The sequence below is a fragment of the Oncorhynchus nerka genome, linkage group LG7, assembly GCF_034236695.1.
Source record: "Oncorhynchus nerka isolate Pitt River linkage group LG7, Oner_Uvic_2.0, whole genome shotgun sequence".
Classification (NCBI taxonomy): Eukaryota; Metazoa; Chordata; class Actinopteri; order Salmoniformes; family Salmonidae; genus Oncorhynchus; species Oncorhynchus nerka.
The window spans coordinates 6,705,885-6,777,973 of record NC_088402.1 but is presented as its reverse complement, the minus strand read 5'-3'; the positions used below and the strand labels follow the sequence as shown (position 1 = coordinate 6,777,973).

The 72,089-nt window shown below is 44.8% G+C and overlaps 3 protein-coding genes across 5 annotated transcripts in view; all 3 read right to left on the bottom strand.

Annotated features, from left to right (window-relative positions):
* Positions 1-579, bottom strand: part of LOC115121449 (sodium-dependent neutral amino acid transporter B(0)AT1-like) — a 41,383-nt gene extending 40,804 nt beyond the window's left edge. Inside the window, exon 1 of the mRNA XM_065020133.1 lies at positions 1-579. This exon is cut by the window's left edge and continues 77 nt beyond it. Coding sequence (XP_064876205.1) covers positions 1-74 — 74 coding nt within the window. The 5' untranslated portion in view covers positions 75-579.
* A 1,801-nt stretch (positions 580-2,380) lies between these two features.
* Positions 2,381-13,498, bottom strand: slc6a18 (solute carrier family 6 member 18). The gene is made up of 13 exons (XM_029650542.2): positions 12,940-13,498; positions 11,224-11,364; positions 10,884-11,021; positions 8,978-9,159; positions 8,576-8,686; positions 8,265-8,377; positions 7,946-8,074; positions 7,620-7,776; positions 7,388-7,456; positions 6,348-6,483; positions 5,985-6,144; positions 4,187-4,349; positions 2,381-3,780 (listed from the first exon to the last, which is right to left on the bottom strand). The coding sequence occupies exons 1-13, from the start codon at positions 13,088-13,090 to the stop codon at positions 3,577-3,579; spliced, it is 1,854 nt and encodes a 617-aa protein (XP_029506402.1). The 5' UTR covers positions 13,091-13,498; the 3' UTR covers positions 2,381-3,576.
* Positions 13,499-29,702: 16,204 nt separating this feature from the next.
* LOC115121447 (sodium-dependent neutral amino acid transporter B(0)AT1-like) lies at positions 29,703-61,507 on the bottom strand. Of its 3 annotated transcripts, none has more exons than XM_065020130.1 (13): positions 61,408-61,507; positions 56,257-56,475; positions 40,269-40,409; positions 39,711-39,848; positions 39,139-39,320; positions 38,404-38,514; positions 38,172-38,284; positions 33,721-33,849; positions 32,918-33,074; positions 32,175-32,379; positions 31,792-31,951; positions 30,943-31,105; positions 29,703-30,488 (listed from the first exon to the last, which is right to left on the bottom strand). In XM_065020130.1, the coding sequence occupies exons 2-13, from the start codon at positions 56,456-56,458 to the stop codon at positions 30,282-30,284; spliced, it is 1,908 nt and encodes a 635-aa protein (XP_064876202.1). In that variant the 5' UTR covers positions 56,459-56,475; positions 61,408-61,507; the 3' UTR covers positions 29,703-30,281. The 3 variants fall into 3 exon arrangements, with proteins under 3 accessions (XP_064876202.1, XP_064876203.1, XP_064876201.1); XM_065020131.1 differs by lacking the exon at positions 61,408-61,507 and adding an exon at positions 57,002-57,083; XM_065020129.1 differs by lacking the exon at positions 61,408-61,507 and having other exon boundaries at positions 56,257-56,934.
* Between the last annotated feature and the right edge of the window lie 10,582 nt (positions 61,508-72,089).

The window sequence follows — 72,089 nt, the reverse complement described above, 5'->3', positions numbered from 1 at the left end:
AGGTACTCTGCCTTGTTGTTCCACTTGGGTCTCTCCTCTCCCCCCTTGCTGTTCTCCATACCTTCCTCTGGCATCTCAACAGTAGTTTTTAGCTCAGTAGTAGATCAACCTTCTGATTTCCAGTTTAGTCCAGTGTGTTTTAGCCCGAGGTTCTAGCACTCTGAACCAACGCTTATTCTGTAGAGGGAACACAGATATTCTGTTGTCCACTTGAATTCACTGGTTGGGTGTTGGTATCTTTACTCCAGTGTCTGATCTGAAGCACATGGTTAATGTGTGAGGGCGCTCTACGAGTCTCCTGTGTTTTTTCCCCGTGTCCACTATATAGTTTTCCAGTAGAGTCAGTCGGTGCAGCCGATGTGAAATGGGCCACCTAGTTAGCAGTGGGAAGGTTACATCCTCACCCGTTCTAAAACCCAGAAGCAGTTGTTTCCCTTTGCTTTTGTGGAGTAAAGACGTTTTGTGGTCGTTGTCGATGTGTTCAGAGGGTACCTGGTTGAGCCCAGCTCGGGGCAAGGAAAGAGACAGCAAACAACACAGTTGCATAAGAGTCACGGGGTCCAAGTCAAAAGTGCCAATATCAGATCTGACGAGAGTGTAAAGTCGCAGTAGCTCATTTGGGTTAATGGTCAATGTGTGAAAAGGTCTCCAGTGTTTTCCCATGTGCTTGTAGTTTTCCAGTAGCCTCCTTGTCAGACCCTTGGTGGTGTTCCTTTAAACTACCACTTCGTTAGAGCTACTACAGGAAGTGACTTTTTGTTTCGTAGCAGGTTAGGAGAACTTATGCAGCAGGTTAGGTTAAATAACATAGCCGGTCAAGAGAATTTGGTTAAGGTTAGGAAAAGGGTTAGCGTTTAGTGAAAATGCTCTCCTAACCTGCTACAAAAAGGTAACTTCCGGTCATAGCTGTATCGAAGTGGTGTCGTGTAGTATTGTCTTTACAGGTGAGAGGCCCGCTTAGTAGACAATAAATAGCCATGTGACAAATGACCACAGTGGCAATATCAGCACTGATGTGAGAGCAAAGTTAGTGCTAATTATTCATTTAGCACACAAATTGGGGTTAATGATTGAACTTGACTTTGTTATTAGAAAGCAAAAACCATAGTTCATCTTAGCTCTCATAAGCAGCGTGGTTTCAGACTAGCTGGGTGGTTTCAGACTAGCACGAGTCAGACAGGCTACCCAAAACACCTGAGGACTTCAAGGCCATCCGGGCCTAGTCGAGAATCTCAGCCCCCTCCTCCACGGCCAATAAACACTGCAGTGTACCAGGGTTTCTGCAGGAGTCTTGTTGCATCTGTTTATATATGGGCATTTAGTATTTGTTTTAATATTCTGTTTTGGCTCTACCTTATTTTTTTATACCAATGTACTTTAAAGCAAGTGGAAATAGTACCAGGTGTAAGTTATAGTCGGAGAGTGGTCGTGGTTGGTTTATTTGACCATCCCAGGTTATGGTCTAACTAGGGATGCAGTGATGAGGTTTGGCAGATCCTTGACTTGGCACAAACAACCTGATCTCTTTCACAAGATCATTTGAGAGAGAGAGAGAGAGAGAGAGAGAGAGAGAGAGAGAGAGAGAGAGAGAGACAGACAGAGAGAGAGAGAGAGAGAGAGAGAGAGAGAGAGCAAAACATCATTAAATTGATATAAAACAGTAGAGAGATAAGGATCATAAAAGTCTCTCTTTAACATGGCATGTAAAAAATCTATAAAGATTGAATGTGAAATCAACAAGACAAAACCTCCTCCCATCTCTATCTTTGGACTTTGTCCTGTTGATTCATCGCATCAAAGAGTGTCATATTTCGTTTTTTCTAGCATTTGCCATGACAACAGACAGGACAGAGGAGTTAGCTAGCTAAAGTGCCATGACAACAGACAGAGGAGTTAGCTAGCTAAAGTGCCATGGCAACGGACAGGACAGAGGAGTTAGCTAGCTAACGTGCCATGACAACAGACAGGACAGAGGAGTTAGCTAGCTAAAGTGCCATGACAACAGACAGGACAGAGGAGTTAGGTAGCTAAAGTGCCATGACAACAGACAGGACAGAGGAGTTAGGTAGCTAAAGTGCCATGACAACAGACATGACAGAGGAGTTAGGTAGCTAAAGTGCCATGACAACAGACAGGATAGAGGAGTTAGGTAGCTAAAGTGCCATGACAACGGACAGGACAGCGGAGTTAGCTAGCTAAAGTTCCATGACAACGGACAGGACAGAGGAAATAGCTAGCTAAAGTGCCATGACAACAGACAGGACAGAGGAGTTAGCTAGCTAAAGTGCCATAACAACGGACAGGACAGAGGAGTTAGCTAATGTTAGGGTTGCGTCAATCGAATCTGGCATCAGGACAGAAGGTGACACGGAGACACCGAGAATCTTCTATGTCTTTATTATTAGTCAAGCAATAAATGGTAAATGCAATTTTCATATATACGGGTTCACTGTAACACCACACAGGACAGTACAGAGAACTAACTAGTTCCTGACAAAGTTCTTCTAATGTACTCTGATATAAGTAGTTCCCGCTTCTGAGCTGGCCTATCAAAGTAGAGGCTGAGCGTGGTTTAGACTCACTCAGCCTATCGTTGGCGCACAGGCTGGTCCCAGCCCCAGGCGCTCCCGTTAGCAGGTGTAGTTGTTGCTGGGCAGAATATCTTATGAGCCCACACCTCTTTTTCAGACAGAGGAGTTAGCTAGCTAACGTGCCATGACAACAGACAGGACAGAGGAGTTAGGTAGCTAAAGTGCCATGACAACAGACAGGACAGAGGAGGTAGCTAGCTAAAGTGCCATGACAACAGACAGAGGAGTTAGCTAGCTAAAGTGCCATGACAAAAGACAGGACAGAGGAGGTAGCTAGCTAAAGTGCAAACAGATCGGTCTACTAGGCTATGTGTCAGTGCTATGTGACTGAAATAAAGTAATATTGCACACTACCAATATGTAATACAAGTTATTTATGTTTTGTGCTTTAGTAAAACCAAAAGTATCTTTTCATGTTGTCATACTGTGGTTTCAACGCCTAGGTTAAATCTCCATCTAATTGCTGTATTATATCTAATGTTTATGATTTAGGAGTGGTAGGACCTATGAAAGAAATAAGGAAGTACATTTGATATCAGAGATGTAATTTCATTTCCAGTAGAAAACATAATGTCACAGACACTATCTTTACACAGAAAGCTCTATGCTGTTTAAATGAGCTCTTATCTTTATGTTCTGTGTGAGAAAAAATACAAAAAAAATACTTTGACCAACAATTCAATTTTTAATTGGTCAAAATTGGTACACCCAACATTCACTGCTTCTCAGCTCTCCAATCCTCTTTGTGTCACCCAAAAGACAAAAAAACTACTTCTGGAAACATTTAAAAAAAAATCACTGTTCAAATTGAGTGCAACCGATCGTCCGTCCTTCATTATTACGAAATAAAAACAAATAAACACCCTTTTGATTCATGAGTGTAAGGAATGTCAAGATCAGTTGATGTGAGGCAATTACTTCACCTCAGCGTTGTTTTACAGTGTTGCTCAGATGAGGATAGATAGAAATAGAGTGTCTTTAGGGTCTAGCTCTCTACAACGTAGCCTTCGTTGGCGTAAGGATTCGGATCGTTGTGGAGACGGTCTTCAGAGTGTCTTCCTGACATGCAGCAGATGAGTCTGTAGATGGCCACCAGAGGGATGGAGATAACTGGTACTGAAGACAGCAGGACACAGATGGCAAACACCCAGTCTGGATACGGCAGAACCTCTGTGTTGGGGAAGTTCACCTGCAAAGACAGAATTAGAATCAGAAAATATAATTGCTTTGCAACAAATGACATCTCACAGGGAAATCGCAAATGACACCTAATGTAGTGTACTGCTTATTAGGTGAGTACTATGTAGTCATCTAACTGTGGCTGTCTCTCAAATGAAACCCTATTCCCGCACTACTATTGAGCCTCTTAAATTACACCTACAGCCTAGCTGATCTGACGAGAATACTTAAAATGCTCCACACTAATACCTCGTACATGTTCCTGATAGATATTCACAAAATTCCCATGTTTACCAGAAATCCCTGTTTGAAGATTCCCTGAATCAGGACGGAATAAGCAGGTAATCCGGAATCCTTCAACCAGGATTTCTTGAAAACTTGGGAAAGTTACCGAATTTTTGCACTCTTGGTCTTACATAGTCAGGATTCCATGCTGGGTAGGTGGGATGTGTCTGGGCCTGGACGGCAACGTATGCCACCAACACCACGATCAGCATCAGAGGGCTGATGACCAACCAGCAAACCTTCCAGAAGATGTTGGGTCTATGTCCTGTCATGAACTCCAAGTCATCACTGAACCTACGGAGACAGAAACGTGTCAGAAGAGGCTTTAAAAATAACACGTCATTACAGGCGCAGACAGAAGAGAGGAGAAGAGATGGCAGAGGATCCGATGAAAGAGTAGACAGGCATCTGTCTCCCCATATGTCTGTTGTTGGTCTATTAAACCATTAAATATATCAGTTCACCTTATCTTTGGGTTCAGATTTTTCCACAACTTTAGCACATTTACGATTCCCGACATAATCCACTCGTGACCGATTGTTTTGAAAAATATATTTTTTGGACCTTTACTCAGTTAAGAACAAATTCTTATTTTTAATGACGGCCTAGGAACAGTGGGTTACAGGGGCAGAACAACAGATTTGTACCTTGTCAGCTCGGGGATTTGAACTTGCAAACTTTCGGTTACTAGCCCAACACTCTAACCACAAGGCTATTTTAATCCTGGGTCATCTGCAAGTCCTTGATCCCGGGATATCTGCAGGTCCTTGATCCCAGGACATCTGGGACATCTGCAAGTGGCAGTGCAGGTGGCCCTGTATCATGGACTTGCAGATGTCCCAGGATCAAGGACTTGCAGATGACCCTTGATCAAGGCCTTGCAGAAGTCCTGGGATCAAGGACTCGCAGGTGACCCTGGATCAAGGACTCGCAGATGTCCTGGGATCAAGGACTTGCAGATGTCCCAGGATCAAGGACTTGCAGATGTCCCAGGATCAAGGACTTGCAGATGACCCTTGATCAAGGCCTTGCAGAAGTCCTGGGATCAAGGACTCGCAGGTGACCCTGGATCAAGGACTCGCAGATGTCCTGGGATCAAGGACTTGCAGATGTCCCAGGATCAAAGACTTGCAGGTGACCCAGGATCAAGGACTTGCAGATGATCCAGGGTTAATACCCAATCGGTCACAAGTGGATTGTGTCGGGAATCATACATTTGCTCAAGTGGAAAATGCTGAACCCAAAGATAAGGTGAACTGCTATATTTAAAGGTTTTAACAACAGACATATGGGGAGACAGACATGTTCCTCTGAGAGGATCCTAGCAATCTGCCCCATTCTAAAGAAAATACACTGAGGCACAGATGTCAATTCAACATCTATTTTTTATTTTTTATTTTCCCTTTATTTAACCAGGCAAGTCAGTTAAGAACAAATTCTTATTTTCAATGACGGCCTAGGAACAGTGGGTTAACTGCCTGTTCAGGGGCAGAACTCCCTCACGACGCCAGGACAGCGGAGTCAATCACCACCTTCTGGAGACACCTGAAACCCCACCTCTTTAAGGAATACCTAGGATAAGATAAAGTAATCCCTCTCACCCCCCCTTAAAAGATTTAGATGCACTACTGTTCCACTGGATGTCATAAGGTGAATGCACCAATTTGTAAGCCGCTCTGGATAAGAGCGTCTGCTAAATGACTTAAATGTAAATGTAGAACGACAGATTTGTACCTTGTCAGCTCGGGGATTTGAACTTGCAACCTTCCGGTTACTAGCCCAACGCTCTAACCACTAGGCTACCCTGCCGCCCCACTAGGCCACCCTATACCACATTGGTTCAAAGTCATTCAACCAGTGTGTGTGCCCAGTGGGAAGACGCTCAGTACAGTTCACACCAGGACAACTATAGTATTATGAGGCTCTTACCGTCCTATTCCATAGATGTATGCCACAGCGATGATCTCAAAGAAGGCGATGATGAGGAGAGGTACAGAGCCCACGTAACTGTTAAAGATCTCCAACCAGTAGTTCCCCGAACCCATAGTGAATATCAGAGCCACCAGGAACGATACCAGGCAGATCAACGCTGCAGAGAGAAAAAGCAAACGAGGGGGGGAAAGAAAGAGAAAGTGGGAAGAGACGGAGAAAACCACTATGGTGTTAAGATCATACCCAAACAAACAGTTATTTGTCACACATTGGCAAGGGGTAAACCAGGGCTGCAGTCTGTCCTACATTATTCAATATCGAAACATTCTAAAATCTGATCATTTCCTTTTTGGCTTTTACCTGTGAAGAGCTCATTGGGCATCCACTTGGGCACCAGTTTGAGGTCATGAAGGGGTGTGAGGACGCCCTCCAGATTACCAAACATGGAGGACAGACCCAGGCTGAACAGCATGATGAAAAAGAGCACAGCCCACACCTGGTCAATCAGACAGGAATCACATCAACAACAGCCCACACCCCTGGTCAATCAGACAGGAATCACATCAACAACAGCCCACACCCCTGGTCAATCAGACAGGAATCACATCAACAACAGCCCACACCCCTGGTCAATCAGACAGGAATCACATCAACAACACAGCACACACAACCAGCCCACACCCCTGGTCAATCAGACAGGATTCACAACAACAACAGCCCACACCCCTGGTCAATCAGACAGGAATCACATCAACAACAGCCCACACCCCTGGTCAATCAGACAGGAATCACATCAACAACAGCCCACACCCCTGGTCAATCAGACAGGATTCACAACAACAACAGCCCACACCCCTGGTCAATCAGACAGGAATCACATCAACAACACAGCACACACCCCTGGTCAATCAGACAGGATTCACAACAACAACAGCCCACACCCCTGGTCAATCAGACAGGAATCACATCAACAACAGCCCACACCCCTGGTCAATCAGACAGGAATCACATCAACAACAGCCCACACCCCTGGTCAATCAGACAGGATTCACAACAACAACAGCCCACACCCCTGGTCAATCAGACAGGATTCACAACAACAACAGCCCACACCCCTGGTCAATCAGACAGGAATCACATCAACAACACAGCACACACCCCTGGTCAATCAGACAGGAATCACATCAACAACAGCCCACACCCCTGGTCAATCAGACAGGATTCACAACAACAACAGCCCACACCCCTGGTCAATCAGACAGGATTCACAACAACACAGCACACACCCCTGGTCAATCAGACATCTAATGAGATCCAGATGTATTTAACTGGGTTTAACACTGTATTTTAACTATAGTTTAAAAAAAAGAACTAATAAAATAAAAAGAGTCAGGCCATACCTGAGAGCCAGGCATCGATATCACCGCTTCTGTGAATACGATGAATGCTAACCCAGTACCAGACGCACTCTGTAGGGAGGATGGAGAGAGATGGAAACAAGACAACCAATTAGCTTCTTTTATGCAGCGATGGTAGGTTGAATAACAAGAAAACTTGACTCAACCCACGTTTGTCCTGAGGTCGTTTTTTGTTGTAGTTGCCCTGAGGTAGTTAAACTCCTGAGTATAGTACCTGATCCAAGAAGGTTTGCAGGTCACATGTCTTCAGGGTGAGATCGGATACTCTAGATGGATGTGTTCCATTTAAAGAGTCAAACCACTGCTCGTAGTTTTCAACCGTTATGTTCATGTCGCTAATATCAAACTCATTGGTCAGTGCTAAGATGTTACTGTAAGTTACAAGAGAAACATATTGGTTATTTGTTTTAGTTGAGTTTGCATCTGTTTTTCCAGAGGATATCAAACACACAAGGTAGAATATAAAGGTTTAACAACTTGACTGCAAACTATTTTCATGATTTAGCAAATGTTGCCAAATAAGCATTTTATCACACCTACCCATTCAGACAGGTGACATAGTTGGTGTGGGCCTTGAATCCCAGGATGGCAAAGATGGGGATGGAGGCATAGATAGATGTAGCACTGTTTATAACCCCCACTAAAACAGCATCCCTTTCACAGTTATTCCTGACCAAACACACACACAACAACAAAAAACAGAGTGAAGTGAATGCAAATTATTGGTCAATGGTGAAACAGCGAGGGAGGCTTGTCAAGGGAGGTGAACGATGTGGCAAATTAAAAGCCTTGGGGGACGACTGACATGCTGGACCCATAAAGGTTGATGTTACTAATAATGATTGACCACCGAGCTCACTTCTGGCTGTTGTAACTGGAGAATGAGATGAGTCCACCAAAGGCCACTGACAGAGAGAAGAAGATCTGAGTGGCAGCATCCAGCCATACCTGGGGGTTCTTCAGGATCTCCCACTGATGAGACACACAGGCAGACAATATTACAAATGAGGTGGATTGTCAAGACAAGTCACTTTCCCTCTGTCTCTCCCTCTCTCTCTCAGGCAGGCAGGCAGGCAGGCAGGCAGGCAGGCAGGCAGGCAGGCAGACAGACAGACAGGCAGGCAGGCAGGCAGGCAGGCAGGCAGGCAGACAGAGAGACAGAGGACTTACGTCAGGTGTGAACAGGTAGATCAGACCTTCAGATGATCCAGGAAGGGTCAGGGCTCTCACCAGAAAGATGGTTAGAACCAGGTAGGGGAACGTTGCTGTGACGTACACAGCCTGTAGTACGACAAGAAATTAAAGAGCATGTTGTTTAGAGCTGCTTGCACACTGCAACAAAAAACTTCAACAAATATCATAATTCCAAAGTTGGCTAATGTAATTATAATGTTTTAGAAGCCAAGTCTGCCATAGCGGAAAACAAAGACCAACACATTCTTATTGCCTTTATGAATTGTCATTCATAACCATTTAATAATATTTACATTTTTTGTCCTCTAAAATACTGGCACAGATCCAAGTAGCACCGGTCCTTTACCCCCCCCCAGAGGTAAAATGTCTGCATCTCACCTTGCCGATGGTCTCGATCCCCCTGATAAAGCAGATGTAAACAATAGACCAGGCGGTAGCTAAGCTGACCACCATCCACCACTGTAGAGAGCCACTGGTCTCCATGTTAGGAGTGATGTTCAGGGTCTGACGGTACCAGAAGTAGTTGACCGGCGTGCTTTCTACACACTCCTCCACGTACCCTGGTTCAAATTATCATTGAAAGGAATGGAGTAAGAATATATAAATACAGTTGAAGTCGGAAGTTTACATAAACCTTATCCAAATACATTTAAACTCACTGTTCAACAATTCCTGACATTTAATCCTAGTACAAATTCCCTGTTTTAGGACAGTTAGGATCAAAACTTGATTTTACGGATGTGAAATGTCAGAATAATGTTAGAGAATGATTTATTTCAGCTTTTATTTATTTCATCGCATTCCCAGTGGGTCAGAAGTTTACATACACTCAATTAGTATTTAGTAGCATTGCCTTTAAATTGTTTTTCTTGGGTCAAACGTTTCGGGTAGCCTTCCACAAGCTTGCCACAAAAAGTTGGGTGAATTTTTGGCCCATTCCTCTTGACAGAGCTGGTGTAACTGAGTCAGGTTTGTAGGCCTCTTTGCTCGCACACACTTTTTGAGTTCTGCCCACAAGTTTTCTCTAGGATTGAGGTCAGGGCTTTGTGATGGCCACTCCAATACCTTGACTTTGTTGTCCTTCAGCCATTTTGCCACAACTTTGGAAGTATGCTTAGGGTCATTGTCCATTTGGAAGACCCATTTGCGACCAAAATTGAACTTGTCTTGAGATGTTGCTTCAATATATCCATATACTTTTCCTACCTCATGATGCCATCTATTTTTTTAAACGCACCAGTCCCTTCTGCAGCAAAGCACCCCCACAACATGATGCTGCCACCCCCACAACATGATGCTGCCACCCCCACAACATGATGCTGCCACCCCCATGCTTCACGGTTGGGATGGTGTTCTTCGGCTTGCAAGCCTCCCCCTTTTTCCTCCAAACATAACAATGGTCATTATGGCCAAACAGTTGTACTTTTGTTTAATCAGACCAGAGGACATTTCTCCAAAAAGTACGATATTTGTGTCCCCATGTGCAGTTGCAAACTGTAGTCTGGCTTTTTTAGGGCGGTTTTGGAGCGGTATCTTCTTCCTTGCTGAGCGGCCTTTCAGGTTGTGTCGATATAGGACTCGTTTTACTGTGGATATAGATACTTTTGTACCTGTTTCCTCAAGCATCTTCACAAGGTCCTTTGCTGTTGTTCTGGGATTGATTTGCACTTTTCGCACCAAAGTACGCTCATCTCTAAGAGACAGAACACGTCTTCTTCCTGAGCGGTATGACGGCTGCTTGGTCCCATGGTGTTTATACTTGCGTACTATTGTTTGTACAGATGAACGTGGTACCTTCGGGTGTTTGGAAATTGCTCCCAAGTATGAACCAGACTTGTGGAGGTCTACAATTGTTTTTCTGGGGTCTTGGCTGATTTCTTTAGATTTTCCCATGATGTCAAACAAAGAGGCACTGAGTTTGAAGGTAGGCCTTGAAATACATCCACAGCTACACCTCCAAAGGACTCAATCAGCCTATCAGAAGCTTCTAAAGCCATGACATAATTTTCTGGAATTTTCCAAGCTGTTTAAAGGCACAGTCCACTTAATGTATGTAAACTTCTGATCCACTGGAATTGTGATCTGTAAACGAGTGTTACAAAATTGCTTGTGTAATGCACAAAGTAGATGTCCTAACCGACTTGCCAAAACTAAAGTTTGTTAACAAGAAATATGTGGAGTGGTTGAAAAACGAGTTTTCATGACTCCAACCTAAGTTTGTGTAAACTTCCGACTTCAACTGTAGCGCTTTTCTACCAATTGATGTTCTCAAAGCGCCTCATACCTGTGTTGTTGTGGTTGAGGGGACATTGGCTCCAGGGCAGGGGTTCCTGGAAGGAGTTGAAGAGGTACCAGAGGACCCAGGCCACTATAGTGTTGTAGAACAGACTCACACAGAAGGACACCACCATTGAGGCAACACCTGATGGACATGGGATAGTAGATCAGAAACACCAAACAGCAGCTAGTCGAGGATGTTTCCTGTCTGGGTGTTAGTTTTGGCCACCCACCTACTCCTGAGAAGAAAAAAAACCTGCACTTTTAATTGATTGACTCCAATTAAATAATTGATTAAACCAACGTTTCAACAGCTAAACTGTCTTCATCAGGGTTTCATCACCTACCTACTCCTCCCAGATAGGGGGATATGGAGTTCCAGACTCCGATGCTGCCCATGCGGAGCCTCTGTCCTATAGCCAGCTCCAAGTAGAGCAGAGGCAGACCCTGAAACACCAGGGCGATCAGGTAGGGGATCAGAAACGCACCTTGAGAGAGGAGAAATGGGACACGGGACAAACTAAGGTTAATGTGGAATCAGTTCAGAGTCGAACGATGTTGTCCCTAGGCTTTTTAAGTGTCCATATCGTAATCTACAGTACTTTTCACCATTTCCCATAGGGAATAGGGTGCCGTTTGGAAAGGAGCCTTTGATCTGTGATCATGGTAACACTTTCCTAAATATATGCTTGGTTTGTAAATGTTCACCTAACTGTCATCAACATTTCAACTAACTAGCCATGCCTAATCCTTAACCCTAATCCTAACCCTAAACTTAACCCCATTTTTGGAATTCATGGGAATTCAGGGAGAGTTTCCAAGTGCCTGCTACGACAACTCCGGCCCGTAACAAGGTCACCGGCCGCCCCAAGTTTAAATAGAGCTTTAGTAGCATTCCTGGGATTGGACTTTGACTATTTGAGACCTAATTAAGAGCACCAGTGTCACCAGGGAAATATTTGATTCTGGAGCCCTGATTTACAGACCGGACCCAGATCCAATACAATTTAAGATATGCAGTTCAATTGGTCACAGGTAGAATAACTGTTGGGCAGGCAGGCAGGCAGGCAGGCAGGCAGGCAGGCAGTGGTTCCCATCCTTTTTTGGGGATAAAAAAAAATGATGGTGGACACCTATTATTTATTTAGTGGTAATGACCTACATCTCATCTGATCTGCTGCAAATAAAGTTTTTTTTTTGTGACAAACATTCTGTATAGATTAAATAGGGTTTATTTGCGCTATTTTCATAATCGTTTACTCATGATGATAATTTGTGTGTACCACTTTAAGAGTGTCCCGCGAATCCATTCTAGAAATAATTGTATTTTGCTCCACTAAAATATGTCTTTATTTTTATTTTCTTCACGGTTTTGGGCTAGAGACAAGCGTTTTTTCTGCATAGTAAACGTGCAACCACGGACACACCAAACCATGTTCCGTTTGTTTCTATGGCAGAAGCTGTGGTACAGTTCAGTCTAACCAGACTCAGTGGTGCTAATGGTTGTGGTTCTCACAGGCGAGATTAAACATACAAATGTAACAGCCAAGAGCGCACCGACGTGGATTCTGATGTCATCGCTGCAGTCGGACACACTGCTGTACAAAGTGTCTGCAAAGTGTCATAGTTGCTACTGCAGCGTATACTTCACAGAACCAGATATACTTTGAAATAGAAACAGAACAATAAAAAATAAAATACAAAATGGACATACCCTAAAAGTGTATGGAGTTAAAATGTTATATAAATGACGTTAAAATCAAGGAAACACAAACAGAAAATGGTATTATATTATAATATTAATATTAAATAAAGGTAACATGTTTAATGGAGTTACATTTTTTTTAAATAGTTAATTTGGAGTTAGAATGTACATGTTAAAAGTTTCAATTTGAATAATGGTGTTTAAACAACGGAATTTAGTTAATTAAATTGAGTTAAAACGTTAAAATTATAGAATGTCACCGAAACATAACAACCACTCAGGTCTCCAGAGGACTTCTTTAACATGAACAAAGTTGTAGGGGAAAAAGAAAAGAAAAGCTGTGTAAAAGCATCTATACCCCCTCCGTAAATCTGGCAGAGGTAGGGGAAGCGCCACACGTTGCCCAGCCCCACTGCGAAGCCAATGCAGGTCAGCAGGTACTCTGCCTTGTTGTTCCACTTGGGTCTCTCCTCTCCCCCCTTGCTGTTCTCCATACCTTCCTCTGGCATCTCAACAGTAGTTTTTAGCTCAGTAGTAGATCAACCTTCTGATTTCCAGTTTAGTCCAGTGTGTTTTAGCCCGAGGTTCTAGCACTCTGAACCAAAGCTTATTCTGTAGAGGGAACACCGATATTATGTTGTCCACTTGAATTCACTGGTTGCGTGTTTGTATCTTTACTCCAGTGTTTGATCTGTAATCCACTCTCAGGTTTGTTGCTGCTTCAGTGTGGCTCTTTAATGTGGTCATCTGAATCGCTTCTCTGTCTCATTGCAGGTTGCTGTGAAGGTCCTTCAATGATATCCTATCCTGCACTATCCAGTGCTATGATCTTCTCCTTGATTAAACCTCGGAGGATTGACTTATCTGTCTGTCTGATGCTTCCCTCAGATGTAAGAGCCAGTATCAGGGATGTCACACTTGTATATATTTGGGGGAGGGAGCAAAGCCAGCTAGTCACCAGGAAGAGAGTGTGAGAGTGATTTGGCATCATCATTTAATGTTCTTTATTGTTTGCTTAGAATCAGATTGTAGAAAGCTCCTGTCTAATGGATAACCTGATGATGGTTCCACCCCCACTGGTCGATCCCTCGGGGTAACTAACCACCGTCCCAACCTCTTTAACCTCTCTACCAGTCAATAAAAAAACTTAACCGTCAGAGATGGGGTCATGAGTACACAGGCTGTAAACAATTTAGAAACCATATTATGTTTGTTTTTTTATTTTATGGAATCTTGCATCAGTTTCAGATGGGAACAGAGACAGAACCAGGCAAAGTTCAGAGGTCGTGGAAAAACACAGAAGATTGTGAAGAGAGATACGAGGCCGAGATTGTATCACTTCTTAGGGTTCGTCGCCCCCTTAGACGCCAATATTTATGGAAGCAATAGCTGAACATCATTCAGTTTGCAAAATGATAGTTCAAATTTAGACTTTTCTCAGATTATATTGATAATACATTGATAGTGGAGCTTTTCATTTGACAGACAATAACATCAAAATGCTTTGGATAGTTCTTTAGAAGAAATACAGAATGTATCCCAGTATTTTATACAAAATTATTTATGTATGTTTTGCGAGTTAGTAAAAGTGATTTTCCTGTTGATGAGGTTTTACCCTACATATATACCTCTTTGAGAATGTTAATGATTTAGGAGTGAGAGTGGTAGTTTCTTAGTAAAGTAATGTTAATAATTTAGAAGTAGTTGTTCCTGAAAGAAACAAGGAAGTAATAGCTGACAATATTCTCTCATGTCTTTTCTCTGTGATAAAAGACACAAAATAACACACTATACGAAGATATAGTAATGACTCAGACCATTGTTATTGTACGGAGAGGTTGGTCAACCCAACATTCACTGGTCCTCAGCTCTTATTTAAACAGGTTGGTCAACCCAACATTCACTGCTCCTCAGCTCTAATTTAAGGGCTTGAGGATAAATTCATTAGAGTTACCTGCACCTCAGATTGCAGCCCAAATAAATGCTTCACAGAGTTCAACTAACAGACACATCTCAACATCAACTGTTCAGAGGAGACTGCGTAAATCAGGCCTTCATGGTCGAATTGCTGCAAAGGAACCACTACTAAAGGACACCAATAATAATAAACACTAGCAATGGACATTAGACTGGTGGAAATATGTACTGATGAGTCCAACTTTGCGATTTTTGGTTCCACCATGTCTTTGTGAGAAGCAGAGTAGGTGAACGGATGATCTCTGCATGTGTGGTTCCCACCGTGAACCATGGAGGAGGAGGTGTGATGGTGTGGGTGTGCTTTTCTGGTGACAGTTTCTGTGATTTATTTAGAATTCAAGGCACGCTTAACAAGCATGGCTACCACAGCATTCTGCAGCAATACGCCATCCCATCTGGTTTGGTCTTAGTGGGACTATCATGTGTTTTTCATCAGGACAATGACCCAACACACCTCCAGGCTGTGTATGGGCTAAATGACCAAGGAGAGTGAATGAGTGCTGAATCAGATGACCTGGCCTCCACAATCACCCGACCTCAAACCAATTGAGATGGTTTGGGATGAGTTGGACTCCAGCCAACAAGTGCTCAGCATATGTGGGAACTCCTTCACAAACAACAGCATCAGACAGCTGATGACCATTCAGCAGATCCTCCGGAACAGGTGTACCTACTTTCATGAACTCCCAGTTGTCACAGAAACAGTTCAGAGGAGGCTTGAAAAAACAACATGTGAATGTTGTCATCCACATTCAGTCCTGAGAACCAAGGCCCAAAATAGCTGTTTTCAAGAACATGACCCGAGAACTATATCTTTAGTTGGACACTCTATGGATTGAATCCCAGCCCAGCTATCACAGGCTGTAAGTCCTGTCTAAGTACTGCAGGATTTTACCATCCTATTCGTTAACACATGTAGCTTTAAGAAATTAAGTTCATGAAATCAATCATTTGCTAGTGACAGATGAAATTCATATTCTGACAATCTCTGAAACTCACTTAGATAATACATTTAATGGTACAGTGGTAGAAATACATGAAATGCCAAAGGTGGAGGTGTGGCTGTTTATTTTCAGAACCACATTCCTGTAAAGCTTAGAGATGATCAAATGTTAAATACTGTTGAAGTTAATATGACTACAGGTTCATCTGCCTCACCTAAAGCCCATTCTGGTGGGAAGCTGCTATAGACAGTCAGTATCTGGATAATGTTAAATACTGTTGTAGTAATATGGCTCCAGGTTCATATGCCTCACCTAAAGCCCATTCTGGTGGGAAGCTGCTATAGACAGTCAGTATCTGGATAATGTTAAATACTGTTGAAGTTAATATGACTACAGGTTCATCTGCCTCACCTAAAGCCCATTCTGGTGGGAAGCTGCTATAGACCAGTCAGTATCTGGATAATGTTAAATACTGTTGTAGTAATATGGCTCCAGGTTCATATGCCTCACCTAAAGCCCATTCTGGTGGGAAGCTGCTATAGACAGTCAGTATCTGGATAATGTTAAATACTGTTGAAGTTAATATGACTACAGGTTCATCTGCCTCACCTAAAGCCCATTCTGGTGGGAAGCTGCTATAGACCAGTCAGTATCTGGATAATGTTAAATACTGTTGAAGTTAATATGACTACAGGTTCATATGCCCCATTCTGGTGGGAAGCTGCTATAGACCAGTCAGTATCTGGATAATGTTAAATACTGTTGAAGTTAATATGGCTACAGGTTCATCTGCCTCACCTAAAGCCCATTCTGGTGGGAAGCTGCTATAGACAGTCAGTATCTGGATAATGTTAAATACTGTTGAAGTTAATATGACTACAGGTTCATCTGCCTCACCTAAAGCCCATTCTGGTGGGAAGCTGCTATAGACAGTCAGTATCTGGATAATGTTAAATACTGTTGAAGTTAATATGGCTACAGGTTCATCTGCCTCACCTAAAGCCCATTCTGGTGGGAAGCTGCTATAGACAGTCAGTATCTGGATAATGTTAAATACTGTTGAAGTAATATGGCTCCAGGTTCATATGCCTCACCTAAAGCCCATTCTGGTGGGAAGCTGCTATAGACAGTCAGTATCTGGATAATGTTAAATACTGTTGTAGTAATATGGCTACAGGTTCATCTGCCTCACCTAAAGCCCATTCTGGTGGGAAGCTGCTATAGACCAGTCAGTATCTGGATAATGTTAAATACTGTTGAAGTTAATATGGCTCCAGGTTCATATGCCTCACCTAAAGCCCATTCTGGTGGGAAGCTGCTATAGACAGTCAGTATCTGGATAATGTTAAATACTGTTGAAGTTAATATGGCTCCAGGTTCATATGCCTCACCTAAAGCCCATTCTGGTGGGAAGCTGCTATAGACAGTCAGTATCTGGATAATGTTAAATACTGTTGAAGTTAATATGACTACAGGTTCATCTGCCTCACCTAAAGCCCATTCTGGTGGGAAGCTGGATAATGTTAAATACTGTTGAAGTTAATATGACTGCTATAGACCAGTCAGTATCTGGATAATGTTAAATACTGTTGAAGTTAATATGACTACAGGTTCATATGCCCCATTCTGGTGGGAAGCTGCTATAGACCAGTCAGTATCTGGATAATGTTAAATACTGTTGAAGTTAATATGGCTACAGGTTCATCTGCCTCACCTAAAGCCCATTCTGGTGGGAAGCTGCTATAGACAGTCAGTATCTGGATAATGTTAAATACTGTTGAAGTTAATATGACTACAGGTTCATCTGCCTCACCTAAAGCCCATTCTGGTGGGAAGCTGCTATAGACAGTCAGTATCTGGATAATGTTAAATACTGTTGAAGTTAATATGACTACAGGTTCACCTGCCTCATTCTGGTGGGAAGCTGCTATAGACCAGTCAGTATCTGGATAATGTTAAATACTGTTGAAGTTAATATGGCTCCAGGTTCATCTGCCTCACCTAAAGCCCATTCTGGTGGGAAGCTGCTATAGACCAGTCAGTATCTGGATAATGTTAAATAGTGTTGAAGTTAATATGGCTCCAGGTTCATCTGCCTCACCTAAAGCCCATTCTGGTGGGAAGCTGCTATAGACAGTCAGTATCTGGATAATGTTAAATACTGTTGAAGTTAATATGGCTCCAGGTTCATCTGCCTCACCTAAAGCCCATTCTGGTGGGAAGCTGCTATAGACAGTCAGTATCTGGATAATGTTAAATACTGTTGAAGTTAATATGGCTACAGGTTCATATGCCTCACCTAAAGCCCATTCTGGTGGGAAGCTGCTATAGACCAGTCAGTATCTGGATAATGTTAAATAGTGTTGAAGTTAATATGGCTCCAGGTTCATCTGCCTCACCTAAAGCCCATTCTGGTGGGAAGCTGCTATAGACAGTCAGTATCTGGATAATGTTAAATACTGTTGAAGTTAATATGGCTACAGGTTCATCTGCCTCACCTAAAGCCCATTCTGGTGGGAAGCTGCTATAGACCAGTCAGTATCTGGATAATGTTAAATACTGTTGAAGTTAATATGACTACATAATGTTAAATACTGTTGAAGTTAATATGACTACAGGTTCATCTGCCTCATTCTGGTGGGAAGCTGCTATAGACCAGTCAGTATCTGGATAATGTTAAATACTGTTGAAGTTAATATGACTACAGGTTCATCTGCCTCACCTAAAGCCCATTCTGGTGGGAAGCTGCTATAGACCAGTCAGTATCTGGATAATGTTAAATACTGTTGAAGTTAATATGGCTACAGGTTCACCTGCCTCACCTAAAGCCCATTCTGGTGGGAAGCTGCTATAGACAGTCAGTATCTGGATAATGTTAAATACTGTTGAAGTTAATATGACTACAGGTTCATCTGCCTCACCTAAAGCCCATTCTGGTGGGAAGCTGCTATAGACCAGTCAGTATCTGGATAATGTTAAATACTGTTGAAGTTAATATGGCTACAGGTTCATCTGCCTCACCTAAAGCCCATTCTGGTGGGAAGCTGCTATAGACAGTCAGTATCTGGATAATGTTAAATACTGTTGAAGTTAATATGGCTCCAGGTTCATCTGCCTCACCTAAAGCCCATTCTGGTGGGAAGCTGCTATAGACAGTCAGTATCTGGATAATGTTAAATACTGTTGTAGTAATATGGCTCCAGGTTCATCTGCCTCACCTAAAGCCCATTCTGGTGGGAAGCTGCTATAGACAGTCAGTATCTGGATAATGTTAAATACTGTTGTAGTAATATGGCTACAGGTTCATATGCCTCACCTAAAGCCCATTCTGGTGGGAAGCTGCTATAGACAGTCAGTATCTGGATAATGTTAAATACTGTTGAAGTTAATATGGCTCCAGGTTCATATGCCTCACCTAAAGCCCATTCTGGTGGGAAGCTGCTATAGACAGTCAGTATCTGGATAATGTTAAATACTGTTGAAGTTAATATGGCTCCAGGTTCATCTGCCTCACCTAAAGCCCATTCTGGTGGGAAGCTGCTATAGACAGTCAGTATCTGGATAATGTTAAATACTGTTGAAGTTAATATGGCTCCAGGTTCATCTGCCTCACCTAAAGCCCATTCTGGTGGGAAGCTGCTATAGACAGTCAGTATCTGGATAATGTTAAATACTGTTGAAGTTAATATGGCTCCAGGTTCATCTGCCTCACCTAAAGCCCATTCTGGTGGGAAGCTGCTATAGACAGTCAGTATCTGGATAATGTTAAATACTGTTGAAGTTAATATGGCTCCAGGTTCATCTGCCTCACCTAAAGCCCATTCTGGTGGGAAGCTGCTATAGACAGTCAGTATCTGGATAATGTTAAATACTGTTGAAGTTAATATGGCTACAAGTTCATCTGCCTCACCTAAAGCCCATTCTGGTGGGAAGCTGCTATAGACAGTCAGTATCTGGATAATGTTAAATACTGTTGAAGTTAATATGGCTACAGGTTCATCTGCCTCACCTAAAGCCCATTCTGGTGGGAAGCTGCTATAGACAGTCAGTATCTGGATAATGTTAAATAGTGTTGAAGTAATATGGCTCCAGGTTCATATGCCTCACCTAAAGCCCATTCTGGTGGGAAGCTGCTATAGACAGTCAGTATCTGGATAATGTGTGTGAAATGCTTGATTTTGTACTTTTTATTTATCTGTTATTTTACCAGGTAAGTTGACTGAGAACACGTTCTCATTTACAGCAACGACCTGGGGAATAGCTACAGTGGAGAGGAGAGGGATGAATGAGCCAATGTATGTAATATCAGAGAAGTATATTTTCTGGGTGATTTAAATATTGACTGGCTCTCAAGCTGCGCCCACTCAAGAACAAACTTCAAACTGTAACCAGTGCCTGCAACCTGGGTCAGGTAATTAATCAACCTACCAGGGTAGTTACAAACAATACAGGAATGAAATCATCAACATGTATTGATCATATCTTTACTAACTCTGCCAAAATTGGTTTGAAAGCAGTTTTGAAATATTTTGGATGTAGTGATCACAATATAGTAGGCATATCTAGGAAAACCACAGTGTTACCTCTGCTTCCAGCTCACATTCTCAAACACATAGCTCCCCTGAACGCAGCTCACTCTCCAGATCCCATTCTCAAACACATAGCTCCCCTGAACGCAGCTCACTCTCCAGATCCCATTCTCAAACACATAGCTCCCCTGAACGCAGCTCACTCTCCAGATCCCATTCTCAAACACATAGCTCCCCTGAACGCAGCTCACTCTCCAGATCCCATTCTCAAACACATAGCTCCCCTGAACGCAGCTCACTCTCCAGATCCCAATCACCTGAATTCTGATCACCTGTTCACAAACCTGCATGTCATTATCACACACTATTTAGTTCAGTTCTTTGCACCCCATCTCTGTGAGGTATTGTTTGTTTTTGGACACACATCTATTCAGAGCTCTAGTTTTCCAGTGATTTTACTCCTCCTGTGTATGCTAGTTTTTGCCTGCCTCACTAACTATGTCAAGCAAATATGTTTGATGTAGTCCACCAGAAGTAATGTGATGTCATCTACATGATTGAAGGTAGGCCTTGAAATACATCCACAGGTATACCTCCAATTGACTCTAATGATGTCAATTAGCCTATCAGAAGCTTCTAAAGCCATGATGTCATTTTCCGGAGTTTTCCAAGCTGTTTAAAGGCACAGTCAACTTAGTGTATGTAAACTTCTGACCCACTGGAATTGTGATACAGTGAATTATAAGTGAAATAATCGATCTGTTAACAATTTTTGGAAAAATTACTTGTGCCATGCACAAAGTAGATGTCCTAACCGACTTACCAAAACTATAGTTTGTTAACAAGAAATTTGTAGAGTGGTTGAAAAATGAGTTTTAATGACTCCAACCTAAATGTATGTAAACTTCTGACTTCAACTGTATGGTTGAATGCTTTTCATTGACTACAGCTCAGCATTCAACACCATAGTACATTCCAAGCTCATCATTAAGCTTGAGACCCTGGGTCTCGACCCTAGCTTGTGCAATTGGGTCCTGGACTTTCTGACGGGCCGCCCCCAGGTAGTATTTTTACTTTTTTTTTTATTTTTTACTTTAGTTTATTTGGTAAATATTTTCTTAACTCTTCTTGAACTGCACTGTTGGTTAAGGTCTTGTAAGTAAGCATTTGATGTAGGAGAGTACAACACATTAGATCTGGTAAAATATTAAAATGTGAAAATAAATTGTACCATCATCTTTGAAATGCAAGAGAAATGCCACAGTATTATTCCAGCCCAGGTGCAATTTATGTTTTGGACACTAGATTGCAGCAGTGTATGTGAAAAGGTTTAGACTGATCCAATGAACCACTGCATATATGTTAAAACTGTTGTATCATGACTGCCCAAATGTGCCTAATTGGTTTATTAATACAATTTCAATTTCATAATTGTGCACTCTCCTCAAACAATAGACTGGTATTCTTTCAATGTAATAGCTGCTGTAAATTGGACAGTGCAGTTAGACTAACAAGAATTTAAGCTTTCTGCCAATATCAGATATGTCCTGGGAAAGGTTCTTGTTACTTACAACCTCATGCTAATCACATTAGCCTACGTTAGTTCAACCGTACTGCGGGGGGGAGGTTAAAGTTTTGTACATTAACCCCAAGTGTAAAATAGTAAATAATGGTTACTTCTCAGGAAGTATTGAGTGAGGAGGAGTCTTATGTAGTCCACCAGAAGTCACGTGATGTAGTCTACCAGAACTCACGTGATGTCGTCTACCAGAAGTCACGTGATGTCGTCTACCAGAACTCACGTGATGTCGTCTACCAGAAGTCACGTGATGTAGTCTACCAGAAGTCACGTGATGTAGTCTACCAGAAGTCACGTGATGTAGTCTACCAGAAGTCACGTGATGTAGTCTACCAGAAGTCACGTGATGTAGTCTACCAGAACTCACGTGATGTAGCCTACCAGAAGTCACGTGATGTAGCCTACCAGAAGTCACGTGATGTAGCCTACCAGAAGTCATGTGATGTAGCCTACCAGAAGTCATGTGATGTAATCTACCAGAAGTCACGTGATGTAGCCTACCAGAAGTCACGTGATGTAGTCTACCAGAAGTCACGTGATGTAGCCTACCAGAAGTCACGTGATGTAGTCTACCAGAAGTCACGTGATATAGCCTACCAGAAGTCACGTGATGTAGTCTACCAGAAGTCACGTGATGTAGTCTACCAGAACTCACGTGATGTAGCCTACCAGAAGTCACGTGATGTAGCCTACCAGAAGTCACGTGATGTAGCCTACCAGAAGTCATGTGATGTAGCCTACCAGAAGTCATGTGATGTAATCTACCAGAAGTCATGTGATGTAGCCTACCAGAAGTCATGTGATGTAATCTACCAGAATCTACCCCTCCTGTTGTCCCCACTCCCCTCCCGTTGTCCCCATTCCCCTCCCGTTGTCCCCACTCCCCTCCCGTTGTCCCCATTCCCCTCCCGTTGTCCCCACTCCCCACTCCCCTCCCGTTGTCCCCCCTCCCCTCCCGTTGTCCCCACTCCCCTCCAGTTGTCCCCACTCCCCTCCTGTTGTCCCCATTCCCCTCCCGTTGTCCCCTCCCCCTCCCCTCCCGTTGTCCCCACTCCCCTCCAGTTGTCCCCACTCCCCACTCCCCTCCTGTTGTCCCCACCCCCTCCCGTTGTCCCCACCCCCTCCCGTTATCCCCACTCCCCTCCCGTTGTCCCCACTCCCCATTCCCCTCCCGTTGTCCCCACTCCCCATTCCCCTCCCGTTGTCCCCACTCCCCACTACCCTCCCGTTGTCCCCACTACCCTCCCGTTGTCCCCACTCCCCTCCCGTTGTCCCCACTCCCCTCCCGTTGTCCCCACTCCCCTCCCGTTGTCCCCACTCCCCTCTGTTGAACCCACTCCCCACTCCCCTCCGGTTGAACCCACCTCCCTCCCGTTGAAACCACTCCCGACACCCCTCCCGTTGAACCCACTCCCGACACCCCTCCCGTTGAACCCACTCCCCACCCCTCCCGTTGAACCCACTCCCCACCCCCCGTTCCCGTTGAACCCACTCCTCCCGTTGAACCCACTCCCCAGTCCTCCCGTTGAACCCACTCCCCTCCCGTTGAACCCCCACCCCTCCCGTTGAACCCACTCCTCCCGTTGAACCCACTCCTCCCGTTGAACCCACTCCCCGCTCCCCTCCCCGTTGAAACCACTCCCCACTCTGCTCCCGATGAACCCACTCCCCACTCCGCTCCCGATGCATTCAGTTGTGTAACTGACTAGATATTTCCCTCTTTCCTTAATGTACAAATTTACATGTGAGTGGATACTGACGGACTGTCAGTGTAGGGGACTCCTCCTGGAACCTGGGAGTTGAAGGAAATCAGGCCCAACAACAAAACAACTAACTTCACTTACTGAACTTTATTTTGTTTATCCTCAATAGGGTTTTCATTTGTTGATAATATATTAATCTCGGTTAACCCAGAACTAAAGTTTTGCGTAATTTCTCAGATGCTCAATTAAGTTCTGGGTCCATATTGTGTTAAGAGAAGAGAACCAGAACGTAGAGCTCCAACTCCTTACGGACACGTCTATAGGCCAAATCTCCCCTTCCAATTCCCAAATTCAAAAGATGCTAACAGCTGCATAATCGTGATTTATCCAAATAACCAGTGACAAACACTGGAACTATCGCTGCTCTGTATCTCACGCATCTCGTTTTATCATGACGCATTTATGGTGCCATGTATGTTTACCTTGTCAGTCCATGCGAGATTAATAATTCATTAGGAAAATAACTTCTTAGTCACCTATTAGCTGCTACTGGTTTAGTGCAACAGCTGTGATTGGACGCATGGGACCACTTTAAAAAAAATTGTGTTGAAGACTTAGACCAATAGCAATCCTCAAAAAGATCTTTCAGCTGAGTTGTTGACGCATGAGAGCAACATATGGGTTAAACTTCAACAAGAGAACGTAATCTTTACTTAGAATAAGGAGAAAATGCATAGAAGTGAATGTGTGCCTCCGATTGGGCCCTGGTCAAAAGTAGTGCACTACAAAGGGAACAGGGTGCCATTTGACCTGTTCAGTACAGGTGCATCAAAGCTGGGACCGAGAGACTGAAGAACAGCTTCTATCTCAAGGCCATCAGACTGTTAAACAGCCACCACTAACATTGAGTGGCTGCTGCCAACACACTGACACTGACTCAACTCCAGCCACTTTAATAATGGGAATTGATGGGAAATTATGTAAATATATCACTAGCCACTTTAAACAATGCTACCTTATATAATGTTACTTACCCTACATTATTCATCTCATATGCATACGTATATACTGTACTCTATATCATCGACTGCATCCTTATGTAATACATGTATCACTAGCCACTTTAACTATGCCACTTTGTTTACAATACTCATCTCATATGTATATACTGTACTCGATACCATCTACTGTATCTTGCCTATGCTGCTCTGTACCATCACTCATTCATATATCCTTATGTACATATTCTTTATCCCCTTACACTGTGTATAAGACAGTAGTTTAGGAATTGTTAGTTAGATTACTTGTTGGTTATTACTGCATTGTCGGAACTAGAAGCACAAGCATTTCGCTACACTCGCATTAACATCTGCTAACCATGTGTATGTGACAAATAAAATTTGATTTGATCCTCAAAACATTCCACAGCTGTACCATTGAGAGCATCTTGACTGCCCGCGTCACTGCTTGGTACGGCAATGCCACTACCCTCTATCACATGGGGCTACAGAGGGTGGTGCGGACAGACCAGCGCATCACTGGGACTGAGCTCCTTGCCATGGGGCTACAGAGGGTGGTGCGGACAGACCAGCGCATCACTGGGACTGAGCTCCTTGCCATGGGGCTACAGAGGGTGGTGCGGACAGACCAGCGCATCACTGGGACTGAGCTCCTTGCCATGGGGCTACAGAGGGTGGTGCGGACAGACCAGCGCATCACTGGGACTGAGCTCCTTGCCATGGGGCTACAGAGGGTGGTGCTGACAGACCAGCGCATCACTGGGACTGAGCTCCTTGCCATGGGGCTACAGAGGGTGGTGCGGACAGACCAGCGCATCACTGGGACTGAGCTCCTTGCCATGGGGCTACAGAGGGTGGTGCTGACAGACCAGCGCATCACTGGGACTGAGCTCCTTGCCATGGGGCTACAGAGGGTGGTGCGGACAGACCAGCGCATCACTGGGACTGAGCTCCTTGCCATGGGGCTACAGAGGGTGGTGCGGACAGACCAGCGCATCACTGGGACTGAGCTCCTTGCCATGGGGCTACAGAGGGTGGTGCGGACAGACCAGCGCATCACTGGGACTGAGCTCCTTGCCATGGGGCTACAGAGGGTGGTGCGGACAGACCAGCGCATCACTGGGACTGAGCTCCTTGCCATGGGGTTACAGAGGGTGGTGCGGACAGACCAGCGCATCACTGGGACTGAGCTCCTTGCCATGGGGCTACAGAGGGTGGTGCGGACAGACCAGCGCATCACTGGGACTGAGCTCCTTGCCATGGGGCTACAGAGGGTGGTGCGGACAGACCAGCGCATCACTGGGACTGAGCTCCTTGCCATGGGGCTACAGAGGGTGGTGCGGACAGACCAGCGCATCACTGGGACTGAGCTCCTTGCCATGGGGCTACAGAGGGTGGTGCGGACAGACCAGCGCATCACTGGGACTGAGCTCCTTGCCATTCGGAACCTCTATATCATGCAGTGTGAAAATCATTCAAGACTCCAACCACCCAACCGCCATACACTATTCTCTCTGCTTCCGTACGGCAGGCGGTACCACTGCATCAAGTCTGACACCAACAGGCTCTTGGACAGCTTCTATCCCCCAGCAATAAGACTAATCAATAGCTAACAAAATAGCAATGACAAAGCTTGAAGAATTTTCAAAAGAATAATGTGCAAAAAGAGACTTACCCAGAAAGACTCACAGCTGTAATCGCTGCCAAAGGTGTTGACTCGTGTGTGAATAGTTATGTAAATGTTTGTGTTGGTGAGAAAAATATATTTTTTTAATCCATTTCAAATTCAGGCTGTAACACAGCAAAATGTGTAATAAGTCAAGGGGTATGAATACTTTCTGAAGGCACTGTACATATCTGCCTCAATTACCTCGTACCCCTGCCTATCGACTCAGTACTGGTACTTCCTGTATATAGCCATGTTATTACCTCGTACCCCTGCCTATCGACTCAGTACTGGTACTTCCTGTATATAGCCATGTTATTACCTCGTACACCTGCCTATCGACTCAGTACTGCTACTTCCTGTATATAGCCATGTTATTACCTCGTACCCCTGCTCATCGACTCAGTACTGGTACTTCCTGTATATAGCCAAGTTATTACCTCGTACCCCTGCACATCACCTCAGTACTAGTACTTCCTGTATATAGCCATGTTATTACCTCATACCCCTGCCTATCGACTCAGTACTGGTACTTCCTGTATATAGCCATGTTATTGCCTCGTACACCTGCCTATCGACTCAGTACTGGTACTTCCTGTATATAGCCATGTTATTACCTCGTACCCCTGCTCATCGACTCAGTACTGGTACTTCCTGTATATAGCCATGTTATTACCTCGTACCCCTGCTCATCGACTCAGTACTGGTACTTCCTGTATATAGCCATGTTATTACCTCGTACCCCTGCACATCGACTCAGTACTGGTACTTCCTGTATATAGCCATGTTATTACCTCGTACCCCTGCTCATCGACTCAGTACTGGTACTTCCTGTATATAGCCATGTTATTACCTCGTACCCCTGCCTATCGACTCAGTACTGGTACTTCCTGTATATAGCCATGTTATTACCTCAGTACTGGTACTTCCTGTATATAGCCATGTTATTAGCTCAGTACTGGTACTTCCTGTATATAGCCATGTTATTAGCTCAGTACTGGTACTTCCTGTATATAGCCATGTTATTACCTTGTACCCCTGCCTATCGACTCAGTACTGGTACTTCCTGTATATAGCCATGTTATTACCTCAGTACTGGTACTTCCTGTATATAGCCATGTTATTACCTCAGTACTGGTACTTCCTGTATATAGCCATGTTATTACCTCAGTACTGGTACTTCCTGTTTATAGCCATGTTATTAGCTCAGTACTGGTACTTCCTGTATATAGCCATGTTATTACCTTGTACCCCTGCCTATCGACTCAGTACTGGTACTTCCTGTATATAGCCATGTTATTACCTCAGTACTGGTACTTCCTGTATATAGCCATGTTATTACCTCCGTACTGGTACTTCCTGTATATAGCCATGTTATTACCTCCGTACTGGTACTTCCTGTATATAGCCATGTTATTAGCTCAGTACTGGTACTTCCTGTATATAGCCATGTTATTAGCTCAGTACTGGTACTTCCTGTATATAGCCATGTTATTACCTCCGTACTGGTACTTCCTGTATATAGCCATGTTATTAGCTCAGTACTGGTACTTCCTGTATATAGCCATGTTATTAGCTCAGTACTGGTACTTCCTGTATATAGCCATGTTATTACCTCCGTACTGGTACTTCCTGTATATAGCCATGTTATTAGCTCAGTACTGGTACTTCCTGTATATAGCCATGTTATTAGCTCAGTACTGGTACTTCCTGTATATAGCCGAGCTATCATTACTCATTGCGATCATAGATGTTTAAATTCCTTGTGTTACATTTTTTTCCCCTTTTATTAGTATTGTCTTCTGTATTGTTGTGAATGGCCCTTTAGTCTAAACATGTTGTTTACGAAGTGTGACAATTAAAAATTGGATTTGATTAAACCAAAAGAAGTAGGGCTAATGTGTAACTTTAAACATTTCCCATAAACAGAAAGACGTAGTGCTGACGTGTAACTTTGAACAATTCCCATAAACAGAAAGACGTAGGGCTGACGTGGTTTGTTGGTTACATAACCTGTGTTCTGTGGCTGTCTGCAGCACCTTGTACAGATGCATGTAACTAGTATTCTAGTGCTGTGGTTCCCAACTCCAGTCCTCCAGTCCTCCCAACAGTACACAAACACACCTGATTCAACTTACCAAATAATCATCAGGTCCTCAATGAGTTGAATCAGGTATGTTTGTCCAGGGCCACAACGACTGTTGGGGGGGACTGGAGTTGGGGGGCTACTGGAGGACTGGATTTGGGGGGTACTGGAGGACTGGAGTTGGGAACCACGGTTCTAGTTTATATATATTTTTTATATATATATTTTGATACAATGTATCCACTACATGTACTGCTCCAATGCAATATACTGCTCCAATGCAATATACTGCTCCAATGCAATATACTGCTCCAATGCAATAGACTGCTCCAATGCAATAGACTGCTCCAATGCAATAGACTGCTCCAATGCAATAGACTGCTCCAATGCAATAGACTGCTCCAATGCAATAGACTGCTCCAATGCAATAGACTGCTCCAATGCAATAGACTGCTCCAATGCAATATACTGCTCCAATGCAATATACTGCTCCATTGCAATATACTGCTCCAATGACATCCTGCATACCATTCAGACAAAAAAACTCACACATCCTTCGAAATATACTTATTCATGTCACTGAGGGAGAGAGGGGAATGTATAACGTTTACACTCTGTCCGAATATGTTAATGTTAGTCATCAGGGATCCTCTGGGAGGAGAACAGACGCAGTCCTGGTACGAGTCAACATGACAGCCGTGAGTTGGGGAGGAGTGAGGAATTTGGGGCAGAGGTCAGGTCAGATGAAGTGAGGAAGAACAGATATCACTAATCTTCTGGACAGCAACAGAGGTGTATTGGCTGTTCAGATGTGTAAGGAGGGGCTCAGCATTGGGGAAAGGGTTAAATATCAGTGCTTGTGTGAATATGTTCTTTGTCTTTATGCAGCTGTATCGATCCCAACTGGGGGAATAAACTTGGTTTGAGCTTTTGGAAGCATCCGTGAGTTTTAATAGGTTCATTTAGAACATAACAAAACATAGGCAAACCAAAAACAAAGTATTTCACTTGATAAATGAATGGAGAGACTCACACTCTAGGAGCTCAGATGCAGTAATATTAATAACCTAATATCCAATGTTTGGGACAGACAAGCTGTCTTCGTCAGAGTGTAATGACAAACACGGCTGGGTCACTAGTTTGTCGTGTCAAAGGACACACACAGGTGTCTGTAATCATGGCCGGGTGTGGCCTGATATCATTGGTGTCACGTTCTGACCTTAGTTCCTTTATTATGTCTTTGTGTTAGTTTGGTCAGGGCGTGAGTTGGGGTGGGCATTCTATGTTCTTTTTTTCTATGTTGTATTTCTGTGTTTGGCCTGGTATGGTTCTCAATCAGAGGCAGCTGTCGATTTTGTTGTCTCTGATTGAGAATCATACTTAGGTAGCCTGTTTTCCCCATTTTAGTTGTGGGTGATTATTTTTCCGATTAGTGTTTTTCATCACCTTACAGGACTGTTCGTTTGTGGTTTTTGTTGTTTTGTTCAGTGGTCAGTGTTAAAATAATGAACGCTTACCACGCTGCACCTTGGTCCTCCTCTCTTTCCCCAGACGACGTTACGATTGGTTAATATGTTAAAATAGCATACAAAAACACAATGTGCCAATATTTGTTCTAAATGTTTTGATAATCTATTATAATAACACTTTATATTCACATTAATTAATCTGTACATTCTGCACCATTATTCATAAGAACATGTCATTCCAGAATGTGAAAAAAAAGACAATTCTACAATTTTCTGATGGTATGTTGGTGTTTCGTTGCACCCGAAACCCAAAACAAAACAAATCAAAAACCGTCTTACAGAAATATCAGTGAAATTACAGGTGATCACATAGATAAATACAACTAACAGTGTCATTGCACTGGTGTGGTCTTTGTGGAATGACCAAGAGACATCGCAGACAATTTCAGATCTATTCCTGGATGTTTTTAAAACGGTTCCTTTGCGTCAAAACCAAAAAAGGGTAACGGTCGATCCCATTTCAATTCGGTAAATTCAGGTGCCCTGAAATAGAATTGTTTTCAATTCTTAAATTTACTGGATTGACTGAATTAAAATGGAATTGACCTCAAACTTCTTCTTTTTTTTTTTATTTTTTTTTTGCGGGACCGATCATTTTGGATGTTTACTCTACTTGTTTTATTCTCCAGTGTAGCGTTGTCCCATATAATGTTAGCTGTGTGGTAATTCTACGACGTTTTCGTAGTAAACAACTGAACTTTGGCAGAGACCGTGTCGACTTCTGCCCCGTAGACATTTTTGTTGCTGCAACATCTCCGTATGAGTTTGAATATGGCCGTGCCTGGCACCACCAGACTGGGGACTCCTGCCAGGAGAAAGATGATGACGTAAATCCAAGCAGGATACTCCAACACCTCCAGAGTGGGGAAGTCCTCCTGCAGGTCACAGAGATGAGAAATAAGTCTGGGAGAAGGACGCTCTAGCATGCCACAAGTTGGTGGTGGATGAGGGGAGCTTCTCCTCTTACAGCGGTTTGACATCTGGAAAAGCACTATATACAGTAAATGCTATCAGTTATAATTATTAATATCTAGAAAGACAAAAATGACTACTATATGTGACAGGGAGTCAGTTTAGTTCCCCTCGACTCCTGTTTCAAATCAAGGGGTGGGGTAGTTTAGCAACACCTAGTGTTCAGTTACACAATAGGTTATCATCTGGGAGGGATTAGAACTCATTCATTCATTAAGTGTCTCAGAGTAGGAGTGCAGATCTAGGATCAGCTCCTTCCTGCCCATGTTATCGTGTTTGTTGTGATCTCAAAAGGTAAAACTCTCAGACGCTTTTTCAATACGGCAACCAGATTTGAACGTAGTGGAGAAACATTACCGAGCTTGGATTCCAGGCGATGTAGGTGACGTTGGAGTTGACTTTGGTGACGAAGTAGAAGACGAAGATTACTAAGACTATTAAAGGGCTGACGAACCTCCAGGTCACCTGCCAGAACAGGTTGGGCTTGTGACCAATCATGAACTCTATGTCCTTGTTAAACCTGTAGAATAAGACTTAATTAACTTCATGGAAGAAGGACATTTGTCTCCTGCTGTACTCAACCACTCTGAAACAGACAAATGCATGTTGGAGAGGCTGGGGGGGGGGCTTTAGTGGGGACGAGGAGAGACAAAACGTATGCATCAGTTTCAGACCTCTCTTGAACTGATCCGTTTCAGACCTCTCTTGAACTGATCCGTTTCAGACCTCTCTTGAACTGATCCATTTCAGAACTCTCTTGAACTGATCCGTTTCAGACCTCTCTTGAATTGATCAGTTTCTGACCTCTCTTGAACTGATCCGTTTCAGACCTCTCTTGAACTGATCAGTTTCTGACCTCTCTTGAACTGATCACTGTTTGATGCTCATCGGGAACACAAGCAATTAGGTGCAGCATTAACCTTTGGTTACTACATTTACATGCCATCTTTGTAGCCTCGTTAAACCAGCCTTATCTTGGAATCTCACATTTTGTTTCACTTTACGTATCAAGAGAAGTGGAACAGAACATGAGCTTGCAAGATCAGTCTGGGTTAATGAGGCTACCAACTTTGGCATCATTAAGATGGACAAACATTAGTTAGTTAGCTATTGCCAAAATGCACAGCTACTTGGATTTATTTCTGTGTTGGCTAATGCCTCAAAAAGTTGGGTTGGATCGGGGAGGAAGAGGAGGTGAACACTCACCTGTCTATGCCATAGATGTAGACCACAGCTATCATCTCACAGAAGGCGATGACTAGGAGAGGGATGGAGCCGGCAAAGCTGTCGAACAGAGCCAGCCAGTAGTTACCAGAACTCTGAGCAAATATCAGGGCAATGATGAATGACACCAGACAGACAATACCTGAAACAGAAGACACAAACACTGAGTTATTTCTTCAAGGATCATTTGACCAGTGGTCTTCATCTTTAGTCCTGGAGAGCTACTGCATGTGCAGGTGTTTGTTCCAGCCCAGCACTAAGCTCACCAGGACAGGAGATGGAGACCCCTGCATTGGAAATGTATATTGCGCCATGCGTCCATTGATATCCCGGGGGTCTCAATTGATTCGAGCAAAGTTATTTACCAGTGATCGCCTCCTTAGGCCACCGTTTAGGGAAGATGTTGAGATCCTGAAGGGGCACTACCGTTCCTTCTATGCTGCCAAACATGGTGGACAGTCCCAGACAGAAGAGCATGATGAAGAACAGGATGGACCAGAGAGGAGAGACAGGCATCTTGGTGATGGCCTCTGTGAACACGATAAAGGCCAGACCAGTTCCCTCCACACCCTATTGGAAGACAATGACTCATCATCAGGAAAAACATGATTAAAACCAGATCCATTGATAAACAGTAAAAGAGTTTGGCATACTATTCTACACGTTGGCACCAAATGTGCCATGACTAACATGTCGGCAATTGAAATGGGGTGAAAGGCTTTTGATTTCTGGTGACCGACCATGTATCACTGAGAAAGTTTGCAATTTCAATACCTGACTGAGGAAAGTTTGACGTTTCTATACCTGACTGAGGAAAGTTTGACATTTTTATACCTGACTGAGGAAAGTTTGACGTTTCTATACCTGACTGAGGAAAGTTTGACGTTTCTATACCTGACTGAGGAAAGTTTGACGTTTCTATACCTGACCTGAGGGAAAGTTTGACGTTTCTATACCTGACTGAGGGAAAGTTTGACGTTTCTATACCTGACTGAGGAAAGTTTGACGTTTCAATACCTGACTGAAGGAAAGTTTGACGTTTCTATACCTGACTGAGGAAAGTTTGACGTTTCAATACCTGACTGAGGAAAGGTTGACGTTTCTATACCTGACTGAGGAAAGTTTGCAAGTCGCAGGTTTTGAGGTCCAGACTCTGGATGGTCTCTGGGAAGGTGCCGTTTAGATTCTGTAGGGATTCTGCATAGTTGCCTTCTGTGATGTTGCCCTCAGCAAGGTTGAAAGCATTCAGCAGGGCCAAGATGTTTCTGTATGGGACAACACACAGAGCCAGTAAGGTTGAGATGGAGGTAGGTCGAGTACGAACTGTTTATCAGGTTTAACCATTTGCCCATCAATAATACACAACAACAATAATCAATAATACACAACAACATTAATCAATAATACACAACAACAATAATCAATAATACACAACAACAATAATCAATAATACACAACAACAATAATCAATAATACACAACAACAATAATCAATAATACACAACAACAATAATCAATAATACACAACAATAATAAACAATAATACACAACAATAATAAACAATAATACACAACAATAATAATACACAACAACAATAATCAATAATACACAACAACAATAATCAATAATACACAACACAACATTAATACACAACAACAATAATCAATAATACACAACACAACATTAATACACAACAATAAAACACCAAACCACAAGGCGTAATAGAATTCGCTAGCAATGCACAGTGCAGAATATCAAGACAAGAAAAAACAACAAAACAAAATGATCATTGTTTTGAGACAGTTCTGAACGTCCATTCAGTGCCGGTCTTCCCGGACACTGACTAAACCTAGTCCTGGCCTAAATAAAGCCAAGCTCAGAGCCCCAACGTAGCCTGAATGAAAACACGTACCCTTCCAGACAGTCGTCGAACCTCTCTGTGGCCCTGAAACCTATGATGGAGTAGATGACTGTAGCAGCGTAGACGGATGTGAAGCCATTGATGATGGAGATGATCACGGCATCCTGCTCACAGTTGTTGCTGGAGAAACAGAATAGTGGAGTCCATTGAAGAGTCGAGATAGATTTGTCTATCTAATGTGTAAATCTAGGATGGAGTCCCAAATGGGACCCTATTCCCTACTTCCGGGTTGGAGCGAGCGGTCGCATTCGCACTTCGGTCCGCAGGTTGTATAACTTTTCATTACATTTCATTACATTTCACTATAGTACAACGGTTTGATTTGTCTAATCTTAGCAATTTCTTCTTAGCTAGCTACATAGCCGTCTTTGTATCAAAGATAATTGCGTAATTATCGTATTTCGTCGTCCTAACGTAGTCTACACTGCTATCTGCCCAGCAGCTAGCCAGCTAGCCAGCTAGCTAACGTCCCCCGTCTAACGAATAGCAGCACTGTAAAAAATATTACACTCAACTGAATGACCTGATTAGTGTAGTGTTAGCTAGCTACATAGTTGTCTTTGCTGTCTTCGTATCCAAGATAATTGTGTAGTTTAGAGTGTGTAGTTTTAGAGTGATTATCTTAATTTACCGAGGTTAGCTAGCCAGCTATTTGTCGTCCTTAACGTAGGAAACACTGCTAGCTAGCCAACAGCTAGCCAACGTCCACCGAATAGAACTTCCTCACTCAACAACCCGGTCGCATTCCGCTTCGCTCCACAGGTAGTATCACATTTTAATTTCATTTCATTACAGTACAACGGTTTGATTTGTTTGATCGTAGCTAGCTACATAGCTAGCTACATAGCCGTCTTTGTATCAAAGATAATTGTGTAGTCTAGAGCGATTTTCTAGGTTAGCTAGCCAGCTATTGTCGTTCTTTTAATGCAACGTAACGTAATCAACACTGCTAGCTAGCCAGCTAGCCCCCGAATAGCAGCACTGTCGAAACTATCACACCCAACGGAACGACTTGATTAGTGTAGTGTCAACAACGCAGCCACTGCCAGCTAGCCTACAAAGTCAACAACGCAGCCACTGCGAGCTAGCCTACTTCAGCAGTACGGTATCATTTTAATCATTTTAGTCAATAAGATTCTTGCTACGTAAGCTTAACTTTCTGAACATTCGAGACGTGTAGTCCACTTGTCATTCCAATCTCCTTTGCATTAGCGTAGCCTCTTCTGTAGCCTGTCAACTATGTGTCTGTCTATCCCTGTTCTCTCCTCTCTGCACAGACCATACAAACGCTCCACACCGCGTGGCCGCGGCCACCCTAATCTGGTGGTCCCAGCGCGCACGACCCACGTGGAGTTCCAGGTCTCCGGTAGCCTCTGGAACTGCCGATCTGCGGCCAACAAGGCAGAGTTCATCTCAGCCTATGCCTCCCTCCAGTCCCTCGACTTCTTGGCACTGACGGAAACATGGATCACCACAGATAACACTGCTACTCCTACTGCTCTCTCTTCGTCCGCCCACGTGTTCTCGCACACCCCGAGAGCTTCTGGTCAGCGGGGTGGTGGCACCGGGATCCTCATCTCTCCCAAGTGGTCATTCTCTCTTTCTCCCCTTACCCATCTGTCTATCGCCTCCTTTGAATTCCATGCTGTCACAGTTACCAGCCCTTTCAAGCTTAACATCCTTATCATTTATCGCCCTCCAGGTTCCCTCGGAGAGTTCATCAATGAGCTTGATGCCTTGATAAGCTCCTTTCCTGAGGACGGCTCACCTCTCACAGTTCTGGGCGACTTTAACCTCCCCACGTCTACCTTTGACTCATTCCTCTCTGCCTCCTTCTTTCCACTCCTCTCCTCTTTTGACCTCTCCCTCTCACCTTCCCCCTACTCACAAGGCAGGCAATACGCTCGACCTCATCTTTACTAGATGCTGTTCTTCCACTAACCTCATTGCAACTCCCCTCCAAGTCTCCGACCACTACCTTGTATCCTTTTCCCTCTCGCTCTCATCCAACACTTCCCACACTGCCCCTACTCGGATGGTATCGCGCCGTCCCAACCTTCGCTCTCTCTCCCCCGCTACTCTCTCCTCTTCCATCCTATCATCTCTTCCCTCTGCTCAAACCTTCTCCAACCTATCTCCTGATTCTGTCTCCTCAACCCTCCTCTCCTCCCTTTCTGCATCCTTTGACTCTCTATGTCCCCTATCCTCTAGGCCGGCTCGGTCCTCCCCTCCCGCTCCGTGGCTCGACGACTCATTGCGAGCTCACAGAACAGGGCTCCGGGCAGCCGAGCGGAAATGGAGGAAAACTCGCCTCCCTGCGGACCTGGCATCCTTTCACTCCCTCCTCTCTACATTTTCCTCTTCTGTCTCTGCTGCTAAAGCCACTTTCTACCACTCTAAATTCCAAGCATCTGCCTCTAACCCTAGGAAGCTCTTTGCCACCTTCTCCTCCCTCCTGAATCCTCCTCCCCCCCCCTCCTCCCTCTCTGCAGATGACTTCGTCAACCATTTTGAAAAGAAGGTCGACGACATCCGATCCTCGTTTGCTAAGTCAAACGACACCGCTGGTTCTGCTCACACTGCCCTACCCTGTGCTCTGACCTCTTTCTCCCTCTCTCTCCAGATGAAATCTCGCGTCTTGTGACGGCCGGCCGCCCAACAACCTGCCCGCTTGACCCTATCCCCTCCTCTCTTCTCCAGACCATTTCCGGAGACCTTCTCCCTTACCTCACCTCGCTCATCAACTCATCCCTGACCGCTGGCTACGTCCCTTCCGTCTTCAAGAGAGCGAGAGTTGCACCCCTTCTGAAAAAACCTACACTCGATCCCTCCGATGTCAACAACTACAGACCAGTATCCCTTCTTTCTTTTCTCTCCAAAACTCTTGAACGTGCCATCCTTGGCCAGCTCTCCCGCTATCTCTCTCAGAATGACCTTCTTGATCCAAATCAGTCAGGTTTCAAGACTAGTCATTCAACTGAGACTGCTCTTCTCTGTATCACGGAGGCGCTCCGCACTGCTAAAGCTAACTCTCTCTCCTCTGCTCTCATCCTTCTAGACCTATCGGCTGCCTTCGATACTGTGAACCATCAGATCCTCCTCTCCACCCTCTCCGAGTTGGGCATCTCCGGCGCGGCCCACGCTTGGATTGCGTCCTACCTGACAGGTCGCTCCTACCAGGTGGCGTGGCGAGAATCTGTCTCCTCACCACGCGCTCTCACCACTGGCGTCCCCCAGGGCTCTGTTCTAGGCCCTCTCCTATTCTCGCTATACACCAAGTCACTTGGCTCTGTCATAACCTCACATGGTCTCTCCTATCATTGCTATGCAGACGACACACAATTAATCTTCTCCTTTCCCCCTTCTGACGACCAGGTGGCGAATCGCATCTCTGCATGTCTGGCAGACATATCAGTGTGGATGACGGATCACCACCTCAAGCTGAACCTCGGCAAGACGGAGCTGCTCTTCCTCCCGGGAAGGACTGCCCGTTCCATGATCTCGCCATCACGGTTGACAACTCCATTGTGTCCTCCTCCCAGAGCGCTAAGAACCTTGGCGTGATCCTGGACAACACCCTGTCGTTCTCAACTAACATCAAGGCGGTGGCCCGTTCCTGTAGGTTCATGCTCTACAACATCCGCAGAGTACGACCCTGCCTCACACAGGAAGCGGCGCAGGTCCTAATCCAGGCACTTGTCATCTCCCGTCTGGATTACTGCAACTCGCTGTTGGCTGGGCTCCCTGCCTGTGCCATTAAACCCCTACAACTCATCCAGAACGCCGCAGCCCGTCTGGTGTTCAACCTTCCCAAGTTCTCTCACGTCACCCCGCTCCTCCGCTCCCTCCACTGGCTTCCAGTTGAAGCTCGCATCCGCTACAAGACCATGGTGCTTGCCTACGGAGCTGTGAGGGGAACGGCACCTCAGTACCTCCAGGCTCTGATCAGGCCCTACACCCAAACAAGGGCACTGCGTTCATCCACCTCTGGCCTGCTCGCCTCCCTACCACTGAGGAAGTACAGTTCCCGCTCAGCCCAGTCAAAACTGTTCGCTGCTCTGGCCCCCCAATGGTGGAACAAACTCCCTCACGACGCCAGGACAGCGGAGTCAATCACCACCTTCCGGAGACACCTGAAACGCCACCTCTTTAAGGAATACCTAGGATAGGATAAAGTAATCCTTCTCACACCCCCCCCTTAAAAGAATTTAGATGCACTATTGTAAAGTGGCTGTTCAACTAGATGTCATAAGGTGAACGCACCAATTTGTAAGTCGCTCTGGATAAGAGCGTCTGCTAAATGACTTAAATGTAAATGTAATGTACATAGTGAACTCTTCTTAACCAGGTCTTATAGGGCTCTGGTCAAAAGCAGTGCAGTATGTAGTAGGGAATAGAGTCCCGTTTAAGACGAAGTCGTCGATAAATATTTGGGCACTTACTGTACAGAGTTGTAGCTGGAGAAGGAGATGAGACCTCCAAAGGCCAAGGAGAAAGAGTAGAACACCTGGGCACCTGCATCCAGCCAGGTAGACGGGTTCATCAACTCATTTAGCTATGAGAAGACAATCATCAATTTATTCTGCCACACAACAAAACAGATGTCATTTCCCGAAAACATCTGAGAAACGTTGATTTCGGGGTTGAATTATCACTTTGAGAGGAAATACGTACATCGGGTGTGAAGAGGAACTTGATTCCATCCAGAGAACCTTTGAGAGTCAGTCCTCTGATCAGGAAGATGGTGAGGACCACGTATGGCAGAGTGGATGTTACGTACACTGCCTGTGATGACAGAGAGGGTAGAATCACCTTGTCATCGATGAGGTGAACTACGCACTGCATTTCTATCCAATAAATAGCACTAAAAATTGAAAATAAAAACCATATTGTGGGAAACACTTCCAACTAAGTCTAGAATCCTGTTTAAACCAGAAGAGATTGTGTATCGTACCTCGCCAGTGGTCTCAATGGGACCGGGTATCATACCTCGCCAGTGGTCTCAATGGGACCGGGTATCGTACCTTTCCAGTGGTCTTAATGGGACCGGGTACCGTACCTTTCCAGTGGTCTCAATGGGACCGGGTATCGTACCTTTTCAGTGGTCTTAATGGGACCGGGTATCGTACCTTGCAAGTGGTCTCAATGGGACCGGGTATCGTACCTTGCCAGTGGTCTCAATGGGACCTGGTATCGTACCTCGCCAGTGGTCTCAATGGGACCGGGTATCGTACCTTGCCAGTGGTCTCAATGGGGCCGGGTATCGTACCTCGCCAGTGGTCTCAATGGGACCGCGTATCGTACCTCGCCAGTGGTCTCAATGGGACCGCGTATCGTACCTCGCCAGTGGTCTCAATGGGACCGGGTATCGTACCTCGCCAGTAGTCTCAATGGTACTGGGTATCGTACCTTTCCAGTGGTCTCAATGCCACGAAGGCAGCAGACGTACAACAGCAGCCAGGCACACAGTAGACACAACACCATCCACCACTGCAGTCCTCCAGAGTCCCCAATGGATGTGGACGTGTTTAGTGTGTCTCTGTACCAGAAATAATCCACTGGGGAACTCCGGGCACATTCTGAGACCAAATCTACAGGGAGCAGCAAAAACACTGTTAAACCCAAAGGCCAGTCCAGCAGCATTCTGATTCCAGACCCACAGGGGGCAGCAAAAACACTGTTAAACCCAAAGGCCAGTCCAGCAGCATTCTGATTCCAGACCTACAGGGGGCAGCAAAAACACTGTTAAACCCAAAGGCCAGTCCAGCAGCATTCTGATTCCAGACCTACAGGGGGCAGCAAAAACACTGTTAAACCCAAAGGCCAGTCCAGCAGCATTTAGCCTGATATTGACTTATGTAGATCCAGCTAGATGCCCCATAAGATCAGGACCCTGAACAGTTCATCATTAGACCCCCTTTTGAGGTCTTAAAAACATTTGAGAAAATTAGATTTTGTAGTTAACAGTGACTTTAACATACCTGTCAGGTTGGCATTGACAGGACACTGACTCCATGGCAGAGGGTTCTGGAAGGAGTTGAAGAAGTACCACATCACCCAGGCGATTATAGTGTTGTAGTACATACCCACCAGGAAGGAGACTAACAAGGAAGCGATGCCTGTAGGACACAATCATTTCAGATATCACCACATATAAGTGGTGCCTGAGGCCAGAGGAGGCTGGTGGGAGGAGCAATAGAAGAACGGGCTCATTGTAATGGCTGTCATGGAATTGACGGAACGGAGTCAAACACGTGGTTTCCATGACGTTTGATGTGTTTGATTCGTTCCATGTATTCCATTCCAGCCATTACAATGAGCCCCTTCCTCCTGGGCTTCTGGTCAAAATAGTTCACTCTGTAGGGAACTATTTTGTATGCAGGCCTATAAGAAGGAGAAGATAGATACATACTCTACAAATATGATAACCTCACTTTCGCAGACTGCAGAACTTTCCTTCTTGACGTTGGACGTTTAACTACATACTTCTCTAAAAAAACAGGACACAGGGGTTTTCCTACTGTTTCTGTCGGACTCACCAACACCAGTCAGATGTGGGTTAATGGCCGTCCACACTCCCACACTGCCGCTCCTGAGGCGCTGTCCGATGGCAAACTCCAGGTGCAGCAGTGGAATCCCCTCCAAAACCAGCAGGATCAGGAACGGGATCATAAACGCTCCTGGGAACACAGGATCAGGAATGGAATCATAAACGCTCCTGGGAACACAGGTTCAGGAATGGAATCATAAACGCTCCTGGGAACACAGGATCAGGAACGGGATCATAAACGCTCCTGGGAACACAGGATCAGGAATGGAATCATAAACGCTCCTGGGAACACAGGATCAGGAACGGGATCATAAACGCTCCTGGGAACACAGGATCAGGAACGGAATCATAAACGCTCCTGGGAACACAGGATCAGGAACGGAATCATAAACGCTCCTGGGAACACAGGATCAGGAACGGAATCATAAACGCTCCTGGGAACACAGGATCATGAACGGAATCATAAACGCTCCTGGGAACACAGGATCAGGAATGGAATCATAAACGCTCCTGTGAACACAGGATCAGGAATGGGATCGTAAAACGCTCCTGGGAACACAAGATCAGGAATGGGATCGTAAAACGCTCCTGGGAACACAGGATCAGGAATGGGATCGTAAAACGCTCCTGGGAACACAGGATCAGGAATGGGATCGTAAAACGCTCCTGGGAACACAGGATCAGGAATGGGATCGTAAAACGCTCCTGGGAACACAGGATCAGGAATGGAATCATAAACGCTCCTGGGAACACAGGATCAGGAATGGAATCATAAACGCTCCTGGGAACACAGGATCAGGAACGGGATCATAAACGCTCCTGGGAACACAGGATCAGGAATGGAATCATAAACGCTCCTGGGAACACAGGATCAGGAATGGGATCGTAAAACGCTCCTGGGAATGTGAGATAGGAAATGAGAATGACAGGTATCGTCATAAAAACCTAAAATGGAAAAAGATGATTGATACCAGATCTGTATGTACTGAAGCCAACTTCTGGTATCAGGCTATTGAAGTCAGTAAAGTACACCCACACAAGGTCGTCATGCTGCTGCTCCCCTGTGACCATTCAACCCCTGAACAGTCTTTACTCTGTCTCCACAGCAACAAGCATGTATTTATTCATCACTGCCACAGTTATTATACAGTACCATTTAAATTTTTTTTAAAAGACCATTCTCATTATTTTACTATATTTCACTAGTCTTGCATGTTGGAATGCTGGAAACCTAATATTTTCTACTGTACCCTGCAATCTTACCTCCAACACTGTACATGTGACTATTAAACAATCTGAACATGAACAACATATTACGGTATAGGGGGAGACCCAAATGCAGACACAGGAGGCAGATGGTTGAGCTCCGATATTTATTATAACAAAAGGGCTAGGCAAACGGCGGAGTGGTCAGGCGGGTGGATTCAGTGTCGGGACAGGCAAGGGTCAAAACCAGGAGGGCTAGGGGAAAAACACAGAGACTGGGGGAACAACAGAGACTGGGGGAACAACAGAGACTGGGGAAAACACAGACTGGGGGAACACACAGAGACTGGGGAACAACAGAGACTGGGGGAACACACAGAGACTGGGGGAACAACAGAGACTGGGGGAACACACAGAGACTGGGGGAACACACAGAGACTGGGGAAAACACAGAGACTGGGGAACAACAGAGACTGGGGGAACACACAGAGACTGGGGGAAAAACACAGAGACTGGGGGACAACACAGAGACTGGGGGACAACACAGAGACTGGGGAACAACACAGAGACTGGGGGACAACACAGAGACTGGGGAACAACACAGAGACTGGGGGACAACACAGAGACTGGGGAACAACACAGAGACTGGGGGACAACACAGAGAGACTGGGGACAACACAGAGACTGGGGAACAACACAGAGACTGGGGGACAACACAGAGACTGGGGAACAACACAGAGACTGGGGGACAACACAGAGACTGGGGAACAACACAGAGACTGGGGGACAACACAGAGACTGGGGAACAACAGAGACTGGGGGACAACAGAGAGACTGGGGGACAACACAGAGACTGGGGGACAACAGAGACTGGGGGACAACACAGAGACTGGGGAAAAACAGAGAGACTGGGGAACAACACAGAGACTGGGGAACAACACAGAGACTGGGGGACAACAGAGAGACTGGGGGACAACACAGAGACTGGGGGAACAACAGAGAGACTGGGGGACAACACAGAGACTGGGGGAACAACAGAGAGACTGGGGAACAACAGAGAGACTGGGGGACAACACAGAGACTGGGGGAACAACAGAGAGACTGGGGGAACAACACAGAGACTGGGGGACAACACAGAGACTGGGGGACAACAGAGACTGGGGGAAAACACAGAGACTGGGGAACAACAGAGACTGGGGAAAAACACAGAGACTGGGGAACAACACAGAGACTGGGGGACAACAGAGACTGGGGGACAACACAGAGACTGGGGAACAACACAGAGACTGGGGAACAACACAGAGACTGGGGAACAACACAGAGACTGGGGGACAACAGAGACTGGGGGACAACAGAGACTGGGGAACAACACAGAGACTGGGGAACAACAGAGAGACTGGGGAACAACAGAGACTGGGGGACAACACAGAGACTGGGGAACAACAGAGACTGGGGGACAACACAGAGTCTGGGGAACAACAGAGACTGGGGGACAACACAGAGACTGGGGAAAAACACAGAGACTGGGGGACAACAGAGAGACTGGGGGACAACACAGAGACTGGGGAACAACACAGAGACTGGGGGAACAACAGAGAACTGGGGGACAACACAGAGACTGGGGGACAACAGAGACTGGGGGACAACACAGAGACTGGGGGAACAACAGAGAGACTGGGGGACAACACAGAGACTGGGGGAACAACAGAGAGACTGGGGGACAACACAGAGACTGGGGGACAACACAGAGACTGGGGAACAACAGAGAGACTGGGGGACAACACAGAGACTGGGGGAAAACACAGAGACTGGGGAAAACACAGAGACTGGGGAACAACAGAGACTGGGGGACAACACAGAGACTGGGGGAACAACAGAGAGACTGGGGGACAACACAGAGACTGGGGGAACAACAGAGAGACTGGGGAACAACAGAGACTGGGGGACAACACAGAGACTGGGGGAACAACAGAGAGACTGGGGAACAACAGAGACTGGGGGACAACAGAGACTGGGGAACAACACAGAGACTGGGGAACAACACAGAGACTGCGGAACAACACAGAGACTGGGGGACAACAGAGACTGGGGGACAACAGAGACTGGGGAACAACACAGAGACTGGGGAACAACACAGAGACTGGGGGACAACACAGAGACTGGGGAACAATAGAGAGACTGGGGGACAACACAGAGACTGGGGGACAACACAGAGACTGGGGAACAACACAGAGACTGCGGAACAACACAGAGACTGGGGGACAACAGAGACTGGGGGACAACAGAGACTGGGGAACAACACAGAGACTGGGGAACAACACAGAGACTGACAACACAGAGACTGGGGAACAATAGAGAGACTGGGGACAACACAGAGACTGGGGGACAACACAGAGACTGGGGAACAACACAGAGACTGGGGAACAACACAGAGACTGGGGAACAACACAGAGACTGGGGAACAACAGAGACTGGGGAACAACAGAGACTGGGGGACAACACAGAGACTGGGGAACAACACAGAGACTGGGGAAAAACACAGACTGGGGAACAACAGAGACTGGGGAAAAACACAGACTGGGGAAAAACACAGAGACTGGGGGACAACAGAGAGACTGGGGGACAACAGAGAGACTGGGGGACAACACAGAGACTGGGGGACAACAGAGAGACAACACAGAGACTGGGGAACAACAGAGAGACTGGGGGACAACACAGAGACTGGGGGACAACACAGAGACTGGGGGAACAACAGAGAGACTGGGGAACAACAGAGAGACTGGGGGACAACACAGAGACTGGGGAACAACAGAGACTGGGGAAAAACACAGAGACTGGGGAACAACACAGAGACTGGGGGACAACAGAGACTGGGGGACAACAGAGACTGGGGAACAACACAGAGACTGGGGAACAACACAGAGACTGCGGAACAACACAGAGACTGGGGGACAACAGAGAGACTGGGGGACAACACAGAGACTGGGGAACAACACAGAGACTGCGGAACAACACAGAGACTGGGGGACAACAGAGACTGGGGGACAACACAGAGACTGGGGGACAACACAGAGACTGGGGAACAACACAGAGACTGCGGAACAACACAGAGACTGGGGGACAACAGAGACTGGGGGACAACAGAGACTGGGGAACAACACAGAGACTGGGGAACAACACAGAGACTGGGGGACAACACAGAGACTGGGGAACAACACAGAGACTGGGGAACAACACAGAGACTGGGGAACAACACAGAGACTGGGGAACAACACAGAGACTGGGGAAAAACACAGACTGGGGAACAACAGAGACTGGGGGACAACACAGAGACTGGGGAACAACACAGAGACTGGGGAAAAACACAGACTGGGGAAAAACACAGACTGGGGGACAACACAGAGACTGGGGGACAACACAGAGACTGGGGGACAACACAGAGACTGGGGGACAACACAGAGACTGGGGGAACAACACAGAGACTGGGGGAACAACAGAGAGACTGGGGGACAACACAGAGACTGGGGAACAACAGAGAGACTGGGGAACAACAGAGACTGGGGGACAACACAGAGACTGGGGGACAACAGAGAGACTGGGGGACAACAGAGAGACTGGGGGACAACACAGAGACTGGGGGACAACACAGAGACTGGGGGACAACACAGAGACTGGGGGAAAACAGAGACTGGGAGGAAAACACAGAGACTGGGGGACAACAGAGGAGAGAGGAAAACCGCTGGTTGACTTAAACAAAACAAGACGAACTGGCACAGAGAGACAGGAAACACAGGGATAAATACATTGGCACAGAGAGACAGGAAACACAGGGATAAATACATTGGCACAGAGAGACAGGAAACACAGGGATAAATACACTGGTACAGAGAGACAGGAAACACAGGGATAAATACACTGGTACAGAGAGACAGGAAACACAGGGATAAATACACTGGTACAGAGAGACAGGAAACACAGGGATAAATACACTGGTACAGAGAGACAGGAAAAAATACACCGGGGACTAACGGGGAAAACAGGTGACACCTGGAGGTTGGGTGGAGGCAACAACAAAAGACAGGTGAAACAGATCAGGTCGTGACACAGCAATCACACCTGCAACACGGTACATGTGACTATTAAACAATAGAGGAGTGGGACAACATTCCACAGGCCACAATCAACATCCCTGATCAACTCTATGGGAAGGAGATGTGTCACGCTGCATGAGGCAAATGGTAGTCACACCAGGCACTGACTGGTTTTCTGATCCACCCCCCACCTTATTTTTTTAAGTTATCTGTAATCAACAGATGCATATCTGTATTCCCAGTCATGTGAAATCCATAGATTAGGGCCTAATGAATTTATTTCAATTGACTGATTTCCTCATATGAACTGTAACTCAGTTACATCGTAGGAATTGTTGCGTGTTGCGTTTATATTTTTGTTCAGTGTATTTCCTAATTTACAACTATGTCTAATAAATGTTACATTTTCAAGAGTACACAGTGTGAGGGAGGGAGTACCTTCTCTATCATTTCAGTTTCCTTCATTATGACATCACGGAGTGGTCTAATTGTCTGTCAGGACTCTGAGGAGTTTCCTTCATTATGACATGACGGAGTGGTCTAATTGTCTGTCAGGACTCTGAGGAGTTTCCTTCATTATGACATCACGGAGTGGTCTAATTGTCTGTCAGGACTCTGAGGAGTTTCCTTCATTATGACATCACGGAGTGGTCTAATTGTCTGTCAGGACTCTGAGGAGTTTCCTTCATTATGACATCACGGAGTGGTCTAATTGTCTGTCAGGACTCTGAGGAGTTTCCTTCATTATGACATCACGGAGTGGTCTAATTGTCTGTCAGGACTCTGAGGAGTTTCCTTCATTATGACATCACGGGTGAGTGGTCTAATTGTCTGTCAGGACTCTGAGGAGTTTCCTTCATTATGACATCACGGAGTGGTCTAATTGTCTGTCAGGACTCTGAGGAGTTTCCTTCATTATGACATCACGGAGTGGTCTAATTGTCTGTCAGGACTCTGAGGAGTTTCCTTCATTATGACATCACGGAGTGGTCTAATTGTCTGTCAGGACTCTGAGGAGTTTCCTTCATTATGACATCACGGAGTGGTCTAATTGTCTGAGTCAGAGTGTCAGAGTATCCATGTGACAGTAGCTAAACAGAGCTAGATAAGGTGGTGGGTTTAAACTGGCTGAGGATGTAAACGGAGTGGAGGGTGTAAACTAGGTGAGGGTGTACACTGGGTGAGGGTGTACACTGGGTGAGGGTGTAAACGGAGTGGGGGGTGTAAACTAGGTGAGGGTGTAAACTAGGTGAGGGTGAACACTGGGTGAGGGTGTACACTGGGTGAGGGTGTAAACTGAGTGGGGGGTGTAAACTAGGTGAGGGTGTACACTGGGTGAGGGTGTACACTGGGTGAGGGTGTAAACGGAGTGGGGGGTGTAAACTAGGTGAGGGTGTACACTGGGTGGGGGTGTAAACTAGGTGAGGGTGTAAACTAGGTGAGGGTGTAAACTAGGTGAGGGTGTACACTGGGTGGGGGTGTAAACTAGGTGAGGGTGTACACTGGGTGAGGGTGTACATTGGGTGAGGGTGTAAACGGAGTGGGGGTGTAAACTAGGTGAGGGTGTACACTGGGTGAGGGTGTACACTGGGTGAGGGTGTAAACGGAGTGGGGGTGTAAACTAGGTGAGGGTGTAAACTAGGTGAGGGTGTACACTGGGTGAGGGTGTAAACTGAGTGGGGGTGTAAACTAGGTGAGGGTGTAAACTAGGTGAGGGTGTACACTGGGTGAGGGTGTACACTGGGTGAGGGTGTAAACGGAGTGGGGGGTGTAAACTAGGTGAGGGTGTAAACTAGGTGAGGGTGTACACTGGGTGGGGGTGTAAACTAGGTGAGGGTGTACACTGGGTGAGGGTGTACATTGGGTGAGGGTGTAAACGGAGTGGGGGGTGTAAACTAGGTGAGGGTGTACACTGGGTGAGGGTGTACACTGGGTGAGGGTGTAAACGGAGTGGGGGTGTAAACTAGATGAGGGTGTACACTGGGTGAGGGTGTACACTGGGTGAGGGTGTACACTGGGTGAGGGTGTACACGGAGTGGGGGGTGTAAACTGGGTGAGGGTGTACACTGGGTGAGGGTGTACACTGGGTGAGGGTGTACACTGGGTGAGGGTGAGGGTGTAAACGGAGTGGGGGGTGTAAACTGGGTGAGGGTGTAAACTAGGTGAGGGTGTACACTGGGTGAGGGTGTACATTGGGTGAGGGTGTAAACGGAGTGGGGGGTGTAAACTAGGTGAGGGTGTACACTGGGTGAGGGTGTAAACTGGGTGAGGGTGTAAACTGGGTGAGGGTGTACACTGGGTGAGGGTGTACATTGGGTGAGGGTGTAAACGGAGTGGGGGGTGTAAACTAGGTGAGGGTGTACACTGGGTGAGGGTGTACACTGGGTGAGGGTGTAAACTAGGTGAGGGTGTAAACTAGGTGAGGGTGTAAACTAGGTGAGGGTGTAAACTGGGTGAGGGTGTAAACTAGTTGAGGGTGTAAACTGGGTGAGGGTGTAAACTAGGTGAGGGTGTAAACTGGGTGAGGGTGTAAACTAGTTGAGGGTGTAAACTAGGTGAGGGTGTAAACTGGGTGAGGGTGTACACTGGGTGAGGGTGTAAACTAGGTGAGGGTGTAAACTAGGTGAGGGTGTAAACTGGGAGGGGTGTAAACTAGGTGTGTAAACTAGGTGAGGGTGTAAACTAGGTGAGGGTGTAAACTGGGTGAGGGTGTAAACTAGGTGAGGGTGTAAACTAGGTGAGGGTGTAAACTGGGTGAGGGTGTAAACTAGTTGAGGGTGTAAACTGGGTGAGGGTGTAAACTAGGTGAGGGTGTAAACTGGGTGAGGGTGTAAACTAGGCGAGGGTGTAAACTGGGTGAGGGTGTAAACTGGGTGAGGGTGTAAACTAGTTGAGGGTGTAAACTGGGTGAGGGTGTAAACTAGGTGAGGGTGTAAACTGGGTGAGGGTGTAAACTGGGTGAGGGTGTAAACTAGGTGAGGGTGTAAACTGGGTGAGGGTGTAAACTAGTTGAGGGTGTAAACTGGGTGAGGGGGTAAACTGGGTGAGGGTGTAAACTAGGCGAGGGTGTAAACTGGGTGAGGGTGTAAACTGGGTGAGGGTGTTAACAGAGTGGGAGGTGTAAATGGGGAAGGAGAGATCAACGGAGTGTTAACAAGACCGCCCAAATCTGCCTAATTTGTTTATTAGTAACTCTATGTTCATAAACTGTGCACTCTCCTCAAACAATAGCATCGTGTTATTACACTGTAATCGCGACTGTAAATACACATCTATCTAAACGTTTAGTCCCATTTATAATTTCCACGTCTTTCTGGTTTTGACCTGGGTGTTCCCAAACTTTTTGGGCTATGACAATTTATTGCAAATCAGTCTGACAGTACTTTTGACAGTATTTCAGTCTGAAGAAAGTATTGGTTTGAAGTGACTGAAATACATCAGAAAGGTAGTGGGAAGTTCAGAACACCATCAGGCAATACTTTTGGTATGATCTCCTGTGTAGAAAAGAGCATCATCATTGTTGGCATTGTAGATGGAAACTGAAGACAAATTCTTATGTTGCCTCCCCTCCGGAATAGATAGTGAAATGTAACTAATACAACTCTCAAGGTTTAGGGAAGACAAGACATGGCTGAAGATGAACTGCCAACGTTACGTAAACACTTGGACATGACTCAGCCATTTGAACTTGACTTGCATTTGACTTACAACCGGAATTACAACCGTTCAGCTACAATCTATAGCTGATTGGTGTCGTCGCTAAGGAAACATAAAGATGGGTGTGTCTTTTTCAGGGTCTCCACAGGTTCTACACGTGTTACTTCATAGATAGGCTACGTCACTGCCCTCATTGATCTCTGCCTGACTGAACAGTGGTCACATTCATTAGAACACACTGTAGTAAAACTGTACCAAAACCTTGTTGCAACCGACCACACAGGGAACACAAAGACAAACGGAACTCCTATATTATTTTTAATTCTTATTTTAGAAAAAAAATGGAGGGAGGGGGGTGTAGGTCAGTTTTAATAGTGCGGATTAGGTTGTAGATTCCCTCAATGTAAATGTCTGTATCATTTCCAATCCCCTATATATATGTTTTTGTATATATACACTGTACATACATACATATCTTTAAAAAATATATTTTCCTTTATTATGTTCCCCTAACCCTACCCACCCCTCTCCTAATTAGAGTAAACTAATGCACAACAACACTTAGGCTTCTACTTCCAGTATATACATACTATATATACATGTTACGGACACAGTATATTTTACATTAGTTTTTTGTTAAGAGTATAATTATATTATTGTTTAAAAATTGACTGACCTTTCAAATCACCCAGCAGTGCTATTTGCAGAGTTAGCTCCAGGTACATCAGCCTTCCCTCAACCCCTCCCATCTATCTCTGACCACCACCCAGTAGTGCTATTTGCAGAGTTAGCTCCAGGTACATCAGCCTTCCCTCAACCCCTCCCATCTATCTCTGACCACCACCCAGTAGTGCTATTTGCAGAGTTAGCTCCAGGTACATCAGCCTTCCCTCAACCCCTCCCATCTATCTCTGACCACCACCCAGTAGTGCTATTTGCAGAGTTAGCTCCAGGTACATCAGCCTTCCCTCAACCCCTCCCATCTATCTCTGACCACCACCCAGTAGTGCTATACACCCAGTAGTGCTATCCGCAGAGTTAGCTCCAGGTAAATGTTGTCCTTCTTCAAACATTCCTGAACCTGCGTCCAGAAACAAGATACATATGGACAGTACCAAAACAAGCTACATATGAACAGTACCAAAACAAGCTACATATGAACAGTACCAAAACAAGCTGCATATGGACAGTACCAAAACAACCAAAACAAGCTACATATGAACAGTACCAAAACAACCAAAACAAGCTACATATGGACAGTACCAAAACAAGCTACATATGAACAGTACCAAAACAACCAAAACAAGCTACATATGGACAGTACCAAAACAAGCTACATATGGACAGTACCAAAACAACCAAAACAAGCTACATATGGACAGTACCAAAACAAGCTACATATGAACAGTACCAAAACAAGCTACATATGGACAGTACCAAAACAACCAAAACAAGCTACATATGGACAGTACCAAAACAAGCTACATATGAACAGTACCAAAACAAGCTACATATGAACAAAAAACAACCAAAACAAGCTACATATGGACAGTACCAAAACAAGCTAAAACAACCAAAACAAGCTACATATGGACAGTACCAAAACAACCAAAACAAGCTACATATGGACAGTACCAAAACAAGCTACATATGGACAGTACCAAAACAAGCTACATATGGACAGTACCAAAACAAGCTACATATGGACAGTACCAAAACAAGCTACATATGGACAGTACCAAAACAACCAAAACAAGCTACATATGGACAGTACCAAAACAACCAAAACAAGCTACATATGGACAGTACCAAAACAACCAAAACAAGCTACATATGAACAGTACCAAAACAAGCTACATATGAACAGTACCAAAACAAGCTACATATGAACAGTACCAAAACAAATTATGTAATGATTCTGTCTGGGATGGTTGTATTCCTCATATATATACAATTTTATTGGTTGCAAGAATTTTGTATAATTATTGAAATTTAAAAAATAAAATGAAGTTTTGTTTTACGTATCTATGTGTCATGAAATCAGTACATCGAACATCTCTTCACAACTATTTAGCAATCTATATTGGCACAACTTTATAAAAATATATATTTTAAAACTTTTTTTATTGTTTAATTTTGTCTGGCTAGCCGTTCCAAATAAAATTGAATTTAAAATAGAGAAGTAGGTATTATTTACTATTTTACACCCAGGGTTACCATACAAAACTTTAAACAATTTTATAAGAGATTCTCCAAAATTGAAATGTTCCAGGCATTTATATGTAAATTCCAGTCATACTTTATCAAACATCTTTTCAAAGTCAGCTATGAATACCAGGCCTGGTTTCCAGGATTGTTCAGTGTTATATTGTTTCCAGTTCTTGTCTTATACTTTCTCAAATTTTATCGTTCATGTAAAAAATTTCCTATATCCTCGCCCACGTGGAAATTCTGTAAGAGTAATATGTATATGCCAATTATTTCATGATTTTTCATATTTTTAAGTTTTGAAATTATCTCACAACCTAACCTGAAGATATCCGGGATGAAGGTAAATAGAAAGTGCATATTTATCACAAAGCGCTAGCCGTTATCTAAAGGTGGGACCTCACCCACTGATTAGGAAACACTAGTGTTGACTAAGGTTCATTAACACTGGTGTTGAGGGACACAGGGTTGACTAACTATGGTGTGGAGGGACACAGAGTTGATTCACTATGGTGTGGAGGGACACAGGGTTAATTCACTATGGTGTTGAGGGACACAGAGTTGATTAACTCAGGTGTTGAGGGACACAGGGTTGATTAACTCAGGTGTTGAGGGACACAGGGTTGATTCACTCTGGTGTTGGAGGGACGCAGGGTTGATTAACTCAGGTGTTGGAGGGACACAGAGTTGATTCACTATGGTGTGGAGGGACACAGAGTTGATTCACTATGGTGTGGAGGGACACAGGGTTGATTCACTCTGGTGTTGGAGGGACACAGGGTTGATTCACTCTGGTGTTGAGAGACACAGGGTTGATTCACTCAGGTATTGGAGGGACACAGGTTTGATTAACTCAGGTGTTGGAGGGACACAGGGTTGATTAACTCAGGTGTTGGAGGGACACAGGGTTGATTAACTCAGGTGTTGGAGGGACACAGGGTTGATTAACTCAGGTGTTGGAGGGACACAGGTTTGATTAACTCAGGTATTGGAGGGACACAGGGTTGATTAACTCAGGTATTGGAGGGACACAGGGTTGATTAACTCAGGTATTGGAGGGACACAGGGTTGATTAACTCAGGTATTGGAGGGACACAGGGTTGATTAACTCAGGTGTTGGAGGGACACAGGGTTGATTAACTCAGGTATTGGAGGGACACAGGGTTGATTCACTACTGTAGATTTGCTACTACTGTAGATTTGTTTCATCAGTTGGGTTAGAGCTGGGTTGTAACAAAATCCTGCACATCCTCAGCTCTCAAGGACTGGAGTCGACTGAATGTGCTGTACTGTATGTTGGAGAAATGTCGTTTAAAAAAAAAAACTCCCTGCTTCTATCTGTGGGTCTTGAAGTGAACAGTTCCCCCTACAGGGGTCATGTTCATTAGGACACACTGTAGAAAAACGTACCAAAACCTTTCTGCAAGCGTCCACAAAACAAGCATTTGTTATTGGACATGTTTAGGTGGTCTCTCCCTGTTTCAAGCCATGTTCTTCCCTTCGCTGTGAAATTCATTTGACCCCTGTTAAACCACAACATACCCAGTATGGACCAATAGTCGACACGAGATTCAACATATTTCTATTACATAATAACTGTGTGCCTCATTAGTCAGTGCTTTGGTGTTATTTACGTCCAACCGGCCTCAAAACTTCTTGAACCCTTGAACCTCCACATCCGTCTTCTTCACCTTCGGGATGGTGTGAGGGGCGAACGGCCCAGAACACATCCGTCTTCTTCACCTTCGGGATGGTGTGAGGGGCGGCCGGTCCAGAACACATCCGTCTTCTTCACCTTCGGGATGGTGTGAGGGGCGAACGGCCCAGAACACATCCGTCTTCTTCACCTTCGGGATGGTGTGAGGGGCGAACGGCCCAGAACACATCCGTCTTCTTCACCTTCGGGATGGTGTGAGGGGCGAACCGCACAGAACACATCCGTCTTCTTCACCTTCGGGATGGTGTGAGGGGCGAACCGCACAGAACACATCCGTCTTCTTCACCTTCGGGATGGTGTGAGGGGCGAACCGCACAGAACACATCCGTCTTCTTCACCTTCGGGATGGTGTGAGGGGCGAACCGCACAGAACACATCCGTCTTCTTCACCTTCGGGATGGTGTGAGGGGCGAACGGCCCACAACCGCTGATGGAAACGGTGGGTTCGCACAAACGGAATAATTTCTACATGAATCGTTGATGCTATAAAATACTGTGTATTTAGTAACAACGTCTGTTCAGTATTCACATACAGTACAAGAGTGTTAGATCATAGTTCAGCCTCAATGATGATGGTGGTGGTAAACTCATCATTACGCTTTCTGTTTTTATGAGGGGAGTTTTAACTGGGCCACTTTTCCCCGTCTCCTCTTCCTGGGAGATAACGTACTTCACTGTAAGACTCTGCTCTCTAATGTATTTTGAGGGATAAACTTGACAAACGAGATCAACGAGGGCTTAAATGTTTTGCATAGCCAGCTGTGAGATATATTTGTATTTAGTAAATATATAAAAAAAAACTACACAAAAAAACAATCTGTAATTTAATTTCACACATTGAGAATTAGTGTTCTTAGAATCATTGGTAATAATCACATTTAGAATTAGTGTTCTTAGCTAGAATCATTGGTAATAATCACATTTAGAATTAGTGTTCTTAGAATCATTGGTAATAATCACATTTAGAATTAGTGTTCTTAGAATCATTGGTAATAATCACATTTAGAATTAGTGTTCTTAGAATCATTGGTAATAATCACATTTAGAATTAGTGTTCTTAGCTAGAATCATTGGTAATAATCTACACAACATCGGGCTCTTTTATCCTTTAACTGAAATCTCAGAATTTCCATGACTGAATAACTATCTGTTTATATGGGTCAACTAGTGTTAGCTTACAAGCACGTTCGTCTCTTTTAAGATATTGTTTTAAAGCTCTATGTGATTTCTACAGTTCCAATTTGATAAAGCTCCAGAAATGTAGTTATTGACACATTTCACTCTCTTGAAATGAATCGCTCTGTTATAGTTACCTGAACCATTCCTACAGTAGGAGTCATTACAGTGGCCTTTGTAGGAGTCATTACAGTAGGCAATATGTAGGAGTCATTACAGTAGGGCCTGTGTAGGAGTCATTACAGTAGGGCCTGTGTAGGAGTCATAACAGTAGGGCCTGTGTAGGAGTCATTACAGTAGGGCCTGTGTAGGAGTCATTACAGTAGTGCCTGTGTAGGAGTCATTACAGTAGGGCCTGTGTAGGAGTCATTACAGTCGTCCTATGTAGGAGTGATTACAGTAGGGCATATGTAGGAATCATTACAGTAGTCCTGTGTAGGAGTCATTACAGTAGGGCCTGTGTAGGAGTCATTACAGTAGGCATATGTAGGAGTGATTACAGTAGGGCATATGTAGGAATCATTACAGTAGGGGATATGTAGAAGTCAATACAGTAGGGCATATGTAGGAGTGATTACAGAAGTCCTATGTAGTAGTCATTACAGTAGGCCTGTGTAGGAGTCATAACAGTAGGGCCTGTCTGGGAGTCATTACAGTAGGTCTATGTAGGAATCATTACAGTAGGCAATATGTAGGAGTCATCACAGTCGTGCTATATAGGAGTCATTACAGTAGGGCCTGTGTAGGAGTCATTACAGTAGGCCTGTGTAGGAGTCATTACAGTAGGGCCTGTGTAAGAGTCATTACAGTAGGGTCTGTGTAGGAGTCATTACAGTAGGCCCTTGTAGGAGTCATTACAGTAGGGCCTGTGTAGGAGTCATTACAGTAGGCCTGTGTAGGAGTCATTACAGTAGGGCCTGTGTAAGAGTCATTACAGTAGGCCTATGTAGGAGTCATTACAGTAGTGCATATGTAGGAGTCATTACAGTAGGGCCTGTGTAGGAGTCATTACAGTCATCCTATGTAGGAGACATTACAGTAGGACCTGTGTATGAGTCATTACAGTAGGGCCTGTGTAGGAGTCATTACGGTAGGCCTGTGTAGGAGTCATTACAGTAGGGCCTGTGTAGGAGTCATTACAGTAGGCCTGTGTAGGAGTCATTACAGTAGGGCCTGTGTAAGAGTCATTACAGTAGGCCTATGTAGGGGTCATTACAGTAGTGCATGTGTAGGAGTCATTACAGTAGGGCCTGTGTAGGAGTCATTACAGTCATCCTATGTAGGAGACATTACAGTAGGACCTGTGTAGGAGTCATTACAATAGGCCTGTGTAGGAGTCATTACAGTAGGGCCTGTGTAGGAGTCATTACAGTAGGGCCTGTGTAGGAGTCATTACAGTAGGGCCTATGTAGGAGTCATTACAGTAGGCCTGTGTAGGAGTCATTACAGTAGGGCCTGTGTAGGAGTCATTACAGTAGGGCCTGTGTAGGAGTCATTACAGTAGGGCCTGTGTAGGAGTCATTACAGTAGGGCCTGTGTAGGAGTCATTACAGTAGGCCTATGTAGGAGTCATTACAGTAGGGCCTGTGTAGGAGTCATTACAGTAGGCCTATGTAGGAGTCATTACAGTAGGCCTATGTAGGAGTCATTATTGTGCAGACCTAAGTGTAATCAACCAACCACAATAAAATACATTGGATCCACAAAAAAAAAAAATTACTTTGAGCGTTCGTTCTTCCACTGCACCCTACCTCCTAACCCACACAAATCTCCATGGGCTGGTTTCCCAGACACAAAATAAACCTAGTCTTGGACTAAAAAACACTGTCAATTAAAATGCCCCATTAAACATGTTATATAGTCCAGGACCTGGGCTTAATCTGTGTCTGGGAAACCAGCCCCACCTGTATAGTATAACCTACCTCCTCCATGGCTCTGACACAGGTAAGGGAACCTCCACACGTTCCCCAGCCCCACACAGAAGCCCACACAGGTCAGCATGTACTGGGTCTTGTTGTCCCATTTGGGCCTGTCCCCAGCCTCTTCTTTCTCCATCCTTTCCAGCTCCTGGTGGGACGGAATTCGGTCATCCAGACCTGGGTTGGGGAGCTTGGGGAATCTCATGGTGGCCGGCTGGCAGGCTGTGGGGATCAGGAGGAGATCAGGTGTCAGTCTATAGAAAGCAGGTAATATCCACTAGGTATCTGCTACTCATCAGGTGTCAGTCTATAGAAAGCAGGTAATATCCACTAGGTATCTGCTACTCATCAGGTGTCAGTCTATAGAAAGCAGGTAATATCCACTAGGTATCTGCTACTCATCAGGTGTCAGTCTATAGAAAGCAGGTAATATCCACTAGGTATCTGCTACTCCCGCAACAAGAGGTGCTTCCTGAGTGGGTAGTCGACAGTCACAGAAAGAGACAGCAGAGGTGTGTGACAGTCGCTTGTGCCCTTTAGTCTCTCTCTCTCTCTCTCTCTCTGTCTGTCTGTCTGTCTGTCTGTCTGTCTGTCTGTCTGTCTGTCTGTCTGTCTGTCTGTCTGTCTGTCTGTCTGTCTGTCTGTCTGTCTGTCTGTCTGTCTGTCTGTATGTCTGTCTGTATGTCTGTCTGTCTGTCTGTCTCTCTACTCTCTCTCTCTCTCTCTCTCTCTCTACTGGCGAGCTTACCTTTTACCCATTGGTATCTGTGGTTCCATCTCTTGACCTGGTGATAACTATTCTCTATTAGCAATTAGATAGACAAGGGAGATGGCGAGCAACGGGGGAACAAGTGTGTGTGTGTGTGTGTGTGTGTGTGTGTGTATTTATTGGGTGGATCCGGTGAGGCTGCCGTCACAAATGAATGACTGCCTTTTGAATCATTGACCTGAACATCATACGATTATCAAATATATGGCCAATTTGAGATGTTCTCTACAAAGTACAGATAAGGACGGAAGAGTTAACCTTCAGATGATAAAGACTGAACTCAAACGGATAATCTTTGAATAAATAATAAATTCTAAATCAACATTCCCTAACTGTTTTACAGTATGTTTATACAGTTCCGTTTTCAGACAATTATTCATATTTTACTCTTTTTTTTTTTTTTTTTGCATCACTTGTTAATCTTGATGTTTCAAGAAAAAATACTGAATCTGTTTGAAAAATTCACATTTTATTTTTTTGATGTATTACAATTTAACTGTTATTGTCGATGTCATTATCTCACTTTTCGTTAGCAACAGCGGCTTTGTCCTTCATTCTAAATGAAGCTTATTTATATTGGATATTGACAGGCAAGTTATTGACAGACAAATCTTCACAACTGAAAAGCGCATGTGGTGGTTAAATATACCTTTTGAATATCAATTTACAAGATCAGGAAATAGAGAATGGACAATTCCTTGTTATACCAAATGGTCAGTCCTTTATGGTTTTGTCAACAAGTGGACGTTTCCTATTCCAAGCTTAAGTAGGTTAAGACACTTAGAGAATCTGTTGTTATCAGTGGGGGGGGGTGCTCCTTTTCTTGCTAGAACAAAAGCCATACCTGCTGCGTGCCCACCCGTTAGTCAGTACCAATCAAAAGTTTGAACACACCTACTCATTATACAGTTAAAAAAAAATATACTAATTTCAAAACTATAAAATGGACTTTGGTCTTTTACCAAATAGGGCTATCCTCTGTGTACTGTACTGTTACAACCTGATCTGTTTCACCTGCCTTTGTGCCTGTCTCCACCCCCCAACATGTGTATTCCATCTCCCTCATTATCCCCAGTGTATTTATACCGGTGTTCTCTGTTTGTCTGTTGCCAGTTCGTTTTGTTCGTCAAGCGGTTTTTCTACAGTTCCTGTTTATCTAGTTTTCCTGATTCTGACCATTCTGCCTGCCCTGACCCTGACCTCTGCCTGCCCTGACCCTGACCTCTGCCTGCCCTGACCCTGACCTCTGCCTGCCCTGATCCTGACCTCTGCCTGCCCTGACCCTGACCTCTGCCTGCCCTGATCCTGACCTCTGCCTACCCTGACCTCTGCCTACCCTGACCCTGACCTCTGACTACCCTGACCCTTAACTCTGCCTACCCTGACCCTGACCTCTGCCTACCCTGACCCTGACCTCTGACTACCCTGACCCTGACTACCCTGACCTCCGACTACCCTGACCTCTGCCTACCCTGACCCTGACCTCTGACTACCCTGACCTCTGACTACCCTGACCCTGACCTCTGCCTGCCCTGACCCTGACCCTTACTACCCTGACTCTGACCCTGACCCTGACCTCTGACTACCCTGACCCTGACCTCTGCCTGCCCTGACCCTGACCCTGACTCTGACTACCCTGACCCTGACCCTGACCCCGACCCTGACCCTGAGCTTGCCTGCCGTCCTGTACCTTTTGGATTCTGCTCTGGATTACTGCCCTTTGACCTGGCATGTTGCCTGTTCTAGTAATACACTGTTGTTACTTTGACACTGTCTGCATCTGGGTTGTTCTAGTAATACACTGTTGTTACTTTGACACTGTCTGCATCTGGGTTGTTCTAGTAATACACTGTTGTTACTTTGACACTGTCTGCATCTGGGTCGTTCTAGTAATACACTGTTGTTACTTTGACACTGTCTGCATCTGGGTCGTTCTAGTAATAACATGTTGTTACTTTGACGCTGTCTGCATCTGGGTCGTTCTAGTAATACACTGTTGTTACTTTGACACTGTCTGCACCTGGGTCGTTCTAGTAATACACTGTTGTTACTTTGGCACTGTCTGCACCTGGGTCGTTCTAGTAATAACATGTTGTTACTTTGACACTGTCTGCATCTGGGTCGTTCTAGTAATAACATGTTGTTACTTTGACACTGTCTGCATCTGGGTCGTTCTAGTAATAACATGTTGTTACTTTGACACTATCTGCATCTGGGTCGTTCTACTAATACACTGTTGTTACTTTGCCACTCTCTGCATCTGGGTCGTTCTAGGAATAACATGTTGTTACTTTGACACTGTCTGCATCTGGGTCGTTCTAGTAATACACTGTTGTTACTTTGACACTGTCTGCATCTGGGTCGTTCCTAAAACGTGTTAGTATACCACCCCTGTTCTAGTAATACACTGTTGTTACTTTGACACTGTCTGCATCTGGGTCGTTCCTAAAACGTGATAGTATACCACCCCTGTTCTAGTAATACACTGTTGTTACTTTGACACCGTCTGCATCTGGGTCGTTCCTAAAACGTGATAGTATACCACCCCTGTTCTAGTAATACACTGTTGTTACTTTGACACTGTCTGCATCTGGGTCGTTCTAGGAATAACATGTTGTTACTTTGACATTGTCTGCATCTGGGTCGTTCTAGTAATAACATGTTGTTACTTTGACACTGTCTGCATCTGGGTCGTTCTAGGAATAACATGTTGTTACTTTGACACTGTCTGCATCTGGGTCGTTCCTAAAACGTGATAGTATACCACCCCTGTTCTAGTTATACACTGTTGTTACTTTGACACTGTCTGCATCTGGGTCGTTCCTAAAACGTGATAGTATACCACCCCTGTTCTAGTAATACACTGTTGTTACTTTGACACTGTCTGCATCTGGGTCGTTCCTAAAACGTGATAGTATACCACCCCTGTTCTAGTAATACACTGTTGTTACTTTGACACTGTCTGCATCTGGGTCGTTCCTAAAACGTGATAGTATACCACCCCTGTTCTAGTTATACACTGTTGTTACTTTGACACTGTCTGCATCTGGGTCGTTCCTAAAACGTGATAGTATACCACCCCTGTTCTAGTAATACACTGTTGTTACTTTGACACTGTCTGCATCTGGGTCGTTCCTAAAACGTGATAGTATACCACCCCTGTTCTAGTAATACACTGTTGTTACTTTGACACTGTCTGCATCTGGGTCGTTCCTAAAACGTGATAGTATACCACCCCTGTTCTAGTAATACACTGTTGTTACTTTGACACTGTCTGCATCTGGGTCGTTCCTAAAACGTTAGTATACCACCCTGTTCTAGTAATACACTGTTGTTACTTTGACACTGTCTGCATCTGGGTCGTTCCTAAAACGTGATAGTATACCACCCCTGTTCTAGTAATACACTGTTGTTACTTTGACACTGTCTGCATCTGGGTCGTTCCTAAAACGTGATAGTATACCACCCCTGTTCTAGTAATACACTGTTGTTACTTTGACACTGTCTGCATCTGGGTCATTCCTAAAACGTGATAGTATACCACCCTGTTCTAGTAATACACTGTTGTTACTTTGACACTGTCTGCATCTGGGTCGTTCCTAAAACGTGATAGTATACCACCCCTGTTCTAGTAATACACTGTTGTTACTTTGACACTGTCTGCATCTGGGTCGTGTGATAGTATACCACCCCTGTTCTAGTAATACACTGTTGTTACTTTGACACTGTCTGCATCTGGGTCGTTCTAGGAATAACATGTTGTTACTTTGACATTGTCTGCATCTGGGTCGTTCTAGTAATACACTGTTGTTACTTTGACACTGTCTGCATCTGGGTCGTTCCTAAAACGTGATAGTATACCACCCCTGTTCTAGTAATACACTGTTGTTACTTTGACATTGTCTGCATCTGGGTCGTTCTAGTAATACACTGTTGTTACTTTGACACTGTCTGCATCTGGGTCGTTCCTAAAACGTGATAGTATACCACCCCTGTTCTAGTAATACACTGTTGTTACTTTGACACTGTCTGCATCTGGGTCGTTCCTAAAACGTGATAGTATACCACCCTGTTCTAGTAATACACTGTTGTTACTTTGACACTGTCTGCATCTGGGTCGTTCCTAAAACGTGATAGTATACCACCCCTGTTCTAGTAATACACTGTTGTTACTTTGACACTGTCTGCATCTGGGTCGTTCCTAAAACGTGATAGTATACCACCCCTGTTCTAGTAATACACTGTTGTTACTTTGACACTGTCTGCATCTGGGTCGTTCCTAAAACGTGATAGTATACCACCCCTGCCTTGTTCTGGATTTCACAACTGTCCCAATTCATTTATCAGGAGTTGTTTGCGCTATTTTTATAATGTATTTTATTTACCTGTTGTTATTTGTCCGGCTGAAAGAGCTGAGTGGTTCTGTTGGTTAGATGTCGGATGTTAGCACAGTTCTCTGCCCTCTTATTCTCTCTCAGTCACCCTGTCTCCCAGACAACTCAGATGCAACAGAGGATAACCCTGGGATTGTAAAATAATTACTGTAATGATTGTTTCTTTATTGGAGGACATGCTGTGCTGACGCTAGAGGACATTGGATAAAAGCCCAATGTCCAGCTACTGCTATACAATCTGTTTCTTACTGTAGGGCTGATTGAAAAGTTCTGTCCTCTTTTGTTAAATATTTGAACGAATCTTCTGCCAGTCGGACCATTCAGGAGAGAGCGTACGTCCCAAATAACACCCTTGTTCCTATATAGAGCACTACTATTAGCCAGAGTTCTATAGAGCACTACTATTAACCAGAGTTCTATAGAGCACTACTATTAACCAGAGATCTATAGAGCACTACTATTAACCAGAGTTCTATAGAGCACTACTATTAACCAGAGTTCTATAGAGCACTACTATTAACCAGAGTTCTATAGAGCACTACTATTAACCAGGGTTCTATAGAGCACTACTATTAACCAGAGTTCTATAGAGCACTACTATTAATCAGAGTTCTATAGAGCACTACTATTAACCAGGGTTCTATAGAGCACTACTATTAACCAGAGTTCTATAGAGCACTACTATTAACCAGAGTTCTATAGAGCACTACTATTAACCAGAGTTCTATAGAGCACTACTATTAACCAGGGTTCTATAGAGCACTACTATTAATCAGAGTTCTATAGAGCACTACTATTAACCAGTTCTATAGAGCACTACTATTAACCAGAGTTCTATATAGCACTACTATTAACCAGAGTTCTATAGAGCACTACTATTAACCAGAGTTCTATAGAGCACTACTATTAACCAGAGTTCTATAGAGCACTACTATTAACCAGAGTTCTATAGAGCACTACTATTAACCAGAGTTCTATAGAGCACTACTATTAACCAGAGTTCTATAGAGCACTACTATTAACCAGAGTTCCATAGAGCACTACTATTAACCAGAGGTCCATAGAGCACTACTATTAACCAGAGTTCTATAGAGCACTACTATTAACCAGAGTTCTATAGATCACTACTATTAACCAGAGTTCTATAGAGCACTAATATTAACCAGAGTTCTATAGAGCACTACTATTAACCAGAGTTCTATAGAGCACTACTATTAACCAGAGGTCCATAGAGCACTACTATTAACCAGAGTTCTATAGAGCACTACTATTAACCAGAGTTCTATAAAGCACTACTATTAACCAGAGTTCTATAGAGGTCTCTACTCAGGTCTCTCCTTCAAGATCCTGTACTACCTTGTCGGTCCATCTACGCTGGACCGGTTCGGCAGCTTCCTGCAGTGCCTTGATAGACTCTGGGGCGGAGGGCTGTTTTATGGACGAAGCCTGGGCTCGGGAACATGACATTCCTCTCAGACAGTTAGGGGAGCCCACGGCCATGTTCGCCTTGGATGGTAGTCCTCTCCCCAGGATTCAGCGTGAAACGCTACCTTTAACCCTCACTGTCTCTGGTAATCATAGCGAAACCATTTATTTTTTGATTTTTCGTTCACCTTTTACACCTGTTGTTTTGGGCCATCCCTGGCTAGTGTGGCATAATCCTTCTATTAATTGGTCTAGTAACTCTATCCTCTCCTGGAACGTCTCTTGTCATGTGAAGTGTTTAATGTCTGCTATCCCTCCTGTTTCTTCTGCCCCCTCTTCACAGGAGGAGCCTGGTGATTTGACAGGGGTGCCGGAGGAATATCATGATCTGCGCACGGTCTTCAGTCGGTCCAGGGCCACCTCCCTTCCTCCTCACCGGTCGTATGATTGTAGTATTGATCTCCTTCCGGGTACCACATTTTATTCCCCTCGCTAAGCTTCCTTCTGCTAAAGAGACGGCACAAATCATCATTGAGAATGTTTTCAGAATTCATGGCCTTCCGTCAGACGTCGTTTCGGACAGGGGTCCGCAATTCCCGTCTCAATTTTGGAGGGAGTTTTGCCGTTTGATTGGGGCTTCCGTCAGTCTCTCTTCCGGTTTTCACCCCCAGTCTAACGGTCAAGCAGAACGGGCCAATCAGACTATTGGTCGCATCTTACGCAGTCTTTCCTTTCGAAACCCTGCGTCTTGGGCAGAACAGCTCCCCTGGGCAGAATACGCTCACAACTCGCTTCCTTCGTCTGCGACCGGGCTATCTCCTTTTCAGAGTAGCCTCGGGTACCAGCCTCCTCTGTTCTCGTCCCAGCTCGCCGAGTCCAGCGCTCCGCTCAGGCTTTTGTCCAACGTTGTGAGCGCACCTGGAAGAGGGTCAGGTCTGCACTTTGCCGTTATAGGGCGCAGACTGTGAGAGCCGCTAATAAGCTTAGGACTAAGAGTCCATGCAGCTGGGGGGTATTCGCTTTTGGGTCCTCACTCACCTGCATAACACTACTATTAACCAGGGTTCTATAGAGCACTACTTTTAACCAGAGTTCTATAGAGCACTACTATTAACCAGTTCTATAGAGCACTACTATTAACCAGAGTTCTATAGAGCACTACTATTAACCAGAGTTCTATAGAGCACTACTGTTAACCAGAGTTCTATAGAGCACTCCTATTAACCAGAGTTCTATAGAGCACTACTATTAACCAGAGTTCTATAGAGCACTCCCATTAACCAGGGTTCTATAGAGCACTACTATTAACCAGGGTTCTATAGAGCACTACTATTAACCAGAGTTCTATAGAGCACTACTATTTACCAGAGTTCTATAGAGCACTACTATTAACCAGAGTTCTATAGGCCCTATTCAAATGTACACTCTTAGGAAAAAAGGGTTCCAAAACTATTCTTTGGGTGCCCCCATAGGAAATCCCTATTTGGTTCCAGGTAGAACTATTTTGGGTTCCATGTAGAACCCTCTGTGTAAAGGGAACTCAAAAGGGTTCCACCTAGAACCAAAAGGGTTCCACCTAGAACCAAAAATAGTTTGTCAAAGGGTTCTCCTATGTGGACAGCTGAAGAACCCTTTTAAGGTTCAAGATAAATCAAATCAAATCAAATGTATTTATATAGCCCTTCGTACATCAGCTGATATCTCAAAGTGCTGTACAGAAACCCAGCCAAAAACTCCAAACAGCAAGCAATGCAGGTGTAGAAGCACGGTGGCTAGGAAACACTCCCTAGAAAGGCTGGGAACCTAGGAAGAAACCTAGAGAGGAACCAGGCTATGTGGGGTGGCCAGTCCTCTTCTGGCTTTGCAAGGTGGAGATTATAACAGAACATGGCCAAGATGTTCAAATGTTCATAAATGACCAGCATGGTCAAATAATAATAATCACATGCAGAACAGTTGAAACAGTTGAAAGAGAGCACCCTTTTTTCTAAGAGTGTAGTGCACGGTAATAGGACATAGGATATCATTTGGGATGCTATCTGTGGGAGCCGGTGATAGTGTGATAATGGTCGTGTTCACCCAGTATAGGACCAATATACAACAGCTAAGGGCTGTTCTCAAGCACATTCAAGCACGTTGCAAAAAATAAATGATTTGTGTTACGGTCTCATATACCACAGCTTTCAGCCAATCAGCAATCAAGGCTGCCCCTTGCAGACTGATCCACCGGCTGCCCCATGCAGACTGGTCCACCGGCTGCCCTTTGCAGACTGATCCACCGGCTGCCCCATGCAGACTGATCCACCGGCTGCCCCATGCAGACTGTTCCACCGGCTGCCCCATGCAGACTGTTCCACCGGCTGCCCCATGCAGACTGTTCCACCGGCTGCCCCATGCAGACTGATCCACCGGCTGCCCCATGCAGACTGATCCACCGGCTGCCCAATGCAGACTGATCTCTCGCTCAATTCAATTCAAAGAGCTTTATTGGCATGGGCAACCTATGTTTGCCAAAGCAAGTGAAGTAGATAATAAACGAAAGTGAAATAAACAATAAAAAATGAACAGTAAACATTACACTCACAAAAGTTTCAAAGGAATAGAGACATTTAAAAAGGGCTATGTACAGTGTTGTAGCACAAAAGGGAAAATAAATCAACATAAATATGGATTGTATTTACGCTGAACAAAAATATAAACGCAACATGCAACAATTTCAACAAGTTAAAGTTCATATAAAGGAAATCAGTCAATTTAAATACATGAATTAAGCACTAATCTATGGATTTCACATGACTTGGCAGGGGCACAGCCATGGGTGGGTCTGGGAGGGCACAGGCCCACCCACTGGGGAGCCAGGCTCAGCCAATCAGAATGAGGTTTTCGCCACAAAAGGGCTTTATTACAGACAGAAATGCTCCTCAGTTTCATCAGCTGTCCGCATGGCTGGGGTCACACCATCCCGCAGGTGAAGAAGCTCCTAAGTTTCATCAGCTGTCCGCATGGCTGGGGTCACACCATCCCGCAGGCGAAGAAGCTCCTAAGTTTCATCAGCTGTCTGAGTGGCTGGGGTCACACCATCCCGCAGGCGAAGAAGCTCCTAAGTTTCATCAGCTGTCTGAGTGGCTGGGGTCACACCATCCCGCAGGTGAAGAAGCTCCTCAGTTACATCAGCTGTCTGAGTGGCTGGGGTCACACCATCCCGCAGGTGAAGAAGCTCCTCAGTTACATCAGCTGTCTGAGTGGCTGGGGTCACACCATCCCGCAGGTGAAGAAGACAGATGTTGAGGTCCTGGGCTGGGCTGGCATTTACACGTGGTCTGCAGTTGTGAGGCCAGTTGGACATACTGCCAAATTGTCTAAAATGACGTTGGAGAGAAATTAACATAAAATTCTCTGGCAACAGCTCTGGTGGACATTCCTGCAGTCAGCATGCCAATTGCACACCTCCCTGAAAAATTATGACATCTATGTCATTGTGTTGTGTGACAAAACGACAAATTTTAGAATGCCTTTTATTGTCCCCCAGCACAAGGTGCACCTGTGTAATGAGCAGGCTGTTTAATCAGCTTCTTGATATGTCACACCTGTCAGGTGGATGGATTATCTTAGCAAAGGAGAAATGCTCACTAACAGATGTAATCAAATTTGTGCTCAACATTTGAGCGAAATAAACTTTTTGTAAGTATGAAACATTTTGGGGATATTTTATTTCAGCTCATGAAACATGAGACCGACACTTTACATGTTAACTTTATATTTTTGTTCAGTGTACAATGGTGTTTGTTCTTCACTGGTTGCCCTTTTTCTTGTGGCAACCGGTCACACATCTCTCTCCCTCTCTAGCAGCCCCTCTGTTGCCATTGGTCACCTGCTGTGACAGGGGACGGCAGCAACCATACATTAACACCGTCTCAGAACAGAGTACCGGGACTAAATCAGTCCTCCCTATAGACGCACTAACCAACCGGCTGAACCAAAACAGTTTCTTGTGCTGGTATAACCAGAGAAGTCGTCTACATGACAAGGAGTCTGCTTACATTAGCTCAACCAACCATAGCGGTTGCGAACGGCTGATCAAACGTTGTTGTTTTTGTTAGATAGATAGACGGCTCCTTGCTAGGTGACGGGTCTAATCATTAACCCGGGTTAGTTGCCCCTCATTGGAGGAACGTCTTGCATGGCTACATCATGGCTACGTTTGTCTGCAGGGTTCAGTTGTTACACTGATCCATTGAACAGCATCAGACCACCGGCACTACACGTTCCGAGAGGATATCCCGCTTATCAATCAGATAGCAGGAGTCCACCGGCTACTTAGAGCCCCTCAATAAGGTTTGCAATGTTTTAATTTGGCAATGTTTGCAATGTTGTATAAGACCAGCGGCGCCCTCAATTGTTACATTTTTCAAGCAAGGATAATCGCAAGGCAATGTCAACAAACGTTCACACGGTTATCAAACAGTATTAGTGTATCTATATTAGCACAATGCAGGTGTAACAGTATAACTTTGGTCCGTCCCCTCGCCCCGAACCGGGCGCGCACCAGGGACCCTCTGCACACATTAATAACTGACACCCACGAAGCATCGTTACCCATCGCTCCACAAAAGCCCTTGCAGAGCAAGGTCTCAGAGCAAGTGACGTCACCGATTGAAACGCTATTGGCGCGCACCACCAGTAACTAGCTAGCCATTTCACATCCGTTACATGGGTTGAAACACCAGAGCACCATTCATTTTCAATGAAGGGAAACGAAGTGCTGCGGGGGTTGGGCGACGCAAGCATGAGTGTGAGGGAGCGTGAACAGGGCGGGACCAAAGTTGGGGAAAACTTTATGCAAATATTCTGTCTGCAACATTACGTTGCTATTGACCAATGGCTGCTCACTATACACAAATAAAACACGTCCCACTAACACAATATCCAGAAAAGGTATTCTTTTATTTATTTATTTTATTTATTTATTTTCACCTTTATTTAACCAGGTAGGCTAGTTGAGAACAAGTTCTCATTTACAATTGCCACCTGGCCAAGATAAAGCAAAGCAGTTCGACACATACAGCAACACAGAGTTACACATGGAGTTACACATGGACTAACACATGGAGTAAAACCAACATACAGTCAATAATACAGTAGAAAAATAAGTCTATATACAATGTGAGCAAATGAGGTGAGATAAGGGAGGTAAAGGCAAAAAAAAGGCCATGGTGGCAAAGTAAATACAATATAGCAAGTAAAACACTGGAATGGTAGATTTGCAGTGGAAGAATGTGCAAAGTAGAAATATAAATAATGGGGTGCAAAGGAGCCAAATAAATAAATAAAGTAGGGAAAGAGGTAGTTGTTTGGGCTAAATTATAGATGGGCTTTGTACAGGTGCAGTAATCTGGGAGCTGCTCTGACAGCTGGTGCTTAAAGCTAGTGAGGGAGATAAGTGTTTCCAGTTTCAGAGATTTTTGTAGTTTGTTCCAGTCTTTGGCAGCAGAGAACTGGAAGGAGAGGCGACCAAAGAGGAATTGGCTTTGGGGGTGACCAGAGAGATATACCTGCAGGGGCACGTGCTACAGGTGGGTGCTGCTATGGTGACTTTACCTAGTATGGTCTTGTAGATGACCTGGAGCCAGTGGGTTTGGTGACGAGTATGAAGCGAAGGCCAGCCAACGAGAGCGTACAGGTCGCAGTGGTGGGTAGTATATGGGGCTTTGGTGACAAAATGGATGGCACTGTAATAGACTGCATCCAATTTATTGAGTAGGGTATTGGAGGCTATTTTGTAAATGAGATCGCCAAAGTCGAGGATCGGTAGGATGGTCAGTTTTACGAAGGTATGCTTGGCAGCATGAGTGAAGGATGCTTTGTTGCAAAATAGGAAGCCAATTCTAGATGTAACTTTGGATTGGAGATGTTTGATGTGAGTCTGGAAAGAGAGTTTACAGTCTAACCAGACACCTAGGTATTTGTAGTTGTCCACATATTCTAAGTCAGAACCGTCCAGAGTAGTGATGCTGGACGGGCGGGCAGATGCAGGCAGCGATCGGTTGAAGAGCATGCATTTAGTTTTACTTGTATTTAAGAACAGTTGGAGGCCACGGAAGGAGAGTTGTATGGCATTGAAGCTTGTCTGGAGGGTTGTTAACACAGTGTCCAAAGAAGGGCCAGAAGTATACAGAATGGTGTCGTCTGCGTAAAGGTGGATCAGAGACTCACCAGTGGCAAGAGCGACATCATTGATGTATACAGCGAAGAGAGTCGGCCCAAGAATTGAACCCTGTGGCACCCCCATAGAGACTGCCAGAGGCCCGGACAACAGGCCCTCCGATTTGACACACTGAACTCTATCAGAGAATTAGTTGGTGAACCAGGCGAAGAAATCATTTGAGAAACCAAGGCTGTTGAGTCTGCCGATGAGGATGTGGTCATTGACAGAGTCAAAAGCCTTGGCCAGGTTAATGAATACGGCTGCACATTATTGTTTCTTATCGATGGCGGTTAAGATATCGTTTAGGACCTTGAGCGTGGCTGAGGTGCACCCATGACCAGCTCTGAAACCAGATTGCACAGGGGAGAAGGTACGTGGGATTCGAAATGGTCGATGATCTGTTTGTTGACTTGGCTTTCGAAGACCTTAGAAAGGCAGGGTAGGATAGATATAGGTCTCTAGCAGTCTGGGTCAAGAGTGTCCCCCCCCTTTGAAGAGGGGGATGACCGCAGCTGCTTTCCAATCTTTGGGAATCTCAGAAGACACGAAAGAGAGGTTGAACAGGCTAGTAATAGTTGTTCAAACAATTTTGGCGGATCATTTTAGAAAGAAAGGGTCCAGATTGTCTAGCACGGCTGATTTGTAGGGGTCCAGATTTTGCAGCTCTTTCAGAACATCAGCTGACTGGATTTGGGAGAAGGAGAAATGGGGAAGGCTTGGGCGAGTTGCTGTGGGGGTGCAGTGCTGTTGACCGGGGTAGGGGTAGCCAGGTGAAAAGCATGGCCTGCTGTAGAAAAACACTTATTGAAATTCTCAATTATAGTATATTTATCGGTGGTGACAGAGTTTCCTATCCTCAGTGCAGTGGGCAGCTGGGAGGAGGTGCTCTTATTCCCCATGGACTTAACAGTGTCCCAGAACCTTTTTGAGTTTGTATTGCAGGAAGCAAATTTCTGCTTGAATTAGCTAACCTTGGCTTTTCTAATTGCCTGTGTATATTGGTTTCTAACTTCCCTGAAAAGTTGCATATCACGGGGGCTGTTCGATGCTAATGCAGAACGCCATAGGATGTGTTTGTGTTGGTTAAGGGCAGTCAAGTCTGGAGAGAACCAATGGCTATATCTGTTCCTGGTTCTAAATTTCTTGAATGGGGCATGCTTATTTAAGTTGGTGAGGAAGGCATTAAAAAAACAGTTATCCTCTACTGACGGTATGAGGTCAATATCCTTCCAGGATACCAGGTCGATTAGAAAGGCCTGCACGCTGAAGTGTCTCAGGGAGCGTTTGATAGTGATGATTGGAAGTCGTTTGATCGCTGACCCATTACAGATGCAGGCAATGAGGCAGTGATCGCTGAGATCTTGGTTGGAAACAGCAGAGGTGTTTTTAGAGGGCAAGTTTGTTAGGATGATATCTATGAGGGTGCCCGTGTCTACGGATTTGGGGTTGTACCTGGTAGGTTCATTGATAATTTGTGTGAGATTGAGGGCATCAAGCTTAGATTTGTAGGATGGCTAGGGTATTAAGCATGTCCCAGTTTAGGTCACCTAGCAGCACGGCTCTGAAGATAGATGGGGGGCAATCAGTTCACATACGGTGTCCAGGGCACAGCTGGGGGCAGAGGGTGGTCTATAGCAGGCGGCAACAGTGAGAGACTTGTTTTTAGAGAGGTGGATTTTTTAAAGTTTAAGTTCAAATAGTTTGGGTACAGACCTGGATAGTAGGACAGAACTCTGCAGGCTATCTCTGCAGTAGATTGCAACACCGTGCCCTTTGGCCATTGTATATTGTCTGAACATTTTGTAGTTAGGGATGGAGATTTCAGAGTTTTTGGTGGTTTCAGACACTGCTAGTTTCAGACACTGCTAGTTTCAGACACTGCTGGACATCCGGGTTGGCAGAGTGTTTTATTCACTGCTTTAGCACAAACTTAGGGAGGAGGCTTCTAATGTTAACGTGCATGAAACCAAGTCTATTACGGTTACAGAAGTCATCAAAAGGGAGCGCTTAGGGAATAGGAGTGGAGCTAGGCACTGCAGGGCCTGGATTCACCTCTACATCACCAGAGGAACAGAGGAGGAGTAGGATAAAGGTACGGCTAAAAGCTATGAGAATTGGTCGTCTAGGACGTCCGGAACAGAGAGTGAAAGTGAAAACATATTAATGGTATTAACATATTAATACCATACTATATAACTGACCCTGTATATAGTATGGTATTAACCTGACCCTGTATATAGTATGGTATTAACCGACCCTGTATATAGTATGGTACTAACTGACCTTGTATATAGTATGGTATTAACTGACCCTGTATATAGTATGGTATTAACTGACCCTGTATATAGTATGGTATTAACTGACCCTGTATATAATATGGTATTAACTGACCCTGTATATAGTATGGTATTAACTGACCCTGTATATAGTATGGTATTAACTGACCCTGTATATAGTATGGTATTAACTGACCCTGTATATAGTATGGTATTAACTGACCCTGTATATAATATGGTATTAACTGACCATGTATATAGTATGGTATTAACTGACCCTGTATATAGGGTGGTATTGACTGACCCTGTATATAGTATGGTATTCACTGACCCTGTATATAGTATGGTATTAACTGAACCTGTATATAGTATGGTATTAACTGACCCTGTATATAGTATGGTACTAACTGACCCTGTATATAGTATGGTATTAACTGACCCTGTATATAGTATGGTATTAACTGACCCTGTATATAGTATGGTTGCTTACTTATTACTTCACATTTCTTTTTATCTATCGTGTGTTTTCTTATAGAAATATGTCATGGATTACTGCGTTGTTAGAGTTTGCAAAAAATGAATTTTTATTGAACTTGTACATGTGACATTGAAACTTGAGATACAGGTGTCCTTCCTAACTCAGTTGCCGTAGAGGAAGGAAACCGTTCAGGAATTTCACCATGAGGCCAATGGTGACTTTAAAACAGTTACAGAGTTTAATGACTGTGATATGAGAAAACTGAGGTAGGGTCAGCAACATTGTAGTT

Coding starts and splice junctions, on each gene's coding strand:
- slc6a18 (XM_029650542.2), bottom strand. CDS start 13,090: ATGCCAGAGGAAGGTATGGAGAACAGCAAGGGGGGAGAGGAGAGACCC. Junction 8,687..8,977: donor GGATCGAGACCATCGGCAAG/GTGAGATGCAGA, acceptor GTCGTACTACAG/GCTGTGTACGTCACAGCAAC. Junction 4,350..5,984: donor TACATCTATGGAATAGGACG/GTAAGAGCCTCA, acceptor CTGTCTCCGTAG/GTTCAGTGATGACTTGGAGT.
- LOC115121447 (XM_065020130.1), bottom strand. CDS start 56,458: ATGAGATTCCCCAAGCTCCCCAACCCAGGTCTGGATGACCGAATTCCG. Junction 40,410..56,256: donor GTGTCAGAGCCATGGAGGAG/GTAGGTTATACT, acceptor CTGTGTTCCCAG/GAGCGTTTATGATCCCGTTC. Junction 33,850..38,171: donor TCCAGCTACAACTCTGTACA/GTAAGTGCCCAA, acceptor CTGTTTCTCCAG/CAACAACTGTGAGCAGGATG.